The following is a 71,448-nucleotide window of genomic DNA, read 5'->3' as shown; positions in this document are numbered from 1 at the left end:
AAAACATCTATGCAATAGATACTACCCCCACCAATGCCAATACCGCACCACCGCGTCAACTCATGCGACGAGCATATGCTTTCAACACCCCATGGTTTAGGCACATAGCGAATTACTTAGCAGCTGATGTAGAGCCCCCACAATATTTTGGGTATAGGAATAAAAAGTTCCTGAAAGACATAAGACATTATCTTTGGGATGAACCCTATCTCTATAAGAGATGTGCTGATGGGTTATTCCGAAGATGCGTGGCCGAAGAAGAGATGGAAGGAATTTTATTCGGATGCCATAGCTCGTCTTACGCAGGACATTTCGCAACCTTCAAAACCGCTTCAAAGATCTTACAAGCAGGTTTTTGGTGGCCTACTTTGTTCAAAGATACTCAAGCTTATATATCGCGATGCGATAAATGCCAAAGGATGGGCAATATAAGCAAAAGGAATGAGATGCCTCAAAATTTTATTCTCGAAGTCGAAATTTTTGAAGTCTGGGGAATAGATTTTATGGGACCCTTTCCTACTTCTTTTGGAAACCAATACATCTTAGTAGCAGTAGACTACATCTCTAAGTGGGTTGAAGCAGTCGCTAGTCCCACCAATGATGCGAAAGTTGTCATGAAGCTGTTTAAATCTGTTATATTTCCGCGTTTTGAAGTTCCTAAAATTGTGATAAGCGACGGAGGATCGCACTTCATCAACAGAGTTTTCGAGAATCGTCTTAGAAAGAATGGAGTTACGCATAAAGTTGCTTCTCCATACCATCCCCAAACCAGCGGTCAAGTAGAAATCTCAAACAGAGAAATCAAGTCGATTTTGCAGAAAACTACTGCAGTTCATCGCAAGGATTGGTCTACCAAGCTTGACGATGCATTATGGGCATATCGAACAGCATTCAAGACACCATTGGGAACAACACCATTCAATCTAGTTTATGGAAAAGCATACCACCTTCCAGTAGAACTCGAGCATAAGGCGCAATGGGCTATCAAGGAGATGAACATGAACATGAAAACAGCTGGAGAAAGAAGACTACTTCAACTTCACGAGTTAGAAGAAATCCGACACAATGCCTATGAAAACTCGAAGATCTACAAGGAGAAGACTAAAGCATATCATGATAAGAAGATTATTCATAGAACTTTTGCTCCTAACGATAAAGTTCTTCTTTTCAATTCTCGTCTTAAGCTTTTAGAACTTTTGTTTTGAGTTTGTTTTGGACACAAAATATTTCAATAAGTTTTTCATAAAATTTTTCAAAAATCGTTTTCAAAATGTTTTTCAAAAAAGTTTTCAAACCAGGAACACAATAAACAATACTATGATGAATTAGACCAGTGTGCTTCTACGCTATTTCCTCGTTTTTTTTTTTTTTTGCTCTTTTTGTGATTTAGGCCTAGACTAGGCGGTAGCTAGAATACTTGCATTACGAAATCCCACCATAGGACTTCTATTCATGGAGATTCTTTCTGACAGGATATATTAGCTCATTTTATTTGGACCTAATTTTGACTTAATTTTCTCATTAAAGCATTAGATCAGGGAAACGAATCATACATTCAGGACTCTGATAACACCGTATTTTGACCACTTTTATGGATCGTTTTGAAATACTTTTTCTATGTTTTAATTGCTTTTAAGTACTTTTATTACGGTTTTCGAGTATTTGTAGTTCCAAGACTCTTTTCAGGTAACTTAGGGGAAAGCTTAACAAAATAAATAGAAAAATAGATTTCAGCTCAGAGTCAAACCGTCAGAAGTTCACCCCCGATTGAAGGCCTTCTCACCGTCTGATCCAGCTCAAATTTGGAGATCTTAAAGATGGAAGTATCAGCTTTCCAGCACAATTTACAGCTTGGCAATCCAACGGTTCAATCAAAAGATACGTGAAGAGCAAGATGTCCCGTAAAGTAGCCGGCAAGCGTTTCCACCTGCGGCCAACAGAGCATTTCCCGCGGTCACAACCGCCGCGACTGCGGCCAGCCACCTGTTTCCCGCGGTCGCACTGATCCCGACCACGGCCAGCCAACTCCGAGCCCGAAGGCCCATTTCTGAAGCCCGTATCATTTTCCCAGCCTCAATTCCGGAACCCTAGACACCAGAGAGTATTGGAGACTATAAATACATGTCATTTAAGTCGTTTTTTAAAGGAGAAGAAGAGAGACGAAATACTTTACAGAAATTTTACTTTAAGCTTTGTTTTTAGGTTTTAGGGAGAGAGAGATTTGTCTCTTGAACCCTTGTTCTTTCTTTTTCAATTTCGGTTTCTATTCTACTTTTTAATACTATGTTTTTTATTTTGTTTATCATGTCTGAGTAGTTTTATTTTTGGGTCTAAGGGATTTTTGATGGGGATTTATATGTTCGGTGAGGATTCTATTGGCTATTGAGCCGAATCTTAGAACTTTTTCTTCTGAATTCGTTTTTACTGCATGAGAGTATCGTCATGAACTACAATCTGATCCAGATGCTTGGTGACACGAAAGTGTTCATCCGGTGTCTAGTTTGGGAGAGCAAAACAAACATAGGAGTGGAAACCTACCTATGGGCGATTTGTGAATGCTGACGAGTCTTAAACATAATGCATCTCTTCTTTTCCAGGGCCAGAGTGGAAACCTACTAGTCAGGGTTGAGAGAGATAGTTGTCTATGATCACGACAGTGGTGTATTCATACGTCCGTGACTCCAGTTCAAAAAGTTTAAGCTAAGATCTTATCAAATTTACTCTCTAGCAATGTTTTGAATCGTTCGTACCCCTGAGAAAACTTCCCTGAACCCCAGCGCTTTCTTTCTTATAGATTTACACCGATTTTCATTCAAGCTTTAGTCTAGTTTATTTACTCTTTCAATCTATTTTCATTTAAGCAATTAGGTTTAGCCGTTTTTCTCGTTTTTACCTGTTTTCGTTAAGTTTAGTTATTAGGTCATTTTAATTACCGTATTTTCTCTTTAGGATTCGTCTTTACATTTTAAACACACCACCAAAACCCCCACAAAACTCTTTGGTTCTAGACTTCCTTACTTTATATTTCTTTCGAAGGCTTTTGCAGGAAAGATCTTCTTTCCCTGTGGATTCGATCCCTAAGCACTACAATCGATCAGTTGTGCACTTGCGGCTATTGATTTCATTTAGGGTAAAACTTGACAACCCTCACGACAGCACACCACATCAAGTTTTTGGCGCCGTTGTCGGGTAAGGCACGCATTTTCTTTTCCGCAAAACCCCAAGAAAGGTTGGTAAATCCACTCTAGAACCCTTTTTTCTGCATATTTCCATTTTTTGGTTATTTTTTTTTCCATTTCAGAAGATATGGATCCTATAAATCGAAATACACACTATGAGGAAGGTTTCTATAACACTCCTCAAGCCACCCGACGCAGACAGAAGCAGTACTTACGCGATCTATGAAAAATTTTGAACAGAAGACTACAGAACGTTCCAGAACGAGCCCTACGTACCTCCAATGGCTAACCCTAGACATCCTGCTTGTTGTCTGCCTCACCAAGATGAAAACGTCCAACTCATTCATCGATTGAGTCGACTAGAGATGGTGGTCATGCACTTAATCGACGCTCAAGCAACATCAAGAGCCGCCCTTCGCGAGAAAATTGACAACATGTCAACTCACTTTAACAAAAAGCTTGAAGATCTTTCTGCTCAAGTCAAAACCATCGAAACTCAAGCAAACAAGGATGCTGAAACTATCAAAGAGAGGATGGAAGCAGTTGAAGGACGAGTTGGAGAGAACGAAGTTAGCATTCGCAAAGCTAGTGGAAACATCCGCACCTTAGAGGTCAAGCTCGATGAAGCAGAAGAAACTATTAACGACCATAACAACCAAACCTACGCCTACGTGGAAGAGACTTGGGATGGAGTACACAAGGTTTAAGACAAAGCAGAGGAAATCGACTCAACCGTGGACAAAGTAGTCTATGCTCTTGATGAAGCCGAAGAGAAGGTCGAAAAACTTATGCAAGGACGTGAAGCGAATGGTTCGACGCTTCCCATCAAAGATCTTGACCTAAAAGACGAGGAAACAGAGTTAGAAGATCCTGAAATCAGTTTAGATGGCAAAGGAGAAGATGAAACAGAGGAAACAACTCGGAGTCTCCCTCCCGCAGTCAGAACTCTCGCGACCGCGGCCAACAACGCTCCAGCCGCGGTCGTGAGCCTCCTGATCGCGGCAAAAACACTCCCCACCCGTGGTCGTGCAGCCTCCACCCGCGGCAAATGGTCGGTCAGATACGTTTCAGCCCCTTTATATTCTTACAGGTCAATGTTCATTGGATACATCTGCTGGGATGGTCAAAACCCCTCTTCATGAGCAAACGATGTATGCTATCAGCTCCAAAACATCTCAAGAAGAAAATGAGGTACTTCCTTGCAACAGAGTTTTAGCATATGAGGATGAATATGAAGGGCACTACCTCGAAGATGAAGACTATCGTCTGTTCATAGAAGGAGGCAATCCAGAAAAAATGGTGGAATTAGGAGCATCAATCTCCAGAGAAAGGCTCATTGAATTCAACAAGTTTGTGAAATCGATCCCTCTTTACACAGGTTTCGATGATATATGGCATCTTGGTTGTTTGCAAGTTTTCTTTAGGTACAGCAAGGAGACAAAGGAGGATATCCGAACCTATTTTGGGAGGGCCAGACGTCTGACTTTTCCCAGAACATCACCTGATGCTGCAATCTATTCAATCCATCTTCAAAGATCGGAAGACTGCAGCCACTACACCAACAAAATCAGCAAGGAAAAGCTCGACGAATTCAATGATGTGGTTCGAAATTTGCCTGAAGGAATCACCTTTGCCAGAGCTTGCAAAGACTTCATGATAGGCCACTACTTCTGTGAGAGCAAGGAATCAATCCCTAAGATAGAAGACTTGTTCAACCATGCAAGAAGAGGTAAACCTGTTCGAACACTTCACAAAATCGAAGGTGTAGGTCAGTTTCTTATCTCTTGTTCTATTAGAGGAGAAATGCTTAAAAACATGCTTTGTGATTCTGGAGCTTGTCTTAACATGATGTCCAAGGCAATTGCTTTGAGACTTGGTAAACAACTGCGCAGGACTAGAGAAAATATTAGTCTAGTTGATGATTCCAATGCAACACCTCAAGGAATAGCTCATGAAATTCCTTTGAGAATAGGAGATTGCATAGTGCCTGTCGACTTCTACATTGTCGAGACGAGAGATGCAACATATCCAGTGATTCTCGGATGGTCTTTTCTAGCAACTTCCGGAGCTATAATGGACTGGCCAAACCGGAGGATTTCATTTGCTAATATAGACAAAGATGTCTTCACAGAAGCTGTCCCATACAACAGCAAAGCAGGAAAACGTTCTGCAACAGAAGAGTTTGAAGAAGAACTTTGGAGTGACGAAGAACCTGCTAGGCAAAGCAAGGAGATGTCGAAAAAGACTTGTCTCAGGACAAGGTCTTCTTCATTGGACTAAGCCACGTCCAACACCAAAAGTCGAGCTAAACGACTTAAAACAAAAGCGCTTAATGGGAGGCAACCCATTTAGGTCTTGTTTTCTTTAGGATTTTTCTTTATTTTTCTGTTGATCTTTTTCTTTTTCTTAGTTTCAGGTGTTTCTTATAAAATAAAAAAAATCAAAAAACCCGAAAAAACCAAAAAGAAGGATGGTCCCTGACTGCTCACCCCAACAGGAACCAAGGAGAAGCAGGAAGAGGCCGCGAAATAAGCCCCCGCGGTCGCAGACGTTCTGACCGCGGGAAACACCCCTTCGACCGCGGCCGCTTCTTCCTGACCGCGGCCAAGCACAGGTTTGCCGCGGTCGCGTGGCTCCTGACCGCGGAAAATGGTCGTTGAGATCAAACCCGACCCCAAACCACCCACTTCACCTCATTCCACCTCACCAATCCCCACTCCACCTCATTCATCACCCTCCACCACCTTCATCACCACCTATCACCTTCCCAAACCTCTTCGAATGAATCCGGTCCATCACCACCAGCATCCCGGATCCAGGTAAGTTCTCTTTGGCCTTACCAATTCGATTACCTATGCATTTTTCTCATCCAATATCGACTTGTTTCACACTGAGGACAGTGTGATTTAAGTCTGGGGAAGGATTTCATCCCTTTCTAACCACTTTTCTTTTATGAGTCTTGCATTATCTACACTTTTTGCATTTTCCTTAAAGTTTTTCAAAATCGGTTTTCAAAACAAAATACGTTTTAAAAGGGAATGGTGAACATGAATCAATGATAGTTGACTGTGTGCTTTTAGACTGTTCCTAGTGACATGCTCATTCATGATTTAGGACTAGACTAGGCGGTAGCTAAGCACATTTGAAACGAAGTACCCCAGAGGAATTTGAATGATTTCGATTTAGATGAAGGGATACACTAGCTCTGTTTTATTTGGACTTAATTTGGACTTAACTTTCTCATTGAAGCATTAGACCAGGGAAACGAATCATACATTCAGGACTCCTTTATCCTTTTACCACTCTCAGTTGATCCTGAATGGCTAGTTCATCTTTAGCTAGTTCCCCACCTTAACCAATCCTCTTTCAAACCACATGCACTCTTGTTTTTATTGTCTTATATGCAGATAAGTGCAAAAACGTTGGAGAGAAAGAGGAACGACGCAGTTTTCAGTCACCAACGACAGAGATCTGCGATTTGCCGGAAAAGTTCCCGGAAGGATTCAACACAAGAGTAAGCTCAGTTTACCTTAGAAAAATCTCAAATTTCGGTACAATCTCGTCCTCTAGTCTCTCTCTCTTTAAAAGGCATTTCCTATTCTAAAAAAAAAAAAATCCGAAAATAAGAAAAGAATGAAATCAAAGCCTTAGAGAGTCTAGAGAGGTCGAATTTGAAGTCCCAAGGCAACTGGAGTCTGATTTTATGGAGTTTTGGAGATCATTTTCTGATTCCCGGAAAGAATCTAAGTCTGGGGGAATAACAGTTTACAACAAAGGAGGAAGGATTATGCAACAACATTTGGCAAGAAGAAGTGACTGAAAATTGCGGTCATCAACAGGTCCTTATCTCTCTTGCGGTTTTGCATATTATCTTGCATCCTCCATATTCTTCAGGTAACCCGAAACACTTTAACTCCACCACTTGAACAGCCCTTTTAATGCCAAACGCCGTCTACCCTGGATGATCTCTTTAATGAGAACTCACTATTGAACTTAATAAATGTAGAGAGCTAGTTGACTGGAATCGAGATTTAGATTGTTTAAACTTTGCATGACGGAAAAAGTGGACTAGTATCTTTTGTGCATTGGTGAGAATTTTCTAGACTAAGTTGTGGATTGATGCACTATCTTTGGTCCTAGTTTAGGAGTTCATGTCTCTGAGATTTGTGCATTTCCTATTTTTGTTTTCACTTAGCCAGTTTAGGCTTTTGCTTTGTTTGAGGACAAACAAAGGTTTAAGTCTGGGGGAGTTGATAACACCGTATTTTGACCACTTTTATGGATCGTTTTGAAATACTTTTTCTATGTTTTTAATTGCTTTTAAGTACTTTTATTACGTTTTTCTAGTATTTGTAGTTCCAAGACTCTTGTAACTTAGGGGAAAGCTTAACAAAATGGATAGAAAACCAGATTTCAACTCAGAGTCAAACCGTCAGAATTTCACCCCCGATTGAAGGCCTTCTCACCGTCTGATCCAGCTCAAATTTGGAGATATTAAAGATGGAAGTATCAGCTTTCCAGCACACTTTACAGCTTGGTAATCCAACGGTTCAATCAAAAGATACGCGAAGAGCAAGATGTCCTGTAAACCAGCCGGCAAGCGTTTCCACCCGCGGCCAACAGAGCATTTCCCGCGGTCACAACCGCCGCGACCACGGCCAGCCACCCGTTTCCCGCGGTCGCACTCATCCCGACCGCGGCCAGCCAACCCGAGCCCGAAGGCCCATTTCTAAAGCCCGTTTCATTTTCCCAGCCTCAATTCCGGAACCCTAGACACCAGAGAGTATTGGAGACTATAAATACATGTCATGTAGGTCGTTTTTTCAAGGAGAAGAAGAGAGACGAAAGACTTTACAGAAATTTTACTTTAAGCTTTGTTTTTAGGTTTTAGTGAGAGAGAGATTTGTCTCTTGAACCCTTGTTCTTTCTTTTTCAATCTCGGTTTCTATTCTACTTTTTAATACTATGTTTTTGATTTCGTTCATCATGTCTGAGTAGTTTTATTGTTGGGATTAAGGGATTTTTGATGGGGATTTATATGTTCGGTGAGGATTTCATGCGCTTTTGAGCCGAATCTTAGAACTTTTTCTTCTGAATTCGTTTTTACTGCATGAGAGTAGCGTCATGAACTACAATCTGATCCAGATGCTTGGTGACACGAAAGTGTTCATCCGGTGTCAGATCTAGTTTGGGAGAGCAAAACAAACATAGGAGTGGAAACCTACCTATAGGCGATTTGTGAATGCTGACGAGTCTTAAACATAATGCATCTCTTCTTTTCCAGGGCCAGAGTGGAAACCTACTGGTCAGGGTTGAGAGAGATAGTTGTCTATGATCACGACAGTGGCGTATTCATACGTCCGTGACTCCAGTTCGAAAAGTTTAAGCTAAGATCTTATCAATTTTACTCTCTAGCAATGTTTTGAATCGTTCGTACCCCTGAAAACTTCCCTGAAGGCTAGCACTTTCTTTCTTATAGATTCACACCGTTTTATTTCAAGCTTTAGTTAACTATTTTCATTCCCTTTCAATCGATTTTTACTTAGCAATTAGGTTTAGCCGTTTTTCTCGTTTTTACCCGTTTTCATTAAGTTTAGTTATTAGGTCATTTTAATTACCGTATTTTCTCTTTAGGATTCGTTTTAATATTTTAAACACACCACCAAAACCCCCCACAAAACCGTTTGGTTCTAGATTTCCTTACTTTATATTTCTTTCGAAGGCCTTTGCAGGAAAGATCCTCCTTCCCTGTGGATTCGATCCCTAAGTACTACAATCGATCAGCTGTGCACTTGCGGCGCGGCTATTGATTTCATTTAGGGTAAAACTTGACAACCCTCACAACAGCACACCACATCAGACTCCTTCATCCTTTTACCACTCTTTGTTGATCCTGAATGGCTAGTTTATCTTTAGCTAGTTCCCCACCGAACCTAACCTCTTTCAAACCACATGCATTCTTGTTTTTCATTGTTATATATGCAGATATGTGCAAAAACGTCGGAGAGAAAGAGGATCAACGCGGTTTTCAGTCACTGAAGACGGAGACCTGCGATTTCATTGGAACAATACAACAAAAGGAGAAAACTCAGTTTGCCTTGGAAAAACTTTAAAATCTTGGTACAATTTCGTCCCTTAGACTCTCTCTATAAAAGGTTAGTTCCTCTTTCCGAAAAAAAAAAAAAATCCGAAAAATGAAAGGAAAAAAATATGAATGGAAAGGGAATTTAAAACCTTAGAGAGTCTAGGAGGATCGAATTTTATACTGGAGACAAGCTAGAGTCTGATTATATGGAGTTTTGGAGATTATCTTTATGATTCCCGGAAAAGATCTAAGTTTGGGAGAACAGCTGTTTACAACAAAGGAGGAAGATTATGCAACAACATTTGGCAAAGGAGAAGTGACTGAAAATCTGCGGTCATCAACAGGTACTTCTCTCTCTTGCGGTTTTGCATAATATCTTGCATCCTCCAGATTCTTCAGGTAACCCGAAACACTTTAACTCCACCACTTAAATAGCCTTAATACCAAACGCCGTCTACCCTGAATAATGTCTTTAATGAGAACTCACAATATACTTAATGAATGTAGAGAGCTAGTTGAGTGTAGATTTTCGCATGACGGATTAACGGACTAGTTTGCTTGTATTTTGGTGAGAATTTTCTAGACTAGATCCAAAAAGATTTTTTACGATAAGTTATGGTTTAGAAGGACGGTCACTGAGATATTGTTTAGTTCCTGCGATTTTCAAAAAATTTCTTTCCTGACTTAAGTTTGTTTGAGGACAAACAAAGAGGTAAGTCTGGGAGAGTTGATAACACCGTATTTTAACCACTTTTATGGATCATAATTATATCTTATGCAGGTGTTTTAACTCTGTTTTCAATGCTTTTTAAATTGTTTTCAATGTTTCAGAGTTTCAAAAGACTTTACAGGAAACTTGGGCAAAAGATATGCAATTTGGAACAAATGAGCTATTTTGGATAAATGCAGACCGTCAGAAGTATGATAAGCGATGAAGACCTTCTCACCGTCTGATCACCCCCAAAATTTGAGACAACATATAGGATCCAACCAGCTTTCTAATGCACTTGGTTTAGAGACAATCCAACGGTTAGATCTTCAGATACTCCCGATGCAATAAAGACAGAATTCCGGAAGGGAGCCACAAGCCGGGACCACGGCCAACACCCATTTTCCCGTGGGTAGAGCCACCGCGACCGCGGACATTGGTCGTTCACTTTCCCATAGACTTAATTAAAGCCCAGATCAATTCCTTTCGTTATTTTTGAAGCCCTAAGTGTCCAAGACCACTTCAGAAGCTATAAATACCCCATTTAGGTCATTCTAAAGGGGAGGACCGAAACTTAGACACTTTAGAGAGAGAGAGAGGGATTTCGTGTGGAACCCTAGAGAGGAGGCCGCCGCATCAGAAGAAGGAGCCGCCGCTGGGGGAAGCCATCGCGCCTCCATCTGCTTCTCTGTTCTTCGTTTTTCTTCCTTCTTTTCTTTAGTTTCTTGCACTCTCAATTTCGTTTATGATGCTTTGTTACAATATGTTTGAGTAGTTACCCAGTTGGGTTTAAAGGGATTGTTCAAAGGGAATTTCATGTGTCTTTGCTTATGAATCAATAGATTTAGGATTTATAATCTTCTAGATGTTATTCGTTTGCCTTTAATCTTACTGCGTGATTCTCTGCTGGCCACTTAGAAGCCGATCTGATATGATATGTTGCGAAAGCTTTCATTGATTGTCTGAACTAGGGTAAAACGAGCAATTCTTTTATAGGAGTGGAAACCTACCTGTAGTTGAGTTGTGAATATTGATGAGTCTTGTCCTGCTACTGCATCTTCTCCCTTCCAGGATCAGAGCGGAAACCTACTGATCAGGGTTGCAAGAGATAGTTGTTTAGTGCTGCGAAAGTAGGCTATTCATACTTCTGTGCCTCGAGTTCTAGAACATACGTAGTTGATTACCTTTATCATTTTTTTAAAATCGACTTAGCATAGACCATGAACCCCTGCGAATTACCCTTGAGCCCAACGTTTGTCTTTCATTGCTTACAACCTTCGATTTAACTCGCTTTCCATTCGCTTGTTCTTTGCTTTCAATCACCTTGTTTAGTCGCTTTTTAGTTGCTTTACTCGCTTTCGTTTTTCAATTGCTTTTATTTGCTTTGCTTTCTAGTTTAGATTGAGTGACAACCAAAACCTTTTTAGTTCTAGTCTGATTTAAGCATTGTCGTGAATTCGTACTGAAACAACTAAGTCTCTGTGGATCGATACCCTAAGTACTACAGCGCACATCTGTGCACTTGCAGACATTTAGGGGTTATAAATTTAAAACCTGAAGCTTAGTAAAACGAAAACCGACCAACCCCGTTTACAATCGCAATCAGTTACCACCCAAAACGTTCATAGTGATGGTTTGCTCAGTATGGATATGACACTTGGAATTCACTTAAGGTTATGTTTCTGATTTATAAAGTATGTTATCAGTAAAGTGTATACACGTAAGGTTCATAGATAACATATGTTTGATTTGAGAATAAAAGTTCTTCTCAATATAAAGTTATTCTGAGAATAAAAGTTGTTCTCAACGTAAGGTTAGTTTGAGAATAAAGGAGTCTCTTAACATAAAAGAAGCTATATATATATATATATATATATGTCAAGTGGGTAAATGTAAGTATATTTCTGTCCTTAGGTGACATATGTGTCTATTGGTTTAATTGTAAAGATCAAGTTCATATTAAAGTTAGAAATTCTAACATAATATACGACACCGTGATGGATCGGTTTCGAGTAAAGAGGTTAGAATTCAGGTGTATTGATAATTCTCTTCCTTATCTTATAATATTGACAAAGTCTTTCATTAAGGATCATATTTATATATGAGAAGTGGGGTGTGTAATAAGTAAAGCTTGGTGGGCAAGCTAAAGAAAACTTAGGCCTTAAGCTAAAAGAAAACTTTGGCTCTAATCTATAGAGAGTTTGGCTCTAAGTTTAAAGAACTTTGGCTCTAACCCAAAGGAAAACTTAGAGAGAAAGTTTGTGCTCTTGTTCTCCTATAGATAGATGAATTAGCTCCATCCTAGAGGTGATGAGAGAGAGAGAGAATCACCATAAAAGAAAAGATTTATTACTCACCCATAAGAGAAAAGAAAGATAGAAAAGTTTGATCTCTTCTCCATCAAAATAAATCCTAAAAGACAAAGATAAATGAAGAATAAATGAGTTGATTTCAAGACCAATCTAAGCATGGATCAAGGTTTGTGTTTCTTCTTCTTCTATAAAAGTGTAGTTGGTTGGATTAAATTCAAATCTAAATGATCTTGGAAGTAGAAATCTTAGAAGAATTCTTACATTGTTTGTTTCTTATTCTTATTAGATTTAAGATTAGAAGAAGAACCGATGCATGCATCCTTACATACTTATATCTAACCTCTATTTACCTTATTATTTTGTATGGATTGTCAATTATTTTTTTGGTTTTACATTAACTTGGACTTTAAAGCTTTTTTGTGTTACTAGAGATGGTCCATGCTATACGGAGATATTTGTATAAACTGTTTGTTATTAATTTTTTATAAAATATTTGTTACATCTACTTTGACTTTGAGGCTCTATCTAGGTCTTCCTCACTTGTGTATTGGCTACACCAACAATATTTTTACCCATTCCATTTCCGGTTGAGACTTTAATGGTTCTGGATTCTTTGTTGCCGCTGGTATGCACCCCTTTAACCAATCACAGTTTACCCAAATCCCATGGCTATTTTTGAATAGAAGGAACAGATTAGCTGACTGCACCGTGATTGTTACTCACTTCTTTGCATTAGCTATCAGCCATGTCCTTTGGGCTCTATCCGGCAGTTTCGTGTGAACATAAAAATGACTAGGATAAGAAACTTATTGAAAGATTAGAAGTAAATTGTATACATTTGTTGGTGGTTTGAAATCTCTCTTTTATTATGAATATTTCTCCAGACTAGTAAATTCATGAATGGATTTTCCAGACTCTCTTTTAATATGAATATTACTTGTTATTTATATTTAGGTTGCTAAAAAAAATCCAAATCATATTGCTTCTTTGGATTAAATAGTTCTATGAAATCCTGGTATTTGAGTCTCTTTCTTTTAGGATTGATCCTCTTATACTAAAATGACATGCATTAAAAAATTAATTGATCTCCAAAGACTAGCAAAAATATATTAGAGATACACAATAATGTTGATTGAGTCATGATCGCTTATATCACGACATTGTATAATTTCCATTAACTATACGATATTGACTTCCTTTACTCTCTCTTGTAAATCATGTATAAATGTAACATCTCAAAGTATAATGAAAATCATCTCTTCTACAAATCTCATATGGTATCAGAGCAGTAATCAATATCTTCTTAATCTTAAATTTCAATTTTTTTTATTTTCTTTTTAGATATGTTCTTCATCCTTTCATCCTCACTTTCTTTTTCTTAAGTTCTTGTTATGTCTTCCACCACTCCCCAACCCAACGACATAACTGCAACAAACTGAAGCCGTCTCTGCAGCTCAAGGTTCACTCCTCTATGTCAACATGACCAACGTCACCCGTCTTAACACCTTTAACTACATCATGTGGAGCCGACAGGTGCACGCCCTCCTTGACGGTTATACCTTAGCATCCTTCCTCGATGTCTCCGTGAAGATTCCAGATCCAGTCATCATAGTGAATGTAGTCACCGCTAAAAATCCAGCCTATACACTTCACAAACGCCAAGAGAAGTTACTATACAGTGCTATTCTTGGTGTCATCTCGATGCCCATCCAATCTCTATTATCAAAAGCAGAGACCACTGCTGAAATATGGGAACTCTAAGCCTTCATATATGCAAAACCAAGTCGTGGACACATAAAAAGCAGTTAAAGTACCAAATCAAGCAGTGAAGAAAGTTACACAAACGGTTGATGAGTACTTTCAGGGACTCACAACACCTTTTGATCATCTTGGACTCCTCAGCAAGATTATTGATCACGGAGACCAGATTGAGTTCGTTCTTGAAACATTACTGGAGGATTACAAATCGGTCACAGACCAAGTTGAAGGATGAGATACTCCTACAACGCTTACCGAACTACATGAAAAGCTCCTCAACCATGAGGTTAAATTCATCACCGCTGAGCCAGCAAACACATTTCCGGTCTCCGCCAACATTGCTACAAAAAAATTCAAACTATCAAACAAACAAAACAACCGCGATCAATTATGGCAGTCTCACTCACGATGACAACAATACTCAACAAGTAAGGCAGCCAAGACCATACCTCGACAAGCGTCAAATCTGTGGAATTCAAGGTCATAGCGCCCGACGTTGTCTTTAACTATCTCGACAAACATCTGGTCTCTTTCCATCTCCTCCTCAGTGGCAACTAAGAGCAAATTTTGCTGCAAGTGGATCTCAATCTACACAACCGTGGCTACTAGATTCAGGCGCTACACACCACATCTCCTTAGATCTTGCTAACTTAGTTCTCCATCAGCCATACACAAAAGGAAACAAAGTCATCATTGGAGACAGTGATGGGTTACATATCACCCACACTGGTTCAACCCTCTTACCCTCTTCCCAATGACTTTTAACTCTTTCAAACGTGCTTTGTCTACCTGACATCAATAAGAATCTCATATCAGTATACAAGTAATGCAATGCTAATCAAGTCTCGGTTCAATTTTATCCCTCTTATTTTCAAGTGAGTGATCTCAGCACGGGGGCCCAATTTCTAAAAATATTATTTCCAGATTTTCGTTACCAGTTTCAAATTCTCTATCTCAAACGTTTTGCTGCAGTGATTGTCTATTAAATAAAAGCCAGAAACTTTCTTTCTCGCAAACATCAATTTTCCTCTACTTATCCTCTTCAATATTTATTTACAGATCTTTGGATTTCTTCTAGTATTTCAGTCGACAGTTACAAGTATTATCTAGTAATTGTTGATCATTTTTTCACAATATATATGGTTCTATCCCCTCAAATTAAAATTCCAGGTACGTTTCACCAATCTCGTCGAAAACCGTTTTCAAAAACAAATTGGACCTTATTTTCTGATAATGGGGGAGAATTCATTGCTCTTCGAGATTTTCTGTCTTCAAAAGGCATCTCTCACTTAACTTCTCCTCCACATACTCTTGAACATAACGGTTTAGCCAAAAGGCGACATCATCATATTGTCAAAACTGATTTGACTTTACTCTCTCATGCCTCAATTCCAAACACATATTGGACATATGCTTTTGCCACTGCAGTTTATCTCATAAATAGAAAGCCAACTCCTACCCTTTCTCTTTAATCTCCACTCAAAACTCATTTTCAAATTGATCCCAGTTACCACAAACTCTAAATTTTCAGATATATTTGCTTTCCTTGGCTTTGTCCCTATACATCATAAACTTGAACATCAAACGAAACCATGCATCTTCCTAGGATATTTTCTTACCCAGAGTGCATTTTTGTGTCTCGATCCAACCCAAAATCGGATATATACTTCTAGCCATGTTCGATTTGATGAAACAAAATTCCCTTTCCAAATTCTAATCCCCACAAGTACGACCCAGTCACTTGAAACACTTCAATCCTCAAACCCAACCATAACCTCAATTTCGATGAACCTAGTGCCACTCATAGATGCAAATTCTTCGGCACAGCCAGCATCAACAACCCAGGCTCCTATCTCAGATTCCTCATCAAGCACAAGAACCGGTGCCCCAACCTCGGCTACAACCTCCAACGTTGCCGCCAATATCAATCTCGCTGGAACCTCAGCCTTGTTCGACGCCAACATCATCTTCCACAAATGCTCCGGTTGGTGAAGAATCTTCCGCCACACAACGATTGTCGACAAGACAAAATATTCCACCTAATCCTCTGGCCCAACCAAATCCAACAACTTCACCAAATTCTCCAAACCTAACTGGTCCAACAAATTCTCCACTTCCACAAAATTCCATTGGCCCAACAATCCCAACCCATTCCCAAATAACCTCAAATCCACCAGAAATCATCAATCCACCCACCAACCAAACCAAAAACTTTCAAACCACAAATAATCAACCTACAAATTCACATCTAATGACAACCCAAGCCAAAAATAAAATAACCAAACCAAGCCAAAAATTCACCTTTGTAGCGACTGTATCATTCACCGATATTGTGCCACGAACCCTAAATCAAGCATTAAAAGAGAAACACTGGTGGCAAGCGATGTCAAAAGAGTATGATGCAGAAATCGTCAATTACACCTGAGATTTGATCTCCCCCCCCCCTTCTCACCACTGCAAAACGTCATCGACACAATGTGGGTTTTTTGGGTCAAGTTATTACCAGACGGATCACTCGACAAATACAAAGTGAGATTTGTTGCTCGAGGATTTAACCAACATCAAGGAGTCGATTTCGAAGAGACATACAACTCAGTTATTAAATCGACAACCATTCGCCTCATTCTCAAAGTTGCTGTAAGTATTCGACAACTTGACGTAAACAATGTTTTTCTTCAGGGCACATTGAATGAAGAAGCTTATGTCTGACAACCTCCTAAATTTGTTGATGCTGACAAACCAGATTGTGTATGCAAATTGAGGAATGCGCTATACGGCCTTAAGCAGGCTCCGCGAGCATGGTACATGAAGCTCAAACGGTATCTCATTTCAAATGGCTTACAGAATTCCTCTGCAGTTACTTTGCTGTTCGTTTTTCATCAACTACTTGTCTACGTAGATGACATAATTGTCACCGGAAACAACAAGACATCAGTTGAACAAGCCATCATCAATCTAGCAAATCGTTTCTCCGTCAAAGATATGAGAAACCAATCATACGTCTTGGGAATAGAAGCAGTTTGAACACCGAACAGACTCCATCTTAAGCAACAGAATACATTCACAACCTGTTGCAAAGATGAATATGCATGATGAAAAACCAGTAGCTTCTCCAATGGCTTCATCTCCTCGACTCACACAATCAGGTGAACAATATTCAAACCCCACTGAATTTTGTCAATTAATTAGAAGCCTGCAATATTTGGCCTTCACAAGACCCAATATTGCTTTGGCTATCAATAAGCCATCCCATTTCATGCAATTACCAACATGTGGCCACTGACAAGCAGGTAAAAGAGTGTTACAATACTTGGCGGGCACAGCAACTCATGGTCTGTTCATAAGCCGATAAAAAAATCTCAGCATTCATGCTTTCACCAATGCAGATTGGGCAGGCGACACATATGATTTTGTGTCAACAAATGGATATTTAGTCTATCTTGGTGAACAGCCAATATCATGGTCCTCCAAGAAGCAAAAAGGAGTAGCCTGATCATTAACTGAGACAGAGCAGTCGCTAACACCGCTTCCGAAATCAGATGGGTATGCTCTTTACTCTCTGAACTAGGAATTCAGTCTACAATGCGTCATGTTATATATTATGACAACATCGGAGCAACATACTTATGTGCAAATCCGGTGTTCCATTTGAGAATGAAACACATTGCTCTTGACTATCACTTTATTCATGAACAAGTCCAAGATGGGAAACTCAGAGTCACACACGTCTCAACACATGATCAACTCGCAGATGGTCTTACAAAGCCACTAATGAGATCACGATTCACTGCACTACGAGGCAAGATTGGATTTTGGCAAGCACCTCCATCTTGAGGGGACATATTAGAGATACACATTAATGTTGGTTGAGTAATGATCACTTATAACACGATATGATTGCTTATATCACGACATCGTATAATTTCCACTAACTGTATGATATCTACTTCTCTTACTCTCTCTTGTAAATCCTGTATAAATATAACATCTCAAAGTATAATGAAATCATCTCGTCTACAAATCTCATAAAATATATCTATCATGTCAACACCAGAGTAGTAGTCTACTTTATTAGTTCATTTGGAAGAATTTGCCAAGTATATGAAATTGTTACTTTATTTATCTATCTCGTTGACATGTAACCAAACTAACGCTAAGTACTCACCTACATCTATTTGATATAATGTATGTAAATTGTGTATTCTATTTTGGATTTGTGAACCATTTTAATATTGTTGAGCTCCTAAGCTTTTGAAAAAAAATCTTATTTTTATAAATTAACGCTAAGTATTCACCTACATCTATTTGATATAAAAGTAAATGTATAAGATAACCTCAATACTATTCATAATTAGAAAAGTGGGAAAGCGTACTGTACATTTTTCATTAATACACTATTACCCCTATATTATCTTATCCCCTATATACCCATCTCTCTAACTCTCTTTATCACCTATCTTTTTCTCTCTCTCACCTATTTATTTCTCTTCCTCACTACAATTTGAAGTGATGAACAATTTGTTGTTGTCTCTCTTCCTCAATCGTTTCAATACGTACCTGCTTGGGTTCGATTTGGATTTTCATCGACGGTCTCAAACAGCTGCGGACCATCCCGATCGGTTCATAGATCGAATCCGTCGGGTTTCTGAAATCGGTCCGCGAGGACCTTGACTTGCTCGTCGGCACATATGGAGAATAGATTTGCTGGCTTCTGAACCGGCTCCCATGGCCGCTCAAGCTCGGCCACCGCCGCCTTGAGCTCGGCTCGTTTCCGCATCTCGTAAATCTGGCGTTCACGGGATATATGGGATAGACGCGCCTTGAAGAACTGTTTCTGCTTTTTCGCCTGCATCTTCTTCCACTGCCACTTTGATACACCGCCGGGAAATGTCCTCGGACCGCCGCCCATACAGATAACCGTCGAAAATTGATGAAGAAGATTTGTTTGTTTCCTCTTGTAATTTTATTGTTAGAATGCTAACATTACATCTAGAGTGTTATATGTATTTGTAGCGCACTAACTTCAAAAATAACATGTATAACAATACAGATAATTCATTACTGTTATCAATCTAACATATTTTTTACCAACATCGTAGCTCTAGCTAAGTACCAATGTATTAAAAAACATAACATATTAGCAAATACAAATATTATGTTAGAGGTGATAAATAAATTGTTAGCGGATAAAAATAATATATTCGAAATGATAAATAAAGTATCAGCGAATACAAATTTAGTGTTAGCAAGATAACATAATTTTTATTGATGTAAGTTTAGTGTTAACAAGATATCATAACATTTATCATGCTAACAAAGTATGTAGTATGATAACAATTTATGTAATTGTATAACTTATATGTTAACGAAAGAAAGACGATGAGAGAGAAACTCCATACGGAAAAGAAAGATTCGTAACAACGGAAGGGGTAAAGAGTCATAACACCTTCAAAGTGTCAGACCAATGTCATATCAATTTACTGTTTTTCTCATTTACCTAATTTTGACCAGATTTTAGATTTTCTAGCAAATTGTCTCTTGATATAATGTATGTAAATGGTGTATTCTATTTTAGATTTGTGAACCGTTTTAATATTGTTAAACTTCTAAGTTTGAACAAAAATTCTTTTTTTCGAAATTTTTTTTTTTCTACAAAACAATAAAAAGAAGGAATGAGTTATTTTTACAATTAACCAATGTTTTGTGTCATTTTTCAACGATTCTACCTAAGACAAAACAATTGTACACGTATTCGGATCTAATTTCAAATCTTGCCTTCTCATTGGTTGTGTGACGGCATATAAGGAGTGTAATCATGTGATGGCAGGAACACTGTAAGACAGTGTAATCCTTCACAGTATTGGCTAAATGTCGGGAAAACGCGTCTGCGAAGTACACGTGTCCTGCTGATTCCTTTCGGGCAAACTTTTACTTGGCCACAAAGTAATAGACTTTTTTTTTTCTGTCGTCCAAAGTAATAATAAACTAAAGACCCAAAACGAGTAGCATAGCAGAATTTTCTATTTGTTCCTCTCGTTTTCATGGAAGTCGTTTAGATTAGATAAAGTCCGATCAGTAGAAAACTTCTCCATATTTATTTTTTCTTTTTATATAAATTTCTTTATTTGGGTTCTGGGATTTGCCATGGCGGAGGAATTTGGTTGCTTTGATATACTTTTAGACGACGATCTCTTCTTCGATTTCGATCCTTCAATCGTAACTGAACCTCCTATTGCGGATGATTTTATTCGCTCTTCACCGGATTCTGCGAATTCGTGGATCGGAGAGATTGAGAGCCAATTGATGAATGATGAGCAGGAGAATTTTCTGGAGTTAGATCAGCAGTCGGTTTCAGAGTTTTTAGCGGATATATTCGTTGATTATCCCACAAGCGAGTCTAGTCCGGTTGAGTTTTCGACCGCTAAAGTTTCAGATGATGTACCAACCGTCGAATCTCCCGCCGCTGGAAAGGAATCAGCAGGATCCGATGATTCCGTGAAGGAGAAAGCAGATTTCTCAATTGAGAAGAAATCGGACGCATCCAATGATTCTGGAAGTGAGAATCAGGATGAAGCTAAGGTGGAAAGCGAGATTGATGGAAACGATGATGCTATGGCCAAGAAAAGAAGAAGGTATATCTAATTTTGTCTCTTTTTAAAGTAATTGAAATTTAGGGTTTGTGCATATTTGGGAAAAGAACATGGTCTGTAATTTGTAAAAGGCGTTATGCTTTAAAAACAACCTTGAGAGCATTATCTTGAAGTAGTTTAGCAGGTGTGTGATTTTGAAATTTTATATTGAGAACAATATGGATTTGTATTTTGGTTGCCTTTTAGATTGTTGAAAGTGTGTTATGCTATATCTCATTGGTTATGTTGTTTAAACATACTTCAAACCAACTTTTACTCTTGTAATTTGTTACTGGTATCTTGTTGAAGTGGTTTGAAGAGTTGATAATGGGTGATTGTGATTGATTTGTTCAGGAGAGTAAGAAACAGAGATGCTGCGGTAAGATCGAGGGAGAGGAAGAAGGAATATGTGACTGATCTAGAGAAGAAGAGTAAGTATCTCGAAAGAGAATGCATGAGACTGGGACGGATGCTCGAGTGTTTCGTTGCGGAAAACCATTCTCTTCGTCTCTGTTTGCAAAAGGGTAGTGGCAATGCTTCCATGATGACAAAGCAGGAGTCTGCTGTGCTCTTGTTGGAATCCCTGCTGTTGGGTTCCCTGCTTTGGTATCTGGGAGACATCATTTGCCAATTCCCTCACCAGCCCCAAACAAAGAGTTGCTTCCAGTCAGTGGAAGCCGGAGAACCAGAAAAGCTGGTTCGAAGCGGGCGAGAGAGTAGTAAAATATCTAATAATAATACCGGGAAGAGTCGGAGATGTAAGGGTTCAAGGCCGCGGATGAAACACCAAGTCTTTACACTTGTGGCGTGACGCCCCACGCCTTCTACTCTAATCTTTTTAATTGCTTGCGCATTTTGAGTCGTAGATGAATGTGTCCAGTAGTCTTCTCTCTTTTTTGTATTTTGGCTGTCTGTCTATCTGGTTAATTTAACGGTCAATGTGGGCTTCTCATGGTTTTGGGGATGATTTCTCTTTAAATGTTGCTATCTACCTAATAGTATTACTGCATTTAAGATCTCTACCAGACGAAGACAAACAACTCTCGCGTGGATTGAATGTTGACTTGGTTTGCAATGGAGCAAATGAGCACCAATGCCAAATGAGTCCTGAAGCCACTTGATCTTCAACATCCTCACTTGCACACCTGACTCATTCTTTCATGGCGCTTATGAAATATAGGAAGAGAGACGTGAAAACTATCTATTGAAAAGATTCTACGAACAGTAAAAGGCAAAAATAAATAACAGATGAGAAAGGCATAATAAGATTCACAAATTAACTTGTGCATATTATTCAACGGAGAAGGTTCCCTTGAACCATTATTCGAATATCAGAGTCGACTACAAAATAACTTTTTTGAAAGAGAAGAGGAAGTCTTTAGGCCACATAGTTGTAAGCTTTGTAACCTGCATCAAGAAGAAGATTTAAGGATTGTCATATCGATTTTAATGACTTAGTTGTCTAAATTAGAGGCAATATATGTGTTACATCCTATTCATAAACAAACGACATTGTAAGTAGCAGACTTATGCCCTGTTTGTTTCGCAGCAATCAGCAGGGAAAATTTATCCCATCTAATTTCAAAATCAGCAAGTTTACCAAATTTTATAAACCTAAAAAAACAAATCATAGTAGTATGAACGTGGATTTTATCTGCAAGATTACCAAAGATGATGAAAACACTGTAACTCATAATAGTACGAATTTGGATCCAGTAACATAAACATCGAACATAAGCCATTCCGTTTTTTATGCTTTTCTAGTTTTTCTTCTACCTTGTGCGAGAACTCTCAATTCTCACAAATCGCATGAGAAATCACTGAATTTGAAATCCAAACAAAAGAGATCGCAAAGAACAACAGAAGAAATTGCAGAGTCCGAACCCTAACCATAACGAATTGAAGCGAAACCGGAAGCAACCCAAATAAGAGATGAGAGGAAGAATCTGACCTAAATGGAAGATTTCGACTGTTTGGAAGAAGATGAAAGGTTCGGCGGCGAGTAGACGAGAGCAGCGACCATGGATCCCGGAAGAACCACGTATTTAGCGAACGCAGCAAGCTTCGAGACTAAAGCGTCTCCTCTCATGAAAGACATCTTTTTTTCTGCTGCAAATCACTCGATCGAGCCGGCGAGAAATTGACGAAGAAGAGAGCTTTCTAAGATCCCGGATCGAAGCTTTTTGTTTCGAGCTTGATGTTTCTTAGTTGGGCCGATTCTCCAACCCATTTCTATTTTAAAGGTGAAAATAGAGATTGATATTTTTTCCTCTAAATATAGAGAGACTCTATTTTTTCTCTTTATAATAGAGGTAAACTTTTTATTGTAAAGTAATATTTTAACTTTTAAATCTTTTTATTTATGCAAAAAATATAATTTTTTATGAATATAAATGTGATAATTTTGGTTATAGTTAAAAAAAATATATGGTATTGTTTAATTTATGAATTTTAACTTTTAGTATTATTATAATATGTTGAAATTTCATAAAAAATAGCATAAGTGGGATTAATTTAAAAATTTTAGTTGTCAAATGTTACTATCACTATATTTATGAAAACTTTTATAAACAGTAAAATAAAAGATTAATTCACAAATTTTATTTATCAAAATTAGTAATATTATAATTTATGTAAGTTTTTATTAAAAAAAATAAATGGGGTCAATTCATAAATTTTATTAATAAAAGTGTTAAGAACAAATAATAAATAGAATATAGTGAGAATATTCCTTTTTAGAGGGAAAAATAGAAGTAATCATTGAAGACAAATGCACTTCTATTTTAGAATTTTTCTATTATAGAGGAAAAAATAAAGACAACCATTAGAGATAATCTTAGCCACCAGGCCTTACAGTTCTTCTCGTAAGTATTTGACGTAAAAAAAACAAGAAAAATATAACTAAAAATTATATTTCATTGTTAATTTGTGATTCGGCTACGATTTGTGCATTCGGATATTAAGTTTGATTATTTCGAATTTCGGATAATTCGAGTATAAAGGTTTAAACACTTTATTAGAACTGGAAAAACAATTTAATCTATATGTAGGTAATATACATCAATTTTGAAACCATTTATTACAAGAAAACATGCCACATTTTTACGAAAATTCTTACAAAATTATTGGTAAGAGAATCTTTTTCATCATTTTTCAACGAAATTCTGACAAAATATAAAAGGATAGGAAATTGGTAAAAAATTACTCTAAAAAAAACCTAACACCTGTAAGAAATTTTTTACCATTTTTTACCAAACATAAATTCGTAAAAATTTTGGTCAAAAATTGATAGAAAATCAGTAGAACTAAACTAACTATTAGAGTGGTAAGACAGTCATCGGAAATTTTTTACCACTTTCCTATTAAATATCATCTGTAGGTAAAATATAAGAATTTAGTAGTAAAATTTATGACCCAAATTTATACACGAAGTAAAAGTGGTAAAAAATTACTTACGGAAAAAACGTCAAAAAGGTGTAGGAAATTTCCTACCATTTCCCTACCAAACATAAATTCGTAGAAATTTTGGTCAGAAATTGCTAAGAAATCAATAGAACAAACTACAGTACAAACTCTATAAACTAATATTTGATAAATTAATAAACAATATAAATTAATAATTTTTTATAGTTCCGAGTTGTGTCAGTTCAAAATATGACACAATTCGATAGTATAATAAGATAATAACTTTAACAAAACTTCTATGTAAATATATGGTCTCATTAATGATATATTCACATCTTATCATGTTTAGGGTGCATTATTAGTCCAAGAATAGAGTCTCATTCATGCATTTTAGATAGATTCAATGGGTTTTATCTTTGTTATAGAGTTTTAGGTCCAAGTGAGTCTTGCATGTTTGGAGTGTCTATTAGGTGCTTTTGGAGGTTACTTGGAGTGGAAGAGGTGAACCAGGTGGAGAAATGGTGAAAGAATGAGCAAAAATGGTGAAAGTGTAATTTTGGAGTCCATCGGCATTTCCATGCACCGCAAGAAGGATTTTACCGGCTAAAAATCCTTCCCGGAAAGTTTCTATCGGCCAAAACCGTGTTCCAGAACATTCAGCATCAGCAAACAGTTTTATCGGCTAAAAACATGTACTGCGGTACATGAGACTCGGCCAAAACGTGTAAGTACATAAAACCTCGGCCAAAAATCTTTTGTGCCGATATGCCTGAAAGATTGCTTTGCCATGAAGCCTTCCCGTCCGATTTATCTTCCACGGTCTTCAGAAAAGTTCGAGAGGATTTAGTCATGGTTCCAGAACAGTTTGAATGAATGGATTCGGAGCAATGAGCTGAAAGTTATGGCCAACAGGAGACAAACCTGTCTCGCATCCATTCCGGACCGATCCGATGTGCTTCAATGATTACTCAGGACGATGCCCTTCCCTTGCTATCCAATTTCCAGAGAATTCATCAAGATTCAAGATCTTCGAGTCTTCTTTCCAGAACGCTTGGGCCTATTTGGAGTGCTGAGTCATGAGGTATTGCAATCAGGAGATGGACATGTCCCGCAGCAAGAAACTGGAACTTCCCGAGCCGATGCGGAAACCTGTTTACCAGAAGCCCTTCCTCTCCCCCGATGCACTTGTTCTCTTCAGCAATGTTCTAGGAAATCGAGCTGCCGTCCCACTAGAGTTTGAATCAGGACATTTGGACCAGTATCCCATGAAAAATGCCTCAAACGCGAAGTAGTCCAAGAAAATGAGAAATGCTGCGACATGGGTGTATACGTGCGACTTTGTTAACTCGCAGAAATGAAAGATTGAACTCTGGGAGCAAGCTGCAACTTGAAATGTGCGGGTAAGGCAACTCGGAGCAGGGTACAAACTTCCAACCTCGAATTATGCTAAGTCCACAAAGCTGTGCAACTTGGGAGTGCGAGTGGGAAATGGAGTGAACCCTCTCGCACAAACACTCGCAGTTCAAACCGCCATGGGTGTGCGACTGGGAGCTGAGAAGAAAAATCTCGCACACATGATTTCTCCAGGCTGCAAGATGAGAGTGCGAGTGGGAAAGAAGAAAGGTTTGAGCCGCACAAACATTCGCAATTTAGACCGAGATGGGAATGCGGCTGCATGAAGAGTTGACTCGCAAGAACAAGCTCCAGGACCTGTGCGACATGGCTGTGCGGGTGAGGATGGACCAAGACCATCTCGCACACTAGACACTCGACCCATCTGAGCTGGGTCAGTACCCAGTTTGTCCTAGGCTAAACCAGTCCAAACTAAAAAGTATATATAATTTTTAGGGTTTTTTCTCAAGACTCACCTCTTATTCCCTTAAACTTTTTGCCTCTTTTGTGTAAGAACATACTTTGAGAGAGAGATCTCCCATTTTCTGTTTGATACAAGAGAGTTTTAAAGTTTAAATCATCTTTTCATCATCATCTATCTATCTTCTATCTATTCTCATCAACTAATCATGCGTAACTACTCTTCTTGCAAAGGAATCAGAGAGTTAATCATGATTAGTCAGTATTCACCTCATTAGGGTACTAGATTTGTATGTTAGGGTGCTTAGGGGTTTGATTAAAGCTGCTTAGGACTAGATTTATGCATCTTTATCTTGTTTAGCTGATCTTAATGCTCGGTTTTAGATAATCTCTTTAACCCAGATCTTAGGCATTTCATCCACCTAAAAGGTGTTTGATGAAATGCCTGAACCAGCTAAATCAAGAGTCTATTGTTTGATTCACATGGGAATATTATTTTGAGCATAGATGGTATATTAGGATTCATTTTTACTTCACTTCTTTCATTGTGTCTCTAATGATGATTGTGTATGAGCAATGTTTGAGATTGAGTTTTGATGCTTGAGAAAGATTGAAACTTGATTTGAATCCTAAGCTTCTTAGATCATTCATCATCATTGTCATTAGCTCTTTAATTAAACCTTGATGCACCCTAGCCAACTATCATGTCTAGAGCACTAAGTTTCATCATTTTCATATCATCTTGATCATTTGCTATATTGCTTATTGCTTATTTAAGTCTTTAATCATTGTTAGTCATGTTTAGCTTGTTTAGCTTGCATTTGTTATTTGTGACAACCAAAACTCTTTGTTCTGCTTGAATTAAGTTTAAATTCTCATGAACTAGTGTATATCTTCACAATTATGGATTGATTACCTTTTATGCTGCAACTACTTAAAGGAATTGATAACCCACAAGAACTAAAAACTCTTGTCTATCAATTGACGTCGTTGCCATTGTGTGATTGTTTAGCATTAGTTGCTGAATTCATCTTGAGATCAAGTGTTTTCTTTTGTTTTACTGATAAGACTCTTCAGTTTCTTTGAACTTTCAGGTTTATGTCACATAGACCAAGGACCAGAAGCAGAAGTTGTAAAGCAGCTGAACCCTTCATTGGCAATATCCATTTGTTTGATAGAAGAGGTAGAAGAGCAAGAAAGAGAGCAGATCATCTTCAGCAGCTGGGTATGGAACAACAAAGGGATCAAGCAGAGCACCAGGCTCAAGTGAACCAAGCTCAGACGGCCAAAAATGAGCAACAAGCCTTTGTTAACCAGAACATGGCTGAGAGAAATAAGCACCAGGCTCAGATGAATCAGAATCAGGCAGCCAGAAATGAGCATCAAGCTCAAGTAAACCAGTAAGGGCATCAGGTTTATCAATAGCCCTACCCATAACCTCCCAAGCGTCAAGAGCCACCACATGTCTTTGTTGGAGAGAATGACAGGGCTAATGCACATCAATACAGAGTAGGAATCCAAGCTCCACCAGTCCAAAACAACAATTTTGAAGTAAAGGCATCACTTCTCAACATGGTGCAGAATTCAAAATTCCATGGACTGCCTATGGATGATCCACTTGAGCACCTGGATCAATTTGATAGAGTCTGTGATCTGACAAAGATTAATGAGATCTCAGAGGATAGCTTCAAGTTAAGACTGTTTCTTTTCAGCTAGGGAGACAAAGCCCATCAGTGGGAGAAGAACTTGCCAAGGGGTTCAATCCAAACATGGGAACAATGTAAGCTGGCATTCCTCTCTAAATTCTTCTCCACATCAAGAAAAGTCAAGTTGAGAATCAAATCTCAAGCTTGACCCAACACAACAATGAGAGCTTTGGGGAAGCATGGGAATGATTTACAAGCTATACAAACCAGTGCCCTCACCATGGGTTTTCTGAAACTTCTTTACTCAGCACTTTATACAGAGGAGCTCTCCTAAAGTTCAGGAATCAGTTAGATACAGCTTCTAATGGCAACTTCCTTGTCAAAGAAATCAATGCAGCAATGAAGTTGGTGGAGAACTTGGCTATGAGTAATGACAGCTATGGAGAGGATTATGACAGAGTCAATAGAGGAGAAGGCTCTAGTGAGGAGCAAAGAATGAGAAAGTATATCAAGGAACTTTAGAGCAAGCTTGATAAGGTCTTAGTGGCTACTCAGAGCCACTACACTATGTTGCCAAGTTTGATGACCAAGCCACATGTTTTGAAAATGTCAATGAAGATGGCTTAACTCAGGAGAAACTCCACTACATTGGGAACCAGAACAAGTTCAACATGTTCTATAACTACAACCAGAACCTGAGCTATAGAAACCCAAATGTAGCCAACCCTGGAGACCAAATGTATCCTCCTCAGCAAGTTCAGAATCAGAGATTTGTTCCAAAGGACCAGTTTCAGGGAAACTTTAAGAGAAAGCAACAATATGTTCAGCAGCCCCAGCAATTTGTTCAGCAACCTCAGCAGAACCAGGGGAGTAACTTCACTAGTCAGCTGCCTGTAAGCAAGTTTCCACCAGGTTTTGGACAACAGAAAATGGGACAGCAGCAGCCGGTTCAACAACATATGGGTTCAGACCTGTGTGGGGTTCTACAGCAGCTACTTCAGGGTCAACAAAGGGTTGAGCACAGTTTTACTGATCTGGGTTCAAAGTATGAGGCTATGCAACAAGAAATCAAAGAGCTTAAGAAGAATCAAGCTTCTTCTTCTAGACAACAAGGAACAATTCCTGGGAAACCTGAGCCAAACCCCAAAGAATATGCCCATGCCATTACACTCAAAAGTGGCAAGGAGTTACCTGAAAGAGAACAACAAAGACTTGTGCTCATTGAGGACAATGAGAAACTTGGTGGGGAGGTGCCTCTAGGGAGTGAACTAGATGATGAAGCTGTAAAGAAAGACAAGGGCAAAGGTGTGGTAAAGGAGATGGTGCCAGAGAAACCATATGTGCCACCACCACTTTATCAGCCCAAACTAGGAAGGTTCAAAAAGCAGCTTTTAGATAAGGTTAAAGCTGTATTTGAAAAGTAGTTGGAGAAGACTCAGTTCACCATGCCCATCATAGAAGCCTTTCTTATGGTCCCTCAGCTTGGAAAGTTCAAAGGATGCTATTTTGAACAAGTCAAGGGAACTACAAGAAATGGTGGTCTTAAGCCATGAGTGTAGTGCAATAATTCCAGAGAAGGACAATCCCTAGAAAGCTATATGATCCAGAGAGTTTTACATTGCCATGTACTATTGGTCCTTTGAAGTTTGCAAGCTGCTTATGTTAAGAGCTTCAGTGAGCTTAATGTCCTTCTTTATTGCAAAGAAGTTGGGATTCACAGTCTACAAGCCTGCAAGGAAATCTTTGGTACTTGATGATAGATCAGTTAGGCTTCCTATTAGACTTCTAGAACATCTTCCTATGAAGATAAGTGATTTTGAAGTCCCAACAGACTTCATTGTGCTTGAAATGGATGAAGAGCCTGTTGATCCTCTCATTTTGGGAAGACCATTCCTTGCTACAGCAGGTGCCATAATTGATGTGAGAGGAGGCAAGATTGAGTTGCACCTTGGATCAGAATCTCTTACATTTGACATGAAGGAGATGATGAAGAAACCAACTATAGAAGGACATATATTCTATGTTGAAACAATGGATGAATTGGCTGATGAGCTGTTGGAAGAACTGACATTAGAGGACCCTTTTCAGGTCACCTTAACAAAAGAACCAGGTGAACATGGGTTCTTGGCTGAGAAGAGTGAAGCCTACAAGATGGTGTTGGATCAGCACAAGGAAGCAGGTTCAGAAACTCAGTTTTTAGAGCTGGAGAAAAGCAGCCAGATGGGGCTTTGTATCAGTGGGATCAGTACAAGTCAAGTGCCGGTTCAAGAGTGTATGGCTGTGGGTTTAAGAGCTGAGGAAAAGGCTGAGCCAATTGACAACACCAGTGTAAATGGAGCTCAAACTGATCAAAAGAGCTTCATGGTGGATTGGAATGAAAACAAGGCTCCATCTGTTGAGCTTAAGCCACTCCCAAAAAGGCTCAGGTATGCATTTCTTGGCTCTAATTTATCTTATCCTGTGATCATTAATGATAGCCTATTAGTTCATGAAGAGAATGCTTTGTTGAATGAACTAAGAAAGTATAGGAGAGCTATAAGCTATTCTTTAGATAACATTAGAGGAATCTCACCTGACTTATGCACCATAGGATACATCTGGAAGAGGAATCAATAACCTCTATAGAACATCAAAGGATATTAAACCCAAATCTCAAAGATATTGTAATGAGAGAGATCCTCAAACTCTTTGAGGCAAGAATAATCTATCCTATTTCTGACTCAAGATGGGTTTCTCCAGTACACATTGTTTCTAAAAAGGGTGGCATAACAGTGGTCAGGAATGAGAAGAATGAAGTCATACCCACCAGAACAGTGACAGGCCATAGAATGTGCATTGATTATAGGAAGTTGAATGCAGCATCAAGAAAATATCATTTTCCACTTCTTTTCATTGATCAAATGCTAGAGAGGCTTGCCAATCATCCTTATTACTAGTTTCTATATGGATACTCAGGGTTTTTCCAAATTCTCATATACCCTAGAGACCAAGAGATAACAACATTTACCTGCCCTTATGGCACCTATGCTTACACAAGAATGCCTTTTGGTCTGTGTAATGCGCTTGCCACCTTTCAAAGGTGTATGATGTTGATTCTCTCTGACCTTATATAGGAGAAAGTAAAGGTGTTCATGGATGACTTCAGTCTATGTACCCTCTTTCTCTTCTTGTTTGTCTAATCTGTTTCAAGTGCTAAGGAGATGTTAGGAGACAAATTTGGTGATGAATTGGGAGAAGTGTCATATTATGGTACAAGAAAGCATTGTGTAGGGGCACAAGGTATCTGAAGCTGGGATAGAGGTTGATAAGGCCAAGGTGGATGTCATGGTTAACTTGGGGGCTCCAAATTCAGTCAAAGGAGTCATAAGCTTTTTGGGTCATGCTGGGTTCTACAGAAGGTTCATTAAGGACTTTTCAAGGATAGCAAGACCCTTGACAAGGCTTTTATGCAAAGATGTGGAGTTCCTCTTTGATCAAGAGTGCCAAGAAGCCTTTGAGAAGATCAAGCAAGCTCTGATAAGTGCTCCCATTGTTCAAGCACCAGATTGGAGTTTGTCCTTTGAGATAATGACATATGCTTCTGATCATGCTATTGGTGCTGTATTGGGTCAGAAGAAGGAAAAAAAGGTCCATGTTATCTACTATGCTAGTAGAACATTGGACACAGCTCAGGAGAAATACGCCACTATAGAAAAAGAGATGCTGGCCATTGTCTTTGCCTTTGACAAATTCAGGTCCTACTTGGTTGGCTCTAAGGTGGTGGTCTACACTGACCATGCTGCTCTTAGGTACTTGATGACCAAGAAAGATGCTAAACCAAGGCTGCTAAGATGGGTGCTGCTGCTTCAAGAATTTGACATGAAGGTCAAAGACAAAAGGGGTATAGAGAATGGGGTAGCAGATCACTTGTCAAGGTTGAGAGTAGACTCTGAGGTCCCTTTGGATGATTCTTTACCAGAAGAGAAGATAATGGCGATTAGAGCTTTGAATGAGCTGGAAGAGATCAAGTCTATCAAAGAAGGATGTTTGCCATGGTTTGCTGATACTGTGAACTATCTCTCTTATGGTGTGGAACCCCCAGAAATGAGAAATTTTCAGAGAGATGAAGTTCTTCAAGGACATAAAAAGGTTCTTTTGGGATGAGCCATATCTGTATGTGCTTAAGAAAGACAACCTTTACAGAAGATGTTTAGCTAAGGAAGAAGTCCAAGGGGTTTTGCTAGAGTGTCATGGGTCAGCTTATGGAGGTCATCATGCTGATTTCAAGACAGTGGCTAAGGTTCTTCAGTCAGGTTTCTGGTGGCCAACCATGTTTAAAGATGCTCAAGCTGTTGTTATGAGGTGTGATGCTTGTCAAAGGGCAGGAAACATCTCTAAGAAGAATGAGATGCCACAGAACCCAATCCTTGAAATAGAAGTGTTTGACTGTTGGGGAATTAATTTCATAGGACCCTTTGTCTCATCTCATAGAAATCAATACATTATTGTGGTTGTGGACTATGTGTTAAAATTGGTAGAAGCTATAGAAAGTCCCACTAATGACTCTAAGGTGGTTGTTAAGCTGTTTACAACCATCATCTTTCCAAGATTTGGAGTTCCAAGAGTGGTAATAAGTGATGGTGGGAGCCATTTTGTGAACAAAACTTTGGAAGCTTTGCTTAAGAAGTATGGGGTCAAGCATAAGATAGAAAGTCCATATCATCCCCAAACAAGTGGGCAAGTAGAGATCTCCAACAAGAAGATAAAGGGAATTCTTGAAAGGAATCTGAGTGTATCTAGAAAAGACTGGTCCAAGAAAATAGATGATGCACTATGGCCTATAGAACTGCTTTCAAGACTCCCATTGGAATTTCACCTTTCAATCTTCTATATGGGAAGAGTTGCCATCTGCCTGTTGAGCTGGAGTACAAAGCATTATGGGCTGTTAAGTTGCTGAATTTTGATATAAACACAGCTCAAGAGAAAAGGCTTCTTCAACTTCATGAGCTAAAGGAGATACGGCTTAATGCTTATGAGAGCTCAAAGATCTACAAAGAGAAGACCAAAACATTGCATGATCAGAAGATTATGCAAAGGGATTTCAAGCAAGGAAACCTTGTTGTTGCTGTTTAACTCAAGGCTCAAGCTATTCTCTGGAAAGTTAAAGTCAAGATGGTCTGGTCCTTTCAAGATATTGGAGGTTAGAAGCTATGGGGCAGTTGTGCTTGAAGAAAAAGATGGTAATGGTTTTGTGGTGAATGGGCAAAAGTTTAAGCTATACTTGGTGAATGCAATCAAAGAGGGAGCTACCACAGTATCTCTTGATGATCCCCCATCCAACTAAGGTAATGAAAAGTTAAACTTAGTGACTTAAAACAAAGTGCTCTTGGGAGACACTCCAAGCTTATCCTTGTACATAACTCTTTTTAATATTTTCTCTCTTTTTTCATGTTTTAGGATGTTTTGATGGGTTTTGTGAAGTGTTTTCAGGTCTCAGGTGACTTAGGAATGTTTTGGGTCAAGGACAAATTGAGAAAGAGTTTTAGAACAAGTAATTCCTTGCATCCTTAAACACACTATTCAAGGACTCCACAACGTTACTAGTCTTTAGGTTGTACCTCTCTGCTGGAAAATAGCACCTGGCCCATTTCCATACTTCTACATGCTTTTCTATATACTCGGTCACAGAAGGATACTTTAAAGCCATCCATGTATAATGATCAAGAAACTCGGCCTCTGTATACTGTCTTGCGTACTCCATGAATGTGTCTGCAACTATATCTCTATCCCTTGAAACTTGCATTTTCACATTCTTCCCTAGATGCTAGATGCAATACCCATGTTTAGCTTTCGTGTACACCTCAGCTACTGCCATGATGAGGCTTGAATTTCTGTCAGAAACAATAACCAATTCAGGACTATCGGGTATAACAGTTTTCAACTCCCTGAAAAACCACTCTTAACTGTCATTTTTTCTGCATCAATTACTCCAAAAACAATCAGATAATGGTGACGATTACCATCCTGACAAGCAGCAAAGACTAGCTGACAACCCATTCCGGCTTTAAAAAAAGTTGCATCAACAGTTACCACCTTTCTCATTGCTACAAATCCGTCAATGCAAGCTCCAAAAGCGACAAATAAGTACTTGAATCTTTGTTGTCCGTCCAGTAACACCTTGTGTTTTGTACCTGGATTCACCTGCTATAGCATGTACAAATACGAGTACAGATCTCTATAGCTGTCTTCAGGAAAACCATGAACCAGAGATTTAGCTAGTTGTATTCCTCTCCATGCGATAGAGTATGACACACTCACAGAAGCAGTATTTTAAACCAAAAGCATGACACTGAGAGGAGTTTGTGTATCTAATCAACCTGGATACTCTTGCTTAACAACAGATGCAACTAATCCTGGTGTTCATTTCTTTTGTTTGCTGTTTGTACTCGCACTGGTCCGAGAAAAAGTATGCATCTTCTGGTATACTGTAACAGAAAAACAGGGTGTATTCGCATCTTTCCAAATTCGTAAATACTAATTACAAACAATTTTGATGGAAGCTCTATAAACTAAATTCTATCGAATCTTGTTTACATGCAAATTGTTGCTCTACTCTCAGATTCATACCATCTTCCCATTCAAAATGTTGTGTTTCTACTTCAGCACGGGACCATCATCAAAATCAAACCGTCTGGATTCATCCTCCTCGTTATCAAACTTGGTTTTAGCATCATCTACTCCATCAGCATTTTCACGTGATACATCATCACCATATTCTCCATTATCACGTGTTACATCATCACCATTTTCTCCATTGTCACGTGTTACATCATCACCATATTTTCCCTCATCACCATCAGCTTCCTCTATCACCAGGACATTCTGCTGATGTTGTTCTGCTGAACAGATGCCTGTGTAAATAGCAAATACACCATTATTTAATCCACCATTACCTAAATGCAACCCCCGTAATTGATACCAACTGAACTTACCCTCTCAACTCTAGAAAATTCCTCTCCAACTTCAACACCTTTGATGACTTCTACATTAATAATACTTATGCGTTCCTCTTTATCCAATGAGGTCAGGAACACAACTAGGTCATCATCATTCAAAATGTAAAATTGTCTCTGAGTTTGCACTAGTACTGGAATGTAACTCAGTTTCACTTACTCGAAGATTCAACAATCCCAACCTTCATGCATATCTTATCTATTAAACAAGAATAAGTAATCTCCTCCAAACTTGATGACGTAAACATTATACCATACATGGAAGCTGGTGATAAAATCCAATTATCTTCCAAAGTTGAATAATATCCCCCATAATAAAAAATATGTTCGTAATCATTATCATGTGAAATAATAACAGATAGCTATACTCAAATGCATAAAAAAATGTTTCCAGTTGTACGCAAGTTATACCAATTGTTACTCTCTCTCTCTCGTATATAATTAGTCAACTCAGGAAAAAAATTCTAATCTAACTCCGATTTACTGTGGTTTAACATCTAAACCTCCGGTCCACTAAATATTTATTCGATTACCAACCAATAACCATTTTCATTGTCTACAATTCCCTATTCAATTTCAATAATTGAATTTAATCCTCAATAGTGCTGCTAGGGCAACGACTTTCCAAAATCAGAAAGGGAAGCAAATCCAACGAGAGAATGTCAATTACCTCGATTAAGCTTCAATGTCGGATGATTGGAGCAAAATGTCAAGAAGGATTTAAGTTCTCTCATTCTCTGTGCCGCGATCGCTGAGATGAAGCTGGTCAAATATGGTTTCAAGATGGTCTGACAAAGTATGTTCCTGATTGGATAAATTTTTGGCGCATAATATTTGTCAACACGTTCCTGATTAGTTAAATTTTGAGACGATCGTTTCTGATTAGCTAATTATGCTTATAATTCATTGGACGAATTTTTTTTTCCACTCTTGATTGGTTGATCAAGGCTTAATTATTATTGGCCGAATTTATATTTCTAGTTTTTTTCTTTAGAAAATTACAAAGACAAATTAGAGATTTCCAAAATCATTAAAAAGTGAGAGACCCACAAAAAAGACAAGAGAATAAAAGAAGATACAAAAGAATAAATAATTCCTTTGAGGACTATTTCAGGTTATCTCTCATTTGGTAAACTTGATTTATCATCACTCCTAGTTAACGCTAAAAAATCATCAGCAACACCACACGTTTTGCTTTTATAATTAATCTCTAATTTGAAAGTAATTAGCGCCGTCTCTAACAGTGAAATCATATTATCCTCCAGATCGCATATGAGACAAGAAACGAAAAGGAATGGGTACATACATTACCTTTTGATATAAGTACAGGAGAGAGTTTAAGAGGTACGGATTATATGATTTTGTCAAATCCTCATTGAATAATAAAACAAATTATTCAGAAAAGAGTTTGGTGAAAAAAATGGAATCAAGCTTATTCATAGACTTTGCATTCCTCATCGGCTGGATTTGTCTTGCAGAAATCTTCCAATGGGTCTCCGCTTCCAGCAGCTACCTCTCCCGGCCACTTGTTGGCCACTAGATGTGCCAAATCCACTACCCTTTGACTGTCATTTTTATATAGAAAGAGAGTTTTTAGTATTAATATTTTTTTCACTGTGATTACATGTAGAAAGAGAAATTTTATATAAACGGTTATATAACTACTGGGTAAATAACATTTTTTAGGAAATTATTTGCAAAATGATGTGGTGTTGAATTTGTAAAGATATGCACATTTTTAATCAAATAGCAATGTCATCCAAAAATAACAATATCTTATATATAAAAGTTGTTCAACTTTCTCTATATGCTTGACACATCAGCATTGGAGAAACTGACACATGTCACTTAAATTTTAATTAATAAAAATTTAATATTAAATTTTAAAGCATTTAAAGAATATGAAAAGTTTGTTTTATTAATTGACTCTTAACTAATATTTATATTAATGTTATACAAAAATTTATGTTATAACTAATTAAAAATATTGATAGATATGTATTTAATTTTTATATAACTGTAAATTACTTAATAATATTCAATATCTATTTTAAATTATTTTTTAAAGATTATTTATAATAAAATACTAACAAGTAACAAATGAAATGATGATTCTATTAATTTAATTTTTTTTATTAATTGACTATTAGTTAATATTTGTGTAAATGTTAAACAAAATTTTATGTTATAACTAATTAAAAATATTGATGATATTATTAATTTTAATATAACTCTAAATTATTAAATAATATTTAATATTTTAATTTTTTTGAATAAAATATTAACAAGTAAGGAAATAACAAGTGATGATAATATTAATTTTTATAAAAATTTATAAAAAAATTGAAAAAATTGAAAATAAAAACCCGCACCTAATGTGCGGATATTCACCTAGTTTTTGTATAAAACATATTCAAAGATCATGATATTTGTAAGAAAAACGCGTAAAATAAATTCCCACTTATTTATGATAATAAGTGCGATATTTTGGCTTAAATGCATGTACTTTTAAAAAAGAAATCACATTTCTAAAACATAAAATGTTTTTACTTTTTTCTATATATAAACGCAAACTTCAAAACTTAAAAAAAAAAAAAAAACTCTTATGTTTACGTTTAACGTTTGCATTGGCATTTAACAAAACTTTTTTGCTTAAAACACAAAAAACTATGGGTTTTGTTCCTAAAGCAAACATTAAATGGAAATGCAAACAAACAATCTAGGTTAGTACTTAGTAGGTTGAATAGACTTATGAATGCGTATGAGTAATGCAGAAAAAACAAAGGTGGACAACTTAGCACAGAGAGTGCTCGTCTTTACTGGTATGATAGTATTATGTAAATTGGATACCTCTGGTTTGAAATTTTTTAAACTGTTATAAGTCTTTATATTATGATAAAAAAATTTGAATGCGTATGAATAGCAATGTGTAATCTGACCTGTAACCCCATTCGTTGTCATACCAAGCGACCACCTTGACCATATCATCACCCATGACCATTGTGAGGGAAGAGTCAATGGTGGTTGAGACATCAGAGCACCTGAAGTCACAAGAGACAAGCGGTATGTCGCAAACGGCTAAAACGCCCTTTAGCGGTCCATCCGCCGCTTTTCTAAACGCCTCGTTAACGTCCTCTGCTGTCAAACCTTTCTTCGCAACGTTCACAACAAGGTCAACCACTGAGACGTTCGGGGTCGGCACACGGAGTGCAATGCCGTTGAGTTTACCCTTCAGCTGCGGCAGCACCAACGACACGGCCTTGGCTGCACCTGTGCTTGTCGGTACTATGTTCAGCGCTGCAGCTCTGGCACGCCGTAGGTCCCTGTGTGATGCATCGAGAAGCCTCTGAAACATTGCAAACATATATGTTATTAATGTATTTAAGTCACATCACAGTAAAATTTCAATGCTTCCTAGTACAAGAGTGTTCAATCTAGATAACCCAAATAACAAACTAAATCGATCGAACCATATCCCAATACAGTAAGAAGGATTAAAATAGATTTATTTTTATGTATTCCAAACTGAAGAAAAACACTAACGATATATTTGATTATAAACCGTATCCAAACCAAAACTAAATCGAACCTTAATTAATTAGATTATGCTTTAGTAGCTTTTATTGAAAAAGAAAGAGTTCGAGCCAGACACCGGATTAATAGCTTCTAAATAAAAAAACTGCAGATCTCTTAGAATTCAGGCAATTTCTTCTGGTAAGCTTCTACTTAGCTACACTATACACACAAAGATTCAGTAGTGATAAGTATGTGCAAATTATATTACTTGGTCTCCGGTGTAAGAGTGTGTCGTCGTCATTGTTCCCTTGACGATTCCTGTAATTTATTTCATGTATGAGAGCTATAAACCATTTCAAACATGTAGTGAGTAGAGAAAAGCAGTGTACCAAATTCTTCATCCAAGACTTTCGCAAAGGGGGCCAAACAGTTGGTGGTGCAAGATGCATTGCTGCCAATAAAAGAGAGAAGCCATAACCAAAATGAATCATGAACAAATACTAATTCTTGTCTTAATGAGAACTGTTTTGTTTGAACGGACCTAATGATGTTAGCGACGTCATGAGAATAGTCTTGCTCATTGACTCCCACAACATAGGTCGGGATATCAGCACCTTTCGCTGGTGCGGTGATGATCACTTTTGAGGCTCCAGCTTGAATATGCTTCCCTGCTCCTGGCCCATCAACAAACACTCCTGTTCCCTGATCATAACCATATACTATTTATATATTTGTCTTCTTTACTTAAGTTGCTTTGTGCGATTCTGCCATCATATCAGTGGAGCTTTAGATAGAATATTCACCTCGATGACAATGTCTATGCCGAGCTCAGCCCATGGAAGCTTAAGAGGGTCTCTGTTGGAGACAACTTTGATGAGCTTACCATCAACACTGATAGTTTCATTGTCGACAATTTTCACATCAGCCTTGAAGGTTCCAAGCATAGAGTCATACTTGAGCAAGTGGGATGCCTGCGCAATTTCATCGATGTCAAAAAATGTTCAAAAAGAGAGATCACTAAGTTTAACCTTTTAAGGACTTACGTTCTTGACACCACCACTGTCGTTAACTACGATAACTTCAAGAGGAGAGTCTTTGCGGCCGTGCCAGCATCTGAGGAAGTTCCTACCAATCCTTCCAAACCCGTTAATTGCAACCTTCAGTTTGGCCACTGTCTCTCCTCTTACAGGAGTGGATGTTGTCACAGCCTAATATTGCACAAACTCATCATATGGCACATTCATAACAATATAGTTATAGATCCAATAATTTAATTTAATGGTCACCTTAGGGGTTATTTGTGCAGCTATGGCATCAAAGAAAGAGGCCTCCCCACCGTTATTGCTAACTCGTAGGCCGGAGAATTCTGCCACTTCTAGCCTCTGTGTAGATAGTAACAAAAGAAAACAGGTAAACAAACTGTAACGCAGAAACACACACACATGCACATAGTCTACATTACCTTGGAGGAGCATTGAGCAGGGAAAGAGTGAATGGCACTCTTAGACTGCAGCCTCGGGTTCACCGGGATTCTGGAGACGGCGAGAGCTGAATGTGTCGCCATAGCTGCAAGTGAAACTAGAAGAAAATGCTAGGAGTGCCACTAAAATTTCGGGCATTGGCATATATACATGCACCCTCACATATTTGATTTTGATCAAAAGCAACCTATGGTTCAAAGTGAAGCAAATAAATATGTGGTTATTATGTAGGTAAGATACTATAAGGATAAGATCGTGTGAGCCATTGATTAATACTTTAATAGAATATCACAGGTCCTTGTAAATTTTTCTTGCCATGTCATATTTCCCTCTTAAGACTCTTAAGGAATTTAGCTCAGAAACCAGCAATTAAATTGCCTTGGTAAACTTGGATTTGGCATAGCAAGTTGATATCTTTCAACATGGTTTTTAAGAAAAACAGTGCAGAAGGCAAATGGTTTAAAGATAGACGGAAAAGTTGTACAAAATTACACAGAAACAGCAAACAATTATTGGGATCATAATAAGTAATCACCCGCGATTTCAAATCCTAAAACAGATCATGATTATTCAGGCTGTAGCCTCGGCTTCATCGGTGCTTAGAGCTGCCCCATTCGGGGTATCTTCTGATTTGAGCTGAGAGGATACATCGTCGATAGCAGAGTTGAGCTGCGCAATTTTCTCGGCCAGTACCTTTCTGGTTTTCTGCAATAACAGTACACCGTATTGTATATAAGTACATCAACAAAACAAAACAATAAAAATGCAAAAGAGATCAAATATGATTCATTCATGTGAAGATACAGTGATTACTACAACTTGCCTCCAAAGCCTTTTCCTCATCATATATGAACTTAGGCAATTTTCTCATGAGATCCTTTTTGTCTGCTCCAGCTATCGCCTTGCTGATCTGATATAATTCACAAAAGTAACGTTAAGCATTGACGAATCATAATCAAGGAGCGCAAGGAGAGTTATATTAATGAAACAAAGCTCTAAGAGCGATCAACTAAGATCATGTGAAACATAATATCAACCTGTGGTGCATATACACATCCGAGGGCACCGACTATGAGTCCACCCAAAATAAACCCTCCAACAAATAGGCCTGTGCTACCTGAACTGTCATCATCTCTGCAAGATTTGAGGCTATTAGACATTGCAAATGGTCTGTGTAAAGTGTAAACATGAGTTGCTAATCAAGTAATCAAAGCGTAAAGTTTTTTAAAGTGTAAACATGAGTTGCTAATCAAGTAATCAAAGCGTAAAGTTTCTTAACGATACAAATCTATACAAATCTATCAATTGCTTTGTGCAGAAAACATTAAGGAGGAACACAAACCGGACCTTATGATTCACTAACTATGGACATCTCAAACAATACCAAGAGACTGGGATATCTCATGATAATCTTTCACCAAAGCCCAAAAATAAAACAAACAAGAATAGAACCAACTCTTTACCTGTATGCTGATTGAATGGTTAAGATCCTTTTGCTTTTAAGAGCAGAAAAATGCAGTTTGTTGGAGCGATTTAGTCCAAAAGAAACATTAACACAATGGGCGCTTGGCTTCAGAGATAGGCCTAGCATGAAAATTTAATGAAAACGAACAAAGATCAGTGAATCGAGAGAGAGAGAGAGACAGTACTTGCGGTTACGGCAAAATCATAGACTAATATGTACTGAACCAGAAGATATCAACCAGATTCGACTCTTTCATAGAAAAGGAAACACAAAGAATGATAAATATGCGACCTATGCCAACGAGCAAGACAAGTAGAGGCTGAAGAAAGTGATTGAGAAACAAAGGTTCCTACATTTTTAAACTTTTCCAAAAAAATGCTCATCTCAGCCAAAACCTCTTCAAATTATAAATTTGTATAATTTCCAGACGATTTACGTACAGTGACACTGAAAATCACCGCAAGCAAAAGATGAAACGCAGCATTTCACAACCGAGAAGATATATCCTCCAAGCCAATTTGAGGATTGATTTTGGATTTTGGGGAAAAAAATGGAAATCACAGTAGAAAATGCACTCTGGATCCCCAATACAACTTTTAAAGGATCTTTCAATACAATCAAGTTCGATACAATACCAATAAATTAGAATCGTAACATAATCAAATCGCACCAGCTCAAAAGGATATGAGAATGAAGAGAGAGAGAGTAAGTCGCACGAAGATTTACTACAAACGAATCGAGTGAAAATGATTACCAGAAGAAGGATGGAGTTGTTGAGCATTCTTGGGAAGAGAGAGAGAGGACGAAAGAGCCGCCATCGATGGAAGACGAGAGAAACTGAGATCCTGAGAGCAGTTGGGGAGCTTGGAGGACGTTCGATGATATCTAAGTTTTGATTCAGTGGTAATAATAAATTAAAATAAAATATGATAATATAGAAAAATGAGCGAATTTTTTTTTTTTCTCTTTCATTCAAGGCTAATGAGATTTATGAGAGCTCAGGCCTGATCGTTAGGCATTTGCTAGCGACTGCAAGTCTACTACAATGCGCGGCTACGATTCGATGTTATTTATGTAATTATGTATGTGATTAGTAAATGACCAAGTGCGACTTGTTACTGAACTATTTGATTTACTATTATTGCTACAATATACCTTTTTGAATGGAGCAAATGTAAGAAAAAAAATCGCATTTCTAACCTTTTGCTGGTATTATATTTGCATTAAATTTTGATGGTATTATATTCGCATTTTAAACTTTCAAACTAATTATAATTACACATAAATTCTCCAAATTAGCTGAAATTGCATTACAAAAAAAAAAAAATACTAGAACTGTTTAATGTAAGAAAGTGATGACATCACATGTCTGTATTTTTATTTTTTAAATAAAAATAGTTTTAGTTTTCACTATGATTTTATTTATATATTTTAATTTATAAAATATTGTATTTATATTTTAAATTTAGATCTTAAATGTCTATAAATGCGTGTGTTGTAAAACTTATGAGTCGATTAACCGAGATTGAAACTTGCACTACAAATCCGTTTGATAAGAATAAAATTAAGACAAAATATGTTTTTTGGGTGAGTTTGATGTGTCACGAAATACAGTAAGCAAGCAAGTAAAAATGCAATAAGGAATCAAGAAACAAAGTGTTGGGCATAAAGGTATTTGCAGGGGTTTTATATTGATATAGGCTAGATAATTCATTGATTAAAAAATCGATTCTCAGTTTGAAGCAGTAGCTAATAATTAATCTATAAAAATATAATTACTCTACTTGGAGAGGTAGCTCATTGTATGTAGCATCAGTTTCTCTAGTCTTGTACTCTAGTTTTCTGAGGCGAATTTCAATTTCTTGGAGCTTGTCGTTGGTTCTTTCTTTATACTAGGGCCTAGGGGCATAGTCGCTGGTTTTCTTAATTTTGTGCTTTGAATCGCAAATCTAACCTCATTTTTGAATAATATCGTACTTCTGCTTCGTTTGTTATTCCAAAATTTGTTGCTTCCACTCATTGTATGTCGCGGCATCTTCAAGAGGTTGTCTTCCAAGTAGACGTGTTCAACTTGTTCATCCAACTTCCTAGAGAGATAGATAGATAGGTGGTTGGCTTATTCATCCATCTTCGAAACAATTTCGTTGTTTCTTTGTGGGATTTTTCCAGTTGATTTGGGAAGGCAAAAGCTCTGGTTCAGTTTAGCTGTTTAGAATATGTAATTGACAGTAGAAGCGGATAATGGCAGTGGTTCTTTCCAGCTTCAATCATCATTATGATTATTCTTTTGGTGATGGTGGTTTCTAAATAAATGATAAAGTTTTCAAAAAATAATTTTTATTATATTGTACTTCATGTTTTTCCTTTTTTTTTATTTTGTAATTTTATTATAAAAACATAATTATATTTTAAAAATTGATAACCCGCATGCTACCTTACCTGATTCTGACATTCGACTTGAAAGAAAAAGAAAAGGATAAGGAGCCTCATCATCTTTTCCCTAAGTGACAGAAAGAAAGAATTTTTTGCTACACAACTCTTTGAATTTGCTGCAAAGACAGATCATCCCTCTCGAAAACGAAGATTTGAAGTGGTCTTATCCGTATTATTAGTTTCTATTTTTTCACTTAGTTTACGTTTTCCATTTAGTAATTTTCGTTTAGAAAAACATTTTTCATTTTTTCTTTTTTAAAGTAAATAATTAAAAATAAAAAATTTATATTTTAACATTAACACATGTCAGAATCTAAATTAACGATAACTGTATTTTTATCTATTTTCATTAATATTTTCTTATGTAAATTCAAGTGTTTTATTTAGTTTAAAGTGTTTTTATTACCTATATTTATAGTTTAAAATCTCTTGTCAGATTACTTAAGGAACATTGCAAAATGGAAAAAAACCATATTTTTAGCTCAATATCAAATCATCAGAAGTTTAATCTCAAATGAAGACCTTCTCACCATCTGATCCAACTTAAATTTGGAGACATTCAATAGGAGTCAGCTGACTTTCCATTTTACTTTCATTGATGACAATCCAACGATTCAATTAAAAAATACATGAAGACTAAGATGTCATGTCAATTATCCTAACTTGCATCCGAGCCGTAGCAAACACAGGCCTGGCCGTGCCTCTGAGCTTGCAACCGCAGTGGATTATCATTTTGCCGGTCCTGGAGACCATTCTGCATTATTTAAAAGAAAACCCTAAGGACGACCTAGAAAACTTGAAGACCTATAAATATGTGTTTTAGAAAACCTAATTTCATTAGTTTTTTCTTTTGTGGCACCATATATTTTAACACAAAATTTTTGTTTCTTAGTTTTTAGGTTTGGGAGATAGAGATCTTTCTTTTGAACCCTCTCTATTCTTGTCATCTATCTATTCAGTTTATGCAATCTTTTTTTTTTTAATGTTTTTGCTTTCTTTAATTAAGTCTGAGTAGTTTAGTTGTTGAGTTTAAGGGATCCATCAAAAGGGACTCCATGTTTGATTAAGGTTGTTGTTATCTTAGCCATATTCTAGATCTCATCTCTTCTAAACTTATTCATATTACATGGAGTTAAAGTCATAAACTAACAACTGATCCTAGGATGATTAAGCTATGAGACTGTTGTATTATTCGTCTAGACATAGCTTCAAGAGAACAAATTTACTATAGGAGATCAAAACTACCTAAGTATCGCGAGAAAAAAAAACATGTATGTTATTGCATGATCTCTCTCGCAGCCAGAGATGAAAGCTACTAGTCGAGTTTGAGTGATTAGTTGGTTAGTTACATGACAACAAGCTGATCATGTTTATGTGTTTTATAGTTCCACGTAGATTACTTGAAACTGATTTTAAGAGCTTACAACCCTAATATGAATCGAACATCCCCTAAGATATCCTTGTCAGCCCAACATTCTTTTTAATTTCTAGCCCAGATTGATTGTCTATATTGTTTTTCCCTTTCTCAATTCTACTTTTCCTTTGACACCAACCCTATTAAAACCCTTTGGCATCTTTGAACTCGTTACTAATCTCAGTTTGAAATTTGTGCAGAAAAGACAAATATTCCTGCGGATCGATACCCTAAGTACTATATCGCATTGTTGTGAACTTGCAGACATGGTTTACAGATTTAAAACTTCACTTGCGACCTCTAACCCTAGGAGCATCATCTACGTGGATGGACCATGTGGATACATGTGGCATCTCTGGCATTTTTTGTAGGTACGGCCCCATTCGGCCAAATTAGGTTTTGTTATGGGCTTACTGCCTAAATGACGTACACCAAGCCTTAGATCCAATGGATCCAAGAGATCCGACACGAAAGGCCATCTCTTCTTGGTTTTTTCGTACCTGACAATGTAAGCCACATTGTTAGAGATTAAAAGGTCAGAAACTGAGTAGTCAGGAGGAAGAGAGGTTACCCTCCCTTATGTCCCAAGAAAAGCTCAGTGATCTGGAGAAGTCGGGATCTAAGGAAATGTAATTGATAAACACCGTATTTTGACCACTTTTATGGATCGTTTTGAAATACTTTTCTTATGTTTTTTATTGCAATTATTTTTATTATGTTTTTCTTGTATTTGTAGTTTCAAGACTCTTTTCAGGAAACTTAGGTAAAAGCTTAACAAAATGGATAGAAGACCAGATTTTCAGCTCAGAGTCAAACCATCAGAATTTCACCCTCAAATGAAGACCTTCTCACTGTCTAATCCAGCTCAAATTTGGAGATCTTGAAGATGAAACAAACATATTTCCAGCACACTTGACATCAAGACAATCCAACGGTTCAATCAAAAGTTACGCGAAGAGAAAGATGTCCCGTCAACCAGTCGGCAAGCAATCCTGACTGCGGCCAGCACCCAGTTTACACCGGTCCCGTTCATCCTAACCGCAGAGATTGGTCTGTTCGGCCTTGAAGCCCATTTCCAAGCCCAAATCAATTCCTTCATTTGGAGAGACCCTAAGTAACGTCCAGAAATGTCTTGAGCATTATAAATACATGTTTTATGAACTCTAAGTCGTATCTTATGTATGCTTTTTATGTTTAAGAATTCCTTTTAAGTTTTTAGAGTTTTGTTAGGTTTAGGGAGATAGAGAACTATCTCTTAAACCCTTTTTGTTTCTTTTTCCATATCGATTTCAATACAGCTTTTCAATACAATGTTTTTGCTTTCTTTAATCATGTATGAGTAGTTTTATTGTTGGTTTTGAGGGAATTTCAATGGGGGCATACATGTTCGATGAGGATTCCATTAGTTATTGAAGCCAAATCCTAGAACTTTTTATTCTAAACTTATTTTTAATACATGAGAGTAGCGTCATGAACTATAATCTGATTTAGGTTCGCAGTTTTGTGAAAGTTTTCATTAGGAGCCAGATCTAGTTTGAGAAGAGAAATTCTACCATATATAGGAGTGGAAACCTACCTATGGTGAGCTGTGAATGTTGATGAGTCTTAAGCAAGATAACATCTTTTCCGTTCTGGGGCCAGAGTGGAAACCTACTCGTAAATGTTGCGAGAGATAGTTGGTTATGACCACTACGGTGGCGTAGTCATACGTTCGTGACTCGAGTTTTAAAAGTTTTAGCTAAGATCTTTTAAATTACTTTTTAGCAATGGTTTGAATCGTTTATCCCCAGAGATAATTTCCCTGAAAATCCAGCGTTTCGTCTTTATAAGTTTTCACCGATTTCATACAAGTTTTAGTCATTAGGTTATTTTTTTTTTATTCCAGCCGATTTTCATTCAAGATTAGATTAGGTCTTCTTTAGTTTTTCCAGTTTTCTTAAGTATTTTTCTTTTTCCCGTTTAGTTAGAATTTACGTTTCAGTGACAACCCAAAAACCCCTTTTAAATTCGACCAGTTCTAGACTTCCTTACTTTATATTTCTTTCAAAGGCTTTTGCAGGAAAAGATCCTCCTTTCCTGTGGATTTGATCCCTAAGTACTACAATCGATCAGTTGTGCTCTTGTGGCTTATTGATTCTTATTAGGATAAAACTTGACATCCCACACACACCACATCAGTAATCCACATCGGTACCCGAAGGAAAAAATCAACCAGCAATACAATCGCGACAGCTCGATCCTATTATGAAAGGATCCCAGCCAGGTATGAATATCCTTTAGATGAGAACATTATTCAAATTTCCTTTCATTTGAAAATTGGAATATGTGCAGCACCCATACCCCTGGAAACCTAAGAGATCAGCATTTAATGCGTTATGCTTACACGTTTCAAGTGATAATGACCACTCGTGAAATGCAGAGAAAGACAACAGTAGAAAAGGTTATAACACACCTGAACGCCAAACCCAAGCTGGACACTGAGAGCGAAAGGGACACACCAAGAACCGGTCATAGCAGACAAAATATGACAAGAAAAATTGGTGGAAGCATCAGACACGTGACATAATCCTCAAAGATTCTCTTCCCAACTTAGTTGGACCCATAACCGACCCACCAACCCGAAAATCCAGGATCCGATCCGGTATACTAACGTATGTCCGGTAAAATTCTATAAATATTCAACCATTTCCAACGAGAAAAGGGTTCAATCTTTTTTGGCTTCCTTGGCTCCATGAGATCTCTCTCTAGATATTCGTGACTTAAAGGATCAAGTCTCTCTCACTCTTTACTAATTTTCCAGTATTCCAGCTACATCATTCATTCCTTTTCTACGGTGGTTCTTAAACCGTAGAGTCTTTCCACCAACAAATTCTTTACTTCTTATCTCTTGCACTTCAAAGAGCCCACCAACAAAAGGTTTGTGTAGACTCATCTCTCTCCTAAGAGCTCACAGTTCAAATCTTTTCATCTCTTTTTCCGATCTTCTTTCTTCTCTTCGATTTACCATTCTATGGTAATCTTTAACTCTCTTTTCTGACTTGGGTTTCAGAGAGCCATCGGAAAACACTCTTCCATTGTGTTTTCTGGGCTTTCACGTTCTTTATTAATTTTGTAGAAGATTTTCCCCTAAGAAGATTGAACATGCCCTTAACAACATTTATAAATATGTTTTATAAACCTTTATAAATTGAGTGTTGATAATAAACATTTATAAAAGTAATATTTGTGATAATAGACATCAACAATTGTATTTTTGAAAAAATAAAATTATAAAAATAATAGTTTTGAAATTACCTCAAAAGAGAATTGAGAATTTGAAAAAAAAAAAATTGGAGTTCACAAAAACACGGATAACAATGAATTTTGCGATAGAATAGGCGATCTTGGCGATTCCCCTTTCTTGACGGTTCCTTCTCTTTCTTTGGGAAAATTTTGCCAGTCGCTGGCGTTTTTCTCTATTCAATTACGGGTGTGTTTCTTCTTATATATGTAATTTAATCATCTTCTCCTTCTAGAAAAGATTCCATTGGCCGATGTGGGATGTTTACTTTCTCTCCATGATCCAGCGTTTATCTCCGGCATGAGCGTTGGGTCCTGCTGATAAAACAAATTTTAGGGATAGTTTACAAATGCGATTTGGGGCAACATCCAATATCTGCATCTCAAAATTTCTTTTGTGTATCATGTGCAAGACGTTCACTCCACGGAGGCAGAAACTACTTGCGATATTTAACCACTTTTCTTTGTTAGATTTGGTTTCCAACGACTTATATGTTCTCATCCTCATACCTCATAGTTTTGCTTTGGAATAACTACCATGGAAACTACCATGAAAGAGACGAGAGTTCAGAGATGCTGATTGGCAAACTTGGGATTTAAGTTTTAGATTTTTTTCCGATGGTTTTGCAACGTTGGGTATAACATTTTTGTAGGAACATCATCCCCAAAAATTATTTTTGATCATCTTTGCATTTTCTTCTTCTTTCTCTTATTTATTTTTTGCTTTTCTTATTCCTTATCTTTTCATTTCTACTTCTTCTTTCTCTTCTAATTTGTCTTCTTCTTCGTTTTCTCCTTTTTTGTTTAATTCTTCTTCATATTATTTATCTTTCAGTTTTTACTTCTTCATAGTTTTCTTATTCTATTCCATTGTGTTTGATCAATTCTTCCCTTGATTTTTTTCTTATTTTTTTTTCCTGGGGTTTACTCGTATTCTTCTTCCTTATCCCATTTCAATGTATTTTTTTCTTTCACTTTGAATTTTTCTTCTTCCTATTTTCCATCGAATTCATTTTTCTCTTCTTCTTCTTATTCATCTTTCAGAGTTTCTTCTTCCTCGTTTTTTTTATTTTTCTTCTTCATCGTCTTTGACTTCTAATTCTACTTCTTCTTCTTTGACTTCCTCTTCTTCCTCTTACATATCTTTCAATCTGTTTATTCCTCATCCTTTTCTTCATCATCATCTATATCTCCCCGACTTTCTATTTTGATTTTTCTTCATCTTTTCTTTGATTATCAGTCTTCATTGTATTCGTCTTCAGAGGGATTATTGTTCCGATTCATATATTCTCTTATCTCCATATTCTGATTTGTTTACTTGCACGAATAATGGTTTCATCTCTCTCTCTGTCTCTCTCTCCCTCCCTCTCCCCCTCTTTCTGTATCTCCTTCACTCCCCCTCTCTCTCCATCGCTCTCTCTCTCCCCCTCTCTTTGTATCTCCCTCTCTCTCCATCTCTCTCTCTCTCTCCATCCCTCCCTCTCTATATATTCATAACTTGGATCTCCTTAAGTTTTCCCTTATTTTTTTCTTCTTCTCTTTAAATTAATGATAAATTCTGCAATATAGTTTTAGCCTTATCTCCTCAACTTCTCCTTCTCTCTTTTGTTCTCTTCATTACCTTCAAGCTTCGTTATCTCTTTTTTCCACTTTTTCATATCAATCACACAATTCTTTGCCACCCAACTATCTTTCCTCATTTCATCCATTGTTTTCTTTAGCTTCCGTGTTTTCCTCACGCATTTCAGTCAGTGGTTCAGACCCGTTTTAGTATTGTCGAATTAAATGTATGAATGTTCAATTCATGTTGGCTCATGTTCAAGTACACCAGTGAACTTCAGAAACACATAACAATCTGAATTGAGTTTTTTTGAACATAGAAACCTATTCGAGATTTCATCTCATTCTTCAACTCTTCTTCGAAGATTCAACATAAGATTTATCTTATAAGATTTGGGTTTTAGAGCAGCAATCAAAGGATGGACTGTTTTAGAATAAATTTAATTCAAAAACTAAATTTTTAAAGCAACAGAGTTATACGACACAAAAATTATTTTTTACACATCAAAACATATGAGAAATGCAACGTGTGAGTATGTTTATTCTTCAATTCACAAGAATTTCAGTTATCTATGTTTCTTAGATTCTGGTGTCAGAAAATCATCAATTTATTCGGTACTCCGATGAAGCTTGAAACACTAAAAATGTAGTTCCAGAAAGCTGAACAAATTACAAGGATGATGAAAATTACGATCTGAATATTTCTCTAGCAAAAATTCTTCTTCCTTTGTATTGGTGACTCTCCTTCCTTCAGCTGGTTTTATCTCTCATCAGGGGTTAAAAAATTTTGATGAGTTTATTAACAAACGAATTTTATCTAGAATTACAAAGCAAAACAAAGAACACAAATATAATATCTCGATGACCAATTGCATAGAGAGTAAAACAGGAATTAAAAAATAAGATAGATGTGATGCATAGTAATATAGAACAATTAAAAAAGTATAGATATTTGACCGGTTAGCATAAAAGAATCCCGATCGGAATAAAACGATTAAAAGGTTAGCATGGAAGAACAACCAACTAAACAAACGATATAATTTAAATCAGATCGGGATATACAAAAGATGTATTCGTGAAAAAATAGGTGGACGAGTTTTGTATAAATTGCTAGACCTTAGAAGATGGTTGTTGTATGTAAAAATATATGTAGTTGATACGAGTATATAAAATAGAATAAATGCTTTAAAGTTTAAGGTTTCGACGTCGGTGCTCCATTACCAGAATGGTGGCTCTGACTGAAAACAAAATCACTGGCTCATGAACAAACTCGATGGCCCATTAAAACACGTAAAAATAATGACCGACCTATCAAAATAAATTCAAACACCACACAATATTTTTTCATTAATGCTACGTAAAACAATCTCTGTAGAGAAGACACCTAAGATTTTTGATCTTGCAAATAATAGTATTGATATTGATGTTTTTTTGGTCAAAGATATAGATGTAAAAAAAAAAGCATACCTTGACACGTCAGCAGGCGATTTTGGCGACACAAAAGGCGATTCTAGGTTTAGCAGCTTCCACCCCAAGCAAGGGCTTGAGGAGCATGGCGGCGCAGGGTGAGGTGGTTCCACCGTCACCGGAGAAGGAGGAGGCAACGGCGGTGATGGAGGAATTGGTTTCTGATGGAGATTCAGGGTTGGGTGTGCAGATGGAGGTGATGGATTTGGCTACGAAAGAGATTAATGAATCCCTGGGTGTTGTTCGGGATTCAGTGCAGCAGCAATTATCGGATGAATCAGCGCCTATCCCCGCTGACACAAATCCTGTGATCGAAAAGGTTAAGGGCAACGCTCAGGTGGTTAACTCGCAGAGTACAACGTGGTCTGATCGGGTTAAAAGCAGAGAAGTGTTGCAGAAATATGATCTCGAAGAAAAAGAGATTGATGGTGTTAAGGTTTTTCGAGTTCCAGCGGATCTTCTGGACGAGGCTCCCCTGTGGGAAGATTGTGTACTGGGAAAGTTCCTGAAGACTGCTCCGCACGTTGGATCGATTCACATGATTGTGAATAAAATCTGGCCTCTTGGTGATAAGAGTATAAGGTTGATGTTTTTGTCGTCAGTGAGACAACAGTGAATGTGGAAAATAAAAGATGTCCCCATAATCGTCTCTAAATGGAGTCCGATCGCAGAGGAAGCCCAACCAGTGATGAAATCCATACCATTATGGGTCATTCTCAAGAACGTACCTCGTAAGATGTACAATTGGAAGAGGTTAAGCTTCTTGGCTAGTACTGTTGGAACGCCAAAGCAGCTGCACCCTGATACTGTGTGGGTAAAACAATTTGATGTTGCTCGGATATCAGTCGATGTTGATTTGACGAAACCCTTGCCAACATCACATTGTTTTTGAAATTAAAGGAGTACCTGTAGAAGTTGTGTACGACTTCCCTTGGCTACCACCGCTTTGTACGTTATGTGGAGGGTGGGGACATGTAGGATCTGAATGCAAGGCACATCCATGTCAGGTTAAGATTCTTAAACAGACAGATACGCCGACGGCTAATAAAGCCAAGGAGGTTGTCCTAGAAGCAAGAAAACAGTCTGAAAAACTGGTGGAGAAATATGCAGTTGTACACGTTGAGAAAGTAATGGGCTTTCTGTTGTCTTCTGTCTCGAAGAATGGGAAGGGGAAGTCTCAACCGGGTCCTTCGGACTCAGTAAGGCGATCTCTCTCACTTGTGATATGTCTATATTTTGCATCATTTAGGCTGCATTTTAGAGTCCTCATCATGTGTTTTTCCATGTAAATTGAGTCTTTAGGCATCAAAATAGGATTTAGGGTTTGCATTAGGTCGCAAAGAGTTTTGCATATTTTGAAGTCTTTATCAGGTGCTTTGGAGGCCATTTGGAGCTCAAGAAGAGGAACAGGAAAGAAAACGGTGAAGAAAATGGTCAAAAATGGTGAAAACCGCTTGGAGAAATTTCTCGGCCAAAACTCGTACCGGCTGGACTGGAACCTCGGTCAAAATCCTTACCGAACGGTCATTATCAGCTAAAATCGAGTATCGGGTGAAAATTCCCTCGGGTGAAGTTTTAGGCCGAGGCGAGAAGAATTTTACGACCAAAAAGCTTACCGCGGTATACAGCCCTCGGACATTTTCCTTACCGCGGGAAGCAATTCTCGGTTAAAACTTATCCTTACCCGCGCGTTTCAAAGATCAGCAATCCGGGGAACCTTCCAGTCCGAATCAGTTGGCGGGATCTTCATAAAAGTTGGAGATAATCGAGCAAAGATCCCAGAACAGTTGGAATCATCCAATTCGGACCGGCGGTTTGGAAGATACCGTCTCCGGAGTTCACATCGGTCTAAAAGCTGTATTTTCCGGTGATGCCGATGCGGTGAAAAGATGAGAAATCCAGGAAGCCTTCCACTTCCCAAGCTCCGATAGTTTCTTCACCAAAGTTCGAGCTTAATGAGTCACCTTGACTATGGAACTGGTCTCAAAGCAATTGGAGTCGTGTGCTGAAAGTTAATTCTTCCGGAAGGCAAGTTGGTCGATATGAGCCTAAATGAGTTGCGATACGCGCTAAGTATTTTCTCAAGCCTCGACATCGTTACCTCGATAATGCTCAAGTCAAGGCTCATTTCTTGAGAATATTTTGGGCTAGACCTCGTGCTGACACCCCGGCATGTTAGGATCAAGGCATGCACACGTAAGAAATGAAGCTGGAAACGACTAAGTGTTGAACGTGCACCTCGGTGTAATGGCCTCGACGTTGCATGCCGGACTCTGTCCTCCTGAGCCCCTCGACTACCAAGCCCCGCAACATTTCATGGCGAGGTCCCTTGTCACAACTCCAGAATCAAGAACAAGACGGCTCAAGAACACACACGTGAAGTTGGATCAAAGACTAGGGTTCATGCATGTTCTTGACGTGTTCTTCACGAGATCTCCATCTCGATCTTTGCTCACGTGCACCCCTCGACATCAAGGCCTCGGCTTCACTCTCCGACACACCGTGGCTCTCACCCATCAACCCAAGAAGGCGGCTCAGTACCCGGTTTGTTCCAGGCTGACCCGCGACACTTTCCCTTTTGCTATAAATACATTTTAGGACCAAAAACCTAAGGAACTTGTCTCTTATCATCTTTTAGCCTTAAGAACTTGCCTCTTTTGTGAAACTTGATTAATCTAATCCGATATCTCGTTTTTGCATCAGAATCTTGTTCTTTCTTTATTTCTTTTATCATCCAGCATTAAACTCCTCATCATGACTAGCTACACGTCTTGCAAAGGACTTAGTGAGCTCGTTATGATCAGTGAGTAGTCGTTTAAGCGGCTTTAGATAGGTAGATTAGGGTGCTTTCATGATAGATTAGTGGATTTAGGGGTCTAGTCTTGCATGTTTCATTCCTTAACCGACGAGATCTCTAAGCTGGATCCAAGCACATCACTTGAGGTTCAGATCTAAGACATATCTCGCAACAAAAGTGTTTGTAGAAATGTCTGAACCACTCGGTTAAGGGTTTAAGAGTCTTTCATCGCGAGAGTGATAGTTTGTTCTCTTAAATGACATATTGAACTGAATCTTATTGCTGACTGATTCATGCTTCTCAAAAGGGATTTTGGTATGAAAGAGGATCAGTTTAGATGTTTAATGCTTTCATGAGAAGATTAACATACTCTGAGTTCAAGTTAAATGAAACCGCTTGATAAATCTGATTCATTAACCCACTAGTTTAGCTTGGAAGCACCCGAGTCAAGTATCCTGTCTAAAGCTTCTATCTTTATCATATATTATCATCATCCGAATCACTTGCTTATCACTTGCATCTTTACTTAGTTTAAATCTTATCTTTTGCTTCATTTTCATGCTTATTTACTTGTTAAATAGTTTAGCTAAAACCTTTACTCTTTCATCTTGACTTAAGATCACAAGTAATATAGACTAGTGTCTCCCTCACAAGTTTGGATTGATAACCCCTTGTACTACAAGACAGGGGATTGATAACCTCTACAAAGAGTCTTGTAAACTCTTAGTTATCAGTTGGCGCCGTTGCCTACTTGTGGGAGCATTAGTCTCTTATTTGTTCTTAAGATCAAGACTTTACTTTCTTTTGTTTTATTAACTCTTTTGAAAGTTCTTGCTTTGATTTCAGGTGCATGAAAACCAGGTCTCGCAGCACAGAATCGCCTTTACCCTACGACAATAACATCAACAGGATTGAGAGGCGAGCTCGCGAGAGAGAATGGCACTTTGAAAGGCTTGGAATGGCAGAACAGCAAAGGATAGAGCAGCAGGCTCAAGACGCCGAGCACCAGGCTCAGGCTAATCAGGCGCAGGCAGGAAGAAATGAACAACAAGCCTATGTTAACCAACAACAGGCTCAAAGAAACGAAAGGCTTGCTCAGCAAAATCAACAACAAGCGAATAGAAATGAGCAACAAGCCCATCATGTTCATCCGCCACCGCCACCAGCTCAGAGACAACCTCCTCCGGTCTTTGTTGGGGAAAACGACCGGGCTAATGCACACCAATATAGAGCCGAGATTCAAGCACCGCCGGTGCAAAACAACAACTTTGAAGTTAAAGCTTCCCTGCTCAATATGGTGCAGAACACCAAGTTTCACGGTTTACCCGGAGAAGACCCTCTTGAGCATCTAGATCAGTTTGATCGGGTTTGCAACTTAACAAAGATTAATGGCGTGTCAGAGGATAGCTTCAAGCTACGCCTATTCCCATTCAGCCTCGGTGATAAAGCTCACCAGTGGGAAAAGAACCTTTCGAGGGGTTCTATACAAACATGGGAGCAGTGTAAACTGGCGTTCTTATCAAAGTTCTTCTCCACATCACGCACGGCCAAGCTCAGGAATCAAATCTCAAGTTTCACGCAGCACAACAACGAAAGCTTTAGTGAAGCTTGGGAACGGTTTCGGAGCTATACAAACCAATGCCCACACCACGGCTTCTCAGAGGCATCCCTCTTGAGTACTTTATACCGAGGTGCACTCCCCAAGATCAGAAACCAACTCGATACAGCTTCAAATGGAAATTTTCTTGGGACAGAGATCAATGCGGCAATGGAACTAGTGGAGAACCTCGCTATGTCTAATGACACATATGGAGAAGATTTTGACAGGGCAAACCGTTCAGAGGGATCTAGTGATGAACAACGCATGAAGAAAGATATAAGAGAGCTTCAGAGCAAGCTTGACAAGGTTTTGATGGCAACACAAAAGCCAATGCACTTCGTAGGCGAGTTTGATGAGCAAGGGCCAAGTTTCGACAATGTTAATGAAGATGGTCTCACTCAAGAGGAGCTAAATTACATAGGGAATCAGCAGAGGTATCAGCGATTTAACAACTACAGCAGTAACCCAAACCTCTCTTACCGAAACCCAAATGTAGCTAACCCTCAAGACCAAGTGTACCCTGCTCAATAACAACAACAAAGCTACGCTCAAAAAGCTCCATTTCAGAATAACTTCCAGCCCAAGCAACAGTTCAGTGGGCAACAGCAGAGCTACAATCAGCAGAATCAAGCGGCTCAGAGCAACACCTTCAACAGCCAACCGCAGCATCACAAGTTTCCACCAGGGTTCAATCCGCAGCCGATGGGTAATCAGCAACAGATTCAGGGAACGGGTCAGAATCAGATGGGGACTGATGTATGTGGGATTCTACAGCAACTGTTACAGGGTCAGCAGAGGGTTGAGAGCCAGCACGCAACAATGCAACAAGATATCAGAGAGCTTAAGCAGAACCAAGCCTCTACATCGTCGAGAGGACCGGCTTTACCAGGTAAGCCGGAGCCAAATCCCAAGGAGTATGTGAACGCCATCACATTGAGGAGTGGTAAAGAATTACAAGCTCCAACGCCTAAGACAAAGCTCATTGAGGCCAATGAGCAACTCGGAGGGGAGGCAGCCTCAGATAATGCGCATAAAGAAGAGGTTTTGGAGAAGGAACCGATTAAAGGCAACGGTAACGAGGTGGAGAAGATACCTGAGCTTGAAAAGCCCTACGTTCCACCACCACCTTACCAACCCAAGATACCATTCCCAGGGCGTTTCAAAAAGAAAATCTTAGACAAAGCCAAGGCGGTCTTTGAGAAACACTTGGAGAACACGCAACTTACCTTACCCATCATAGACGCTTTCTTAGCTATACCACAGCTTGGAAAGTTTCTAAAGGACGCGATTCTCAACAAGACAAAGGAGCTCCAGGGTATGGTAATATTGAGCCACGAGTGCAGTGCTCTAATACAAAGAAGATCTATACCAAGAAAGTTATCCGATCCGGGCAGCTTTACTTTACCGTGTGCCTTAGGTCACTTGAAGTTCTCAAACTGCTTATGTGATCTAGGAGCTTCTGTGAGCTTAATGCCTTACACGGTGGCCAAGAGACTGGGATTCAAAAGCTACAAGCCGGCCAAGATCTCTCTTGTATTAGCTGATAGATCGGTTAGATTACCGGTGGGTTTGCTTGAGGATTTACCTTTGAGAATCGGTGAGATAGAAATCCCCACGAACTTCATAGTTCTTGAGATGGACGAGGAACCTCTAGACCCCATTATCTTGGGCAAACCGTTCTTAGCGAACGCAGGAGCCATCATCGACGTGAGAGGGGGTATGATTGAATTACACATCGGTTCCGAGACTATGAAGTTCAACGTGAAGGAGATGATGAAGAAACCGACCATTGGAGGTCAGGTTTTTTATGTGGAAGTTATGGAGGAGCTAGCTGATGAGCTCCTAGAGGAGCTGAACGCAGAAGACCCGTTACAAGTGGTCTTGACGCGGGAACAAAGTGAGCACAGGTACTTGAACGAGGAAAGCGAGGTGTACATGCGTCTCTTAGACCAACCGAAGGAACTTGGAGCTGAGACGAGGTTTCAGGATCTCAAGAAGAGTGGCCTCGACATTTTAGACATCGGGGAGTCCAAGAGTGCTGAGGAGACACCTCGGGATATCATGGCCGCAACAGCTTGTGCCGAGGTCGATGGTAAACCACGCGAGAACAAGGAAAAGGCCGAGGAAGCTGTTCCGGGCCAATGCAGCTTTGATGCCAATTGGAATGAGGCTGATGCACCCCCTGTTGAGCTCAAGCCTCTACCAACAGGGCTCAGGTATGCTTTCTTGGGTCTAAACTCCACTTATCCCGTGATCATTAACGATAGCTTGCTTGAACATGAAGAGCGTGCATTGCTTAGGGAAGTGAGAAAATTCAGGAGAGCCATAGGTTATTCTCTGGCTGATATTAGAGGGATCTCTCCTGACATATGCACCCACAGGATACACCTAGAGGACCAAGCTATGTCCTCTATTGAGCATCAACGTCGCCTTAACCCGAACCTTAAAGAGGTGGTTAAGAAGGAGATACTAAAGCTCCTTGAGGCAGGAATAATTTACCCAATCTCTGACTCACGGTGGGTATCTCCTGTACACGTTGTGCCCAAGAAAGGTGGGATCACGGTGGTTAAAAACGATAAGGATGACCTCATAGCCCAAAGAACCATAACCGGTCATCGCATGTGCATAGACTATAGGAAATTGAATTCTGCTTCTAGAAAAGATCATTTTCCTTTACCATTCATTGATCAAATGCTTGAGAGACTAGCTAACCATCCTTATTTTTGTTTTCTTGATGGGTACTCGGGGTTCTTTCAAATCCCCATAGACCCCCGAGATCAAGAGAAAACAACATTTACTTGCCCTTATGGCACTTATGCTTATAGGAGAATGCCTTTCGGTATTTGTAATGCACCAGCCACTTTTCAAAGATGCATGATGCACATTTTATCTGATCTAATTGAAGAGAAAGTGGAGGTATTTATGGATGATTTTTCCGTATACGGCTCCTCTTTCTCCGATTGTCATGCTAATCTATCTCAGGTTCTAAAGCGATGTGAGGAGCATAGGATTGTCTTGAACTGGGAGAAATGCCATTTCATGGTCCAAGAAGGGATTGTCTTGGGGCACAAGGTATCAGAGATGGGCATAGAGGTAGAAAAAGCTAAGATCGAGGTTATGGTGAACCTACAAGCTCTGAACTCAGTAAAAGGAATAAGAAGCTTCCTTGGCCACGCAGGGTTCTATAGAAGATTCATTAAAGATTTCTCCAAGATAGCTCGACCCTTGACGAGGCTATTGTGTAAAGAAGTGGAGTTTATCTTTGATGATGAATGTGAAGAAGCGTTTAAGAAAATCAAGGAAGCTTTGATCAGTGCACCGATAGTACAAGCCCCCGATTGGTCTTTACCATTCGAAGTGATGACTGATGCATCTGATTATGCTGTGGGAGCTGTCTTGGGGCAAAAGAAAGATAAGAAGCTCCATGTGATCTATTACGCAAGCCGCACCTTGGATTCAGCTCAGGAAAAGTACGCCACCACCGAGAAGGAAATGCTTGCCATTGTGTTTGCATTTGATAAATTCAGGAGTTATCTTGTAGGATCAAAGGTCACGGTCTACACAGATCACGCGGCTTTGAGGTATCTGATGTCCAAGAAGGATGCTAAGTCGAGGCTTCTAAGATGGGTTTTGTTACTTCAAGAGTTCGATATGGAGGTGCTTGATAAAAAGGGTATTGAGAACGGGGTCGCAGACCATCTCTCAAGGCTGAGGATCGAGGAACAAGTCCCCATAGATGATGCTTTACCCGAGGAACATCTCATGCTAGTCAGGTCCTACTTAGAAGTGGAGGAAGCCAACACGATCAAGGAAAGAAGCCTCCCATGGTTTGCGGATCTAGTGAACTACTTGTCATGCGGTTCAGAGCCACCTGATCTTGATACTTATCAAAAGAAAAAGTTCTTTAGAGATGTGATGAGATACCATTGGGATGAGCCGTATCTTTACGTGCTTAACAAGGACCATCTCTATAGACGATGCTTGGCCGAGGAAGAGATCTATCCAGTGCTACAAGAATGCCACGGTTCATCATATGGTGGTCACATAGGTGCATTCAAGACGATTGCCAAGGTTTTACAAAGTGGTTTCTGGTGGCCGACTATGTTCAAGGACGCTCAAGATGTAGTCTCAAGATGTGAGGCTTGTCAAAGGCACGGTAACATATCCAAGAGGAATGAAATGCCTCAGAACCCGATCTTTGAAGTAGAAGTCTTCGACTGTTGGGGCATTGACTTCATGGGCCCCTTTGTAAGCTCATATGGGAACCAATATATACTCGTTGCGGTGGACTATGTGGGTAAATGGGTTGAGGCGGTCGCATCTCCGACCAACGATTCGAAAGTGGTGGTGAAGCTCTTTAAGAGCATCATTTTCCCACGGTTCGGAGTTCCAAGAGTAGTTATCAGTGATGGGGGAAGCCATTTCATCAACAAGACTCTTGAGAGTCTTTTGAAGAAGCACAGAGTAAAACACAAGGTGGCCAGCCCTTATCATCCTCAAACCAGCGGCCAAGTGGAGGTCTCAAACCGTCATATCAAAGCCATCCTGGAGAGAACCGTGAGCTCATCTAGAAAGGATTGGAGCAAGAAACTTGACGATGCTTTGTGGGCTTACAGAACCGCGTACAAGACCCCCATTGGAACCTCACCGTTTAACTTGCTCTATGGGAAAAGCTGCCATTTACCGGTTGAGTTGGAGTACAAAGCTTTGTGGGCAGTGAAACTTCTGAACTTTGATATCAAGACTGCACAAGAGAAGAGAGTTTTACAGCTTCACGAGCTTGAGGAAATCCGTTTAGACGCTTTTGAGAGCTCTAAAATTTACAAAGAAAGGACCAAGGCGCTCCATGACAAGAAGATACACAAGAGAGAGTTCAAGGAAGGGGACCAAGTTCTGTTGTTTAACTCGAGACTTAAGCTATTCCCTGGGAAGCTAAGGTCTAGGTGGTCCGGTCCGTTCACGATTCTTGAAGTAAGGCCCTATGGAGCCGTCGTGCAAAAAGGAAAAGATGGACAAGGCTTTGTGGTAAATGGTCAGAGGGTAAAACACTACTTGGCATCAGAAACAAGAGAGGGAGCTACCTCAGTTCCTCTTCTTGAACCGGAAACAGCCTGAATAGGTATGAAAAGTCAAACTTAGAGACGTTAAACAAAGTGCTCTTGGGAGACACCCCAAGCTTATCCTTGTAAATATTTCGTTTTTCATCTCCTTTTTCTTGTTATTTGAAGCTTTTTGAAGGGTTTGTTAAGTGTTTCAGGAGTTAGACAGTGAGCCTTGAGGTTGAAAGAAAGAAAAGCTTGAAAAAGACACGGCCTGATGACTCAAGTCAGAGAGTATTCATAGCCTCGGTATCGACCCTCGGTATATTCATACCGCGGTCACCTTTTACCGAGTGAAAGTTTGAGAACCTCAGCTAAACTCCTCGACTTATTTACATCATGGCCATGTATGAGAAGTGAGGTGGTGAAATGACTAAGTGTGGGGGAGGTTCACGGTGTAAGCACCTCGGTATAATTATACCGAGGAGAGATGTTTACTTTAAACGGTTACAAACCTCGATTCGAGGCCGCGCCCAGTTTACACCAAGGCCAGCCCGTCAAAACCCCCAAGCATTGATATGTTCATAATTTGCATCATTTAGGTTGCATAATTCATTCTAAATCATGTTTTCATGCATTTTAGGTCCTTAGGGTTTGTTTTAGAACTTAGGAGATGCATTAGGTCCCAATGAGTCTTTGCATGTTTTGAGTTTTTATCAGGTGTATTTGGAGCTGAAAAGATGAATCCAGGAGGTGGAATGGTGATCAAAGCTTGAAAAGTGGTAAAATTGGGTTTTTGGAGGTTATCGGTCATTCTCGCGCACCAGGAAGGTTTTTACCGGCCATTTTCATGTACCGCGGGTAGAACTTATCGGCCAAAACGCGTACCGCGAGTGGATTGTATCGGCCAAAATCTCTGGGTGCAGACACGTTTCCGAAATCGCCTGTCCGGGGAACCTTTCGGTCCGATTCAGTTGGCGAGTGCTTCATCAAAGTTGGAGAGGATTGGATTACGGTTCCATAGCAAGTGGAATCATGGAATTCGGACGCGTGAGCAGAAAGTTAAGCTCGTCGGAAGAAACCCCTGTCTCGCTGCTGTTTTTGACCAAGCCGATAAGCTCTGAAGAATGCGAAGGACGGTGCACTTCCAGGCCGATTCAGTTTCCGGGGCCATCATGAGAATCAGAGACATTTGAGTCCTCTTTCCAGAACATCCGAGATCATTCAATTCGGAGCTATGAGCAGGAAGATACGGTCTCCGGAATGGATACATGTATAGACAGCTCTCTCTGATCGTGTAAATGCATTGCAAAGATGAGCCCTCCAGAAAGCCTTCCAATTCCCAAGCATCGAAGCTTCCTTGACCAAAGTTGGAGATATATGAGTCCTCTGTCCTCTGCAACCGGAATCACTCAATTCGGACAAGTATATCGTGAATTACACTCTCCGGAATGCGAAGTGGTCCAGACAGCCCTGAATGACTAAGTTAAAGATGCCGCGATGGAATGCCACGATCCACACTTTGCCGTGGCAACTTTTGCATACGTTTGGCGAATGACACGATCTTCATGCCACGGTCTACACTTGACCGTGGCAAACAAACACTTGGCTGGGAGGAACTTTGCAAGCATTCGGGTTTTGACACGGTTTGAAAGCCACGGTCTCAGACTTGACCGTGGCAAACAAACACTTGGCTGGGAGGAACTTTGCAAGCATTCGGCGATTGACACGGTCTGAATGCCACGGTCTAGGACTTGACCGTGGCAACTTTTACATACCTTCGGCGATTGACACGGTCTGAATGCCACGGTCTAGGGCTTAACTGTGGCAACTTTTACACACCTTCGGCGATTGACATGACCACTTGCCACGGGTTTTGGACGAGGCTTGTTAGACCGTGGCATCAAAATGCAGCCAAGAACACGCGAACAAAGCTTTGACACGGTCAGGTTGCCACGGCCACACCAAGAACACACTTGACCATGGCAAACCCATCTTCACCCACCAAGACCGGGTCAGTACCCGGTTTGTTCCGGGTTGACCCGGTTCGCCCAAGACACCTATATATTGTTTTTAGACCTAATTTGGATAGGACCTTTTATACATTTTTAGTCTTCTTTCCCCTTTTGTGAAAAACCACTTGATACACCTTGTTTTTAGAGTTTAATATCGATTTGAAGTTGCTTTTCATCTTGTTCCATCATTTCTCATCATCAAATCACACTTCTAATCATGATTAACAACACATCTTGCAAAGGATCTAGTGTGTTGATCATGATTAGTGAGTAATCCTATATTAAGGTCTTAGATATGTAGATTAGGGTGCTTAAGTGGTAGATTAGTGAGCTTAGGGGTTAGATCATGCATATTCCTTTCTCTACAACTTGTTCTCTATGCTAGATCCATACAAATCATATGTGGTCTAGATTCTGGGCATTTCATGCACCAAAAGTGTTTGATGAAATGCCTGAACCAAAGTTGTTAGAGGTTTAAGTGTTATTCATCATGGGAATGATTGTTTATATGCTTAAATGACAGATTAAACTGATTTTTAATGCTTGTTAACTCATGTTTCACTGATGATGATTGGGTTAGAAACTGTTTTAGCATAGGAGTTAATACCTTCATGAGAGGATTAACTTAATTAAAGATGTTTATGTTGAATGGTTTGCTTGATCATATGATTCATTAGCTCATTAGTTTATCACTGAAGGCACCCTAATCCACTATCATGTCTAAGACCTTTCTCATCATCATTCATACATTCTCATCATTTGTCATTGTTTAGTTCTTGTTTAATCATTTCATTAGTCTTTAATTCTGTTTAAGTTTGTAGTTGTCTCTAGATAATCAAAACCCACTCTTGTTTGCTTGAATTAAGAACCTGATCACATAGTTTAGTGTCTAACACCACATCTGGATTGATAAACTTCTTTGTGCTACTTTGACAAGGGGATTGATAGCCCTGAGACCCTAAAAATTCTTGTCTATCAATTGGCGCCATTGCCAAATTGTGGTTTGTTTAGCATTAAGCTCTGATCTGTTCTTGAGATCAAGTGCTTACTTTCTTGTTTTTACTGATTGCTTTCAAGTTCTGTTTGTGATTTCAGGTGTATGAACACCAGGTCTATATCAAGAAGCTGTGGTCCACCTTTCCCTCTCAACGACAATATCAATCTTCTGGTACCAAGGAGAAGAAGGGACAGGCGTGGAAGACAAGTTGATCAGGCTGACATGGAAGAACAAAGAGAGCACATGGTGGATATAGAACAACCGGTTCAGGAGCAACAGGCTCAGGGTAATGGAGCTGGTAATGGAGTTGGTCAAGGGCTTCATCAGGGTAATGTTCATCAGGAACAGGTGCACCATCAACAAGCTTATATCCACCAGGGACAAGCTCAAGCTCATCAACAGAGGCATCAAGCCAATGCACAGCAAAGACAACAAGTGCACCACCAACCCCAGCCCTTCCAACACCAACAAAGAAGATATGAGCAACCCCAAGTCTATGTTGGAGAGAATGACAGGGCCAATGCTCATCAGTATGGAGCTGGTATTCAGGCACCACCTGTGCAAAACAACAACTTTGAAGTGAAGGCATCATTGCTGAATATGGTCCAGAACTCAAAGTTCCATGGGTTAGCAATGGAAGATCCCTTGGAACACTTGGATCAATTTGATAAGGTGTGTGATCTGACAAAGATTAATGGAGTTTCAGAAGACAGCTTCAAGCTAAGACTATTTCAATTCAGTCTTGGTGACAAAGCTCATCAATGGGAGAAGAATCTTCCAAGAGGCTCCATTCAAACCTGGGAGCAATGCAAGCAAGCCTTCTTATTTAAGTTCTTCTCCACCTCAAGAACTGCAAAACTGAGGAACCAAATCTCTAGCTTCACTCAGCACAGCAATGAGAGTTTTGGTGAAGCATATGAGAGATTCAGGAGCTACACAAACCAATGCTCACACCATGGGTTTAGTGAAGCTTCTCTTCTCAGCACACTTTATAGAGGAGCTCTTCCCAAGATTAGAAACCAGCTGGATTCCAATGGGAACTTTCTGGGTAAAGAGATACATGCTGCTTTAGAGCTAGTGGAGAACTTAGCATTGAGCAATGATACCTATGGTGAAGACTATGACAGATCAAATAGATCTGAAGGTTCAAGCTCAGAACAGAGGCTCACTAGGGAAGTTAAGGAGTTGAGAAATGAATTAGACAAGTTGAAGTTGGTAACTCACAAGCCAATGCATTTTGTTGGAGAGTATGAGGAACCATCTCAAATCTTTGAGAACATAAGTGAAGAGGGTCTCACCCAAGAGGAGCTTAACTACATTGGGAATCAGAGGTTCCAGAGATATCAGTATGGTAATGCCAATCCAAACCTTTCTTACAGGAACACCAATGTAGCTAACCCACAAGACCAGGTCTATCCAAATTCTCAAGCTCCAAAGAACTTTGTTCCCAAGAACAACTTTCAAGGGTCATTTCAACCCAAGAATCAGTTTGCTCAGAATCAAGGTTTTGGTCAGCAACAGCAACCATTTCAAGGTCCTAGTTTCAGTTCACAGCAGCAAAAGGCACCACCAGGATTTGGTCCACCACAGTTCCAACAGCAGGCGCCTGTTCAACAACAGTTTCAGCCACCAACGGTTCAACAGCAGCCACAGATGGGTACAGATATGGTTGGTATTCTGCAACAACTACTTCAGGGTCAACAGATCTTTGCAAGCCAGAATGCAGCCATGCAGCAGGAAATCAAGGAACTGAAGCAGAACCAGGCCTCAAGCTCAAGGAACCAAGGTCACCTACCTGGAAAACCAGAACCCAACCCCAAGGAATATGCTAAGGCCATTACACTGAGGAGTGGAAAGGAGTTACCTGGTATTGAGAACAACAATGTGATCATTGAGGACAATGATCAAACTGAGGGGGAGGCAGCCTTAAAAGAGGATCAAGTTGCTGAGAAACCAAGGACAGAAAAGGGTAAAGAGGTAGCAAAGGAACAAGAACCAGAGAAGAAATATGTGCCACCACCTCCATACCAACCCAAGCTCCCATTTCCAGGGAGATTCAAGAAGCAACTAGTGGACAAGGCAAGAGCTGTATTTGAGAAATCACTCAAGGAGACACCACTCACAATGCCTCTCATTGATGCATTCTTAATGATGCCAAAGATGGGGAAGTTCTTGAAGGATGCCATTCTGAACAAGACAAAAGAGCTTCAAGACATGGTGGTACTAAGTCATGAATGCAGTGCTATCATTCAGAAGAAGTCCATTCCAAGGAAGTTAACTGATCCTGGGAGTTTCACACTCCCTTGTGCCATTGGACTTCTTCTATTCTCTGGATGTCTTTGTGATCTAGGAGCATTAGTTAGCTTGATGCCATTCTCCATAGCAAAGAAGCTGGGCTTTAGAGTCTTCAAACCTGCAAGGATTTCTCTTATCCTTGCAGATAGATCAGTTAGATTGCCTGTTGGTATGTTGGAAGATCTACCTGTTAAGATTGGTGGTTTTGAGGTTCCAACAGATTTTGTTGTGCTGGAAATGGATAAGGAACCAGTAGATCCTCTTATCTTGGGCAGGCCATTCTTAGCCACTGCAGGAGCCATAATTGATGTGAGAGGTGGGATAATAGAGCTTCAACTTGGGTCTGAAAAGCTCAAGTTTGATGTGAATGAGATGATGAAGAAACCCACCATTGAAGGTCAATGTTTCTATGTGGAGACAAAGGATCATTTGGCTGATGAGTTGCTAGAGGAGCTGAACACTGAGGATCCTCTTCAAGCTGCTCTAACTCAAGAACAAGGAGACAATGGGCTCTTAGCTGAAGCAAGTGAGGGGTACAAGTTGTATTTGGACAATGCTAGAGAGCTGGGTCCTGAGACAAGGTTTGTGGAACTGGAACAAAGTGGCTCTGAGGTTTTTGCTATCAAAGGATCAGACACCAACCTAAGCAGCTTGGACCAGGATTGGAATGAGGCTGATGCACCCCCTGTTGAGCTCAAGCCTCTACCAATAGGGCTCAGGTATGCTTTCTTGGGCTTAAACTCTACATATCCAGTAATCATCAATGATAGCCTATTAGAGGATCAAGAGAGTGCATTGCTTAGTGAGATAAGAAAGTTCAGGAGAGCCATAGGGTATTCTTTGGCTGATATTAGAGGGATCTCTCCTGACATTTGCACCCACAGGATCCACCTAGAGGACCAATCTATGTCCTCTATTGAGCATCAACGACGACTTAACCCCAACTTTAAGGAAGTGGTTAAGAAGGAGATACTAAAATTTCTTGAGGCAGGGATAATTTACCCAATCTCTGACTCAAGATGGATGTCTCCTGTTCATGTTGTGCCCAAGAAGGGTGGGATCACAGTGGTTAAAAACGAGAAGGATGAGCTTATAGCTACTAGAACTGTCACAGGACACAGAATGTGTATAGACTATAGAAAGCTCAATGCAGCCTCTAGGAAGGATCATTTTCCTTTACCTTTCATTGATCAGATGTTAGAGAGGCTTGCAAACCACCCCTTCTTTTGTTTTCTCGATGGGTACTCGGGGTTCTTCCAAATTCCCATAGATCCCCGGGATCAAGAGAAAACAACATTCACATGCCCTTATGGCACATTTGCATACAGGCGAATGCCTTTTGGTCTCTGTAATGCCCCTGCCACATTTCAACGTTGCATGATGCATATCTTCTCTGACATCATTGAAGAGAAGGTGGAGGTGTTCATGGATGATTTTAGTGTCTATGGCTCCTCCTTCTCGGATTGTCTCTCTAATTTGTCACAGGTCTTGGAGAGATGTGAGCAGCATAACTCGGTGTTGAACTGGGAGAAGTGCCACTTCATGGTGCAGGAAGGAATAGTTCTTGGGCACAAGATATCTGAGAAGGGCATAGAGGTTGACAGAGCAAAAGTAGAAGTAATGGTGAACCTGCAAACCCCCACTTCAGTCAAAGGGATAAGGAGTTTCCTTGGGCATGCAGGATTTTACAGAAGATTTATCAAAGACTTCTCAAGAATTGCCAGGCCCTTGACAAGACTGTTGTGTAAAGAAGTGGATTTCATCTTTGATGCTGAATGTGAAGAAGCCTTCAAGTTGATCAAGGATGCATTAGTCAGTGCACCAATAGTTCAGGCACCAGACTGGTCCCTTCCTTTTGAGGTTATGACAGATGCATCTGATTTTGCTGTTGGAGCAGTGCTTGGGCAAAAGAAAGACAAGAAGCTACATGTTATCTACTATGCCAGTAGAACACTTGACTCTGCACAAGATAAGTATGCTACTACTGAGAAGGAAATGCTGGCAATAGTCTTTGCTTTTGATAAGTTCAGAAGCTACCTGGTGGGATCAAAAGTCATTGTATATACTGATCATGCAGCCCTCAGGTATCTGATGACCAAGAAAGATGCCAAGCCAAGATTGTTAAGATGGGTTCTTCTACTCCAAGAATTTGATATAGAAGTGCAGGATAAAAAGGGGTAGAGAATGGGGCTGCAGACCATCTTTCTAGGCTGAGGATTGATTCTGAAGTCCCTCTCAATGACAGCTTACCTGAAGAGTCTCTGATGGTGCTCCATTCCTACTTGGAGTTTGAAGAAGTAGAGAGCATTCAAGAGAGGAGGATGCCTTGGTTTGCAGACATAGTGAATTATCTTGCATGTGGGGTGGAGCCTCCTGAATTAGATGCTTACAAGAGGAAGAAGTTCTTCAGAGATGTCCAGAGATACCATTAGGATGAGCCTTATCTCTATGTTCTGAACAAAGATCAGCTATATAGAAGGTGTCTTGCTGAAGAGGATATGCAACCTGTGTTGCAAGAGTGTCATGGTTCAGCTTTTGGAGGTCACATGGGAGCATTCAAGACTGTGGCCAAGGTTCTTCAGAGTGGGTTTTGGTGGCCCACAATGTTCAAAGATGCTCAGTTAGTTGTTTCAGCATGTGATGCCTGTCAGAGGCATGGGAACATATCAAAGAGGAGTGAGATGCCTCAAAACCCCATTCTAGAAGTTGAGATCTTTGATTGCTGGGGGATTGACTTTATGGGGCCCTTCATTTCATCCTATGGGAATCAGTATATACTTGTTGCTGTGGACTATGTGTCCAAATGGGTTGAGGCCATTGCTTCCCCTACCAATGATTCCAAGGTTGTAGTGAAGCTGTTCAAGAGCATTATCTTTCCAAGATTTGGAGTCCCAAGGGTTGTTATCTCTGATGGAGGATCTCATTTTGTGAACAAGACTTTGGAGGGTTTGTTGAGAAAGCATGGAGTGAAACACAAGGTAGCTACTCCTTATCATCCTCAAACTAGTGGCCAGGTTGAAGTATCTAATAGACAGATCAAGGCTATTCTTGAGAGGACTGTTAGCTCAAGCAGAAAAGATTGGAGCAAAAGGCTAGATGATGCATTGTGGGCTTACAGGACTGCCTTTAAAACTCCAATTGGGACATCACCTTTTAATCTGCTATATGGGAAGAGCTGCCACCTTCCTGTTGAGTTGGAATACAAGGCATTGTGGGCTGTGAAGTTGCTGAACTTTGATATCAAGACAGCTCAAGAGAAGAGGGTCATGCAGCTCCATGAACTTGAAGAGATTAGGCTTGAGGCTTTTGAGAGCTCAAAGATCTATAAGGAGAAGACCAAGGTTCTGCATGATCAAAAGATTCTGAAAAGGGAGTTCAAGGATGGTGATTTGGTGTTGCTGTTCAACTCTAGACTTAAGTTGTTTCCAGGAAAGCTTAAGTCTAGGTGGTCTAGACCTCAAAGTTCTTGAAGTGAGACCATATGGTGCTATTGTCTTAGAAGGAAAGAATGGCCAACATTTTGTGGTAAATGGCCAGAGGATCAAGCATTATTTAATTTCACAAAAGAAGGAGAAAGCTACATCAGTTCCCCTTCTTGATCCACCAGCCTGTTAAACAGGTTTCCAAAGTCAAACTTAGAGACTTTAAACAAAGTGCTTTTGGGAGACACCCCAAGCTTATCCTTTGTAAATATGCTTTTGATCTTTTGATTCCTTTCTTTTTATGTTTTAGGATGTTTTGATGGGTTTGTTTAGTGTCTACAGGTTATAGGTTTGAGTCTGAACCCTTGGAAAGTGAATGCAAGATGAAAAGAGATGAAGGAATGGAGACAAGCTTGTGCTCGGCCTTGAGCATGGTTACCAGCCACAGTCAGAAACCAGGGCGTGGCAGGCGTTTTAGTCAAGCCACGAGGATGAATCACGGTCTGGGACTTAGCCATGGCAAAAGAAGCACATGTTCGGTGATTGCCACGGCCTGGAGACATGGAACGTAAGAGACCGTGGCAAGAGGAAAAGAGGAATGAACAAGGCTCGGATATTGCCACGGTTGAGATTGCCACGGGAAGGATCAAGACCGTGGCAAAGTAAAAAGAAATGCCCTTGGTTCGGTGATTGACACGGGCTGGCAGACACGAGTAAAGAACCTGGCCGTGGCAAAGTAAATGGTGCACAACTTTGATTCGGATTTTGACACGAGGAGTTGCCACGGGAAGACGAGGTGACCGCGGCAAAGAAATGAAGACTGAGCATCCATTCGGTGCATGACACGGCTACAAGGCACGGGTTCAAGACCAGGCCGTGGCAAAATGAAGATGGAATGAGCAGTGCTTGGGGTTTGCCACGATAAGTTGCCACAGGAAGAAGATGTGGCCGTGGCAAACCAATGAGAAATGTCCAATGTTCGGGGTTTGCCACGATGGGATTGCCACGGGAAGAAACCAGGCCGTGGCAAAACGAAGGTGGAACGAGCAACATTCGGAGATTGCCACGGTTTAGTTGCCACGGGAGAGGACCAGGCCGTGGCAAAGCAAGTAGAAAGGATGCAGATGTTCGGAGAATGACACGGTCTAGAGGACACGGGCTAAAGGGTTGGCCGTGGCAAGGAATAAGAAGGTTTGACCGAGGTTTGACATTGCCACGGTTTAGTTGCCACGGGAGAACACTTGACCGTGGCAAGAGAAAGGAAAAGGGCCAACGTTCGGTGTTTGCCACGGTCAAGTTGACATGGATGCACCAAGGCCGCGGCAAAAAAAGGAAGCATACACGTTTCTTGACACGGTCACTTGCCACGGTCAACCAGGCGCGACCAAATTTTGAATTTTAGTTGACCGTACGGACATTGACCGGTCAAAGGACGCGCCAAGACAGCTGTTCCCCACCTCTCCTTCTTCTTCATCGCGAGTTTGCTCCTTTCTCTCCATTCTTGAGCTTTAAACTTTCATATCTCTCTCGTTCCTGCATCAAATTGAGAAATTCCAACTCCATTGAACTCGTAATCCTGTCTAGTTTCTTGCTGCACATTCGTTTTTCACTCGAAACTTGAAGATTCCAAGGTATTTAGTCTGTTAAAACTCACCTTTTACATGCTTTAGTGTACTGTTCATGAACAGAAAAACAAATGGAATCGATTTTAATGGGCTTCTTGACACCTTGGAATCATTTTGTGAGTATTGTGCAAGTAGAATGGATAGGAATTTCATGGATCTTGCTTGAGAATAACCTGTTCTTGGAATTTTTGAGAATTGTTTCTTGAAATTCATCAAGTGTATCGATTTTTTTTAGAATTGTGTTTCAAGCTGAACTCTTTGTGTGCATTGCTTCTTGCCATTGCTTTGAGTTTACTGAGTTTTTAATCAGCTTAAAATACATTCTTTCCAAGAGAAATCGATTTGTACCACACATGAGCTTGGTGAATTTTGGAAAACTTTTGTTGTTCTCTTGCTTTGGTACTTACAACTGTTTGAGAAAATGCAGGATGGCAGGAACAAAAAGACAAGCAGCCATGGAGAAATCTAAAAAAGAGAAAGCTGGAGCTTCAGGGGATAAGATTATGCCTTTTGGGC

General features: G+C 39.3%; 3 protein-coding genes, 1 long non-coding RNA gene and 3 other non-coding genes across 8 annotated transcripts; 1 reads left to right on the top strand and 6 right to left on the bottom strand.

Annotated features, from left to right (window-relative positions):
• The first annotated feature begins 20,048 nt into the window (after positions 1-20,048).
• On the top strand, positions 20,049-21,663 carry LOC18012617 (bZIP transcription factor 60). Its single transcript, XM_006395937.2, has 2 exons — positions 20,049-20,675; positions 21,027-21,663. The coding sequence occupies exons 1-2, from the start codon at positions 20,188-20,190 to the stop codon at positions 21,481-21,483; spliced, it is 945 nt and encodes a 314-aa protein (XP_006395999.1). The 5' UTR covers positions 20,049-20,187; the 3' UTR covers positions 21,484-21,663.
• A 229-nt stretch (positions 21,664-21,892) lies between these two features.
• LOC112083408 lies at positions 21,893-22,902 on the bottom strand. Its single transcript, XR_002897647.1, has 2 exons — positions 22,624-22,902; positions 21,893-22,079 (listed from the first exon to the last, which is right to left on the bottom strand). It is a non-coding gene; the product is annotated as an uncharacterized LOC112083408 (long non-coding RNA).
• Positions 22,903-27,716: 4,814 nt separating this feature from the next.
• LOC112083715 lies at positions 27,717-27,822 on the bottom strand. The gene has a single exon (XR_002897851.1). It is a non-coding gene; the product is annotated as a small nucleolar RNA R71 (small nucleolar RNA).
• A 7,987-nt stretch (positions 27,823-35,809) lies between these two features.
• LOC18012616 (glyceraldehyde-3-phosphate dehydrogenase GAPB, chloroplastic) lies at positions 35,810-39,720 on the bottom strand. Of its 2 annotated transcripts, XM_006395936.2 has the most exons (9): positions 39,506-39,720; positions 39,330-39,425; positions 39,087-39,251; positions 38,847-39,014; positions 38,585-38,745; positions 38,433-38,494; positions 38,312-38,361; positions 37,467-37,873; positions 35,810-36,092 (listed from the first exon to the last, which is right to left on the bottom strand). In XM_006395936.2, exons 1-9 carry the CDS (start codon positions 39,605-39,607, stop codon positions 35,960-35,962), a joined length of 1,344 nt encoding a protein of 447 aa, XP_006395998.1. In that variant the 5' UTR covers positions 39,608-39,720; the 3' UTR covers positions 35,810-35,959. The 2 variants fall into 2 exon arrangements, with proteins under 2 accessions (XP_006395998.1, XP_024006701.1); XM_024150933.1 differs by having other exon boundaries at positions 38,433-38,745.
• Positions 39,721-39,898: 178 nt separating this feature from the next.
• Positions 39,899-41,946, bottom strand: LOC18012059. Its single transcript, XM_006395935.2, has 5 exons — positions 41,744-41,946; positions 40,988-41,108; positions 40,562-40,658; positions 40,348-40,434; positions 39,899-40,229 (listed from the first exon to the last, which is right to left on the bottom strand). Exons 1-5 carry the CDS (start codon positions 41,805-41,807, stop codon positions 40,095-40,097), a joined length of 504 nt encoding a protein of 167 aa, XP_006395997.1. The 5' UTR covers positions 41,808-41,946; the 3' UTR covers positions 39,899-40,094.
• A 13,542-nt stretch (positions 41,947-55,488) lies between these two features.
• Positions 55,489-55,595, bottom strand: LOC112083749. The gene has a single exon (XR_002897878.1). It is a non-coding gene; the product is annotated as a small nucleolar RNA R71 (small nucleolar RNA).
• Positions 55,596-64,445: 8,850 nt separating this feature from the next.
• On the bottom strand, positions 64,446-64,552 carry LOC112083642. The gene has a single exon (XR_002897778.1). It is a non-coding gene; the product is annotated as a small nucleolar RNA R71 (small nucleolar RNA).
• Positions 64,553-71,448: the final 6,896 nt, after the last annotated feature.

The sequence above is a fragment of the Eutrema salsugineum genome, unplaced genomic scaffold (genome assembly GCF_000478725.1).
Source record: "Eutrema salsugineum unplaced genomic scaffold, Eutsalg1_0 scaffold_6, whole genome shotgun sequence".
Lineage (NCBI taxonomy): Eukaryota > Viridiplantae > Streptophyta > Magnoliopsida > Brassicales > Brassicaceae > Eutrema > Eutrema salsugineum.
This window is presented reverse-complemented; position numbering and strand designations above follow the sequence as displayed.

What these genes read in the sequence shown, in the direction of transcription:
- LOC18012059 (XM_006395935.2), bottom strand. Translation starts at nt 41,807, where the DNA reads ATGGCGGCTCTTTCGTCCTCTCTCTCTCTTCCCAAGAATGCTCAACAA. An exon ending in ACAACTCCATCCTTCTTCTG is followed by an intron (nt 41,109 to 41,743) that starts GTAATCATTTTC and finishes TTTTCATGCTAG; the next exon opens with GCCTATCTCTGAAGCCAAGC. An exon ending in ACCATTCAATCAGCATACAG is followed by an intron (nt 40,659 to 40,987) that starts GTAAAGAGTTGG and finishes CAAATCTTGCAG; the next exon opens with AGATGATGACAGTTCAGGTA.
- LOC18012616 (XM_024150933.1), bottom strand. Translation starts at nt 39,607, where the DNA reads ATGGCGACACATTCAGCTCTCGCCGTCTCCAGAATCCCGGTGAACCCG. An exon ending in ACAGTGGTGGTGTCAAGAAC is followed by an intron (nt 39,015 to 39,086) that starts GTAAGTCCTTAA and finishes GAAATTGCGCAG; the next exon opens with GCATCCCACTTGCTCAAGTA. An exon ending in ACTCTTACACCGGAGACCAA is followed by an intron (nt 37,874 to 38,311) that starts GTAATATAATTT and finishes GCAATGTTTCAG; the next exon opens with AGGCTTCTCGATGCATCACA.
- LOC18012617 (XM_006395937.2), top strand. Translation starts at nt 20,188, where the DNA reads ATGGCGGAGGAATTTGGTTGCTTTGATATACTTTTAGACGACGATCTC. An exon ending in ATGGCCAAGAAAAGAAGAAG is followed by an intron (nt 20,676 to 21,026) that starts GTATATCTAATT and finishes TGATTTGTTCAG; the next exon opens with GAGAGTAAGAAACAGAGATG.